Here is a 72089-nt window from a genome sequence, read left to right on the forward strand (position 1 = left end):
GGCAAGGGGATTCTTAACCACTGCACCACCAGGGAAGTTCCAGGTACTCACATTTTAATTTTATTTGATGAAAATTGTAATTTTACTTAATGTGAATCTTCGAGTGTGTGAGAGAGGGAAAGAGGGATGGAAGGAGTAAACAAATGACTTTGTCATCTAGTCAAATGGTTCAACATCTCCAGGCACTGGGAAGTTGCTAACTTCTGAGGCAGGGCCCATTATAATATTAGAAACTTTTTTTGTATTTTATTTACAATATTGTTAGCCTCAGGTGTACAACAAAATGATTCAGGTTCATTTTTTTCAGATTAATATTCCATTATAGGTTATTATAAGATACTGAATACAACTCCCTGTGCTATACAGTAAATCCTTGTTGCTTATCTATTTTATGTACAGTAGTTTCTATCTGTTAATCCCATATACCTAATTTGTCCCTCCCTCCCTCTCTCTCACCTTTGGTAACCATAAATTTGTTTCCTATGTCTGTGAGTCTGTCTGTGAGAAACTTACTTCTTGAATTGAACCAAATTTAACTTTCCCTTGAAGCTTCTTACCACCCAATGGTGCATGTTCTACTTTCTGCAGCCACATAGAATTGCTTCTTTCCTGCTTACATGTGACAGTCCTAAAAATATCTGAAGAGTTACCACATTTTTTCTCTTCAAACTAAACATTTCCAGTTCTTTCAATTGTATCTCTCACAATGTGATTTTTTTTTTTTTGAGTCACAATGTGATTTTTCAATCTTCACACTACCCTGCTATCCTCCTCTACTTTTCTTGCATTTGTTTCCTTTCTTTGATGCCTCTCCTACACCTAGCATTCTCACTGAGCATGTTGGGTACTATAGCCCTGACTATGTCAACCTAAATAAAGAGGTAAACTGAGGCAAAGTCTAATTACCAGAAATTGAGTTTATTCAGGGATAGCAGAGGAAATGCAATTCGGCAAACGCATGCGATAGCAAGCTACAGTCAAGTCCATTAAGGATTTGGGGTGGGCTGTATTTATGAGCATGGAGTGTAAAGAGGGAAAAGTCCGGAGTCCAAGGAGTAAATTCATTGGTTTGTGGATGGGAAGAGATTCTTAGCAGATGTTGATTGGTCAGAAGATAAGTCTTGGGTCTTCTGGAAATCAGGTATTTATGGGATATCAGTCTCTCAGTTCTTAAATTCCATTCTTCTGTGGGTACATACATGAGATTATGCATCTCACATCCTCCAATTCCATTTTAGATTGGGATCCTTTCACAACTACTCAGTGAAAGTGGCCTTGTTTTGCTACAGGCCAGGTCATTATGTCTAATGTTATCTTTTGCTCTTTGGTCCTCTATATTGCTGTTATCACCTTAAAATAGTGATTTTCAATCTGTGTTTCTGGTAACCCTAGGGTTAGCAGAAGTGCCTCAGGGCAGCTCAGGAGGAGCCAATAGCCGAGCGAAAACTTCCCACATCCTTGCCTCAACTAGAGCAAGTACACTTTACATTCAGCTTCTGCAAAAAATTTCATTTGAAAAGATTATTTGGTGGAAAAAATGATTTTTAAAGCTTGAATGGCATCACCCTAGAACAGAGGTGAAATAGTACAAGGATGTCCCCAAGACAGCAGGAATTCAGGGAGCCAAAGATTTATTCAGGCAAGAACATCTTGTCCCGTGAGCTCAGCTTCTTCTAAGCAGTGTACCAACTTGAGATCAATATAACAACTACATTCAGAGGGTGTTTCCTCTGTTCTTTTTTTTTTTCCCCCAGTTTTATTGATATATGGAAAGGGTACTTCCTCAAATTCAGAATATGTGATGCTATATTTTCATTCCTGAAGGGCAAGACGGTCAATAGCCAGTTTTATCTAGTCAAGGATAGGGTCACTATTTGGACATATAACTTGGAACTACGTCCACGCAAAGGTTTAAGAAACTGGTTCTCAATCGTAACTACGCCTTAAAATCTCTGAGGGACCGTTAAGTAATACCAGTATCCAGGCACTATTCTGAGAGATTCTGATTAAACTGGTCCTAGATATGACCTGGGTATCAGTATTTTAAAGTCTTCCCAGGTGCAGGCAGGGTTAAGAACCTCTCACTGAAGATAAGACAAATTGAACATAATTTTAAGAGGAAACCGTAAGTGTGGAGAATCAGTGGAACTAATGGTTGAAGTGACTGAGGGATTTAATGGGGCTACAGAGAGATTACTTTGTGGTGAGGGTCAGGCAAAGGGGGGAGTTATCAGAAAGTAACCATTTCATTGAGCATTTCTCTCAAGCTTCAGAGTGAACCATTTGCATATCGGGAGGGTAAGCGCATGGTACTCTGAACATGCACCTTGGCAAGATTTCTAAACCATCACTTGTGAGCAAAGACACCAGGTGGGCCACAATCAGAAGAGCTATCAACCAGCTGGTGTCTGTTAAGTATAGTAGAACTAAGGCATGGTTTGAGTCCAGAGAAATGAAAGAAGAGGGAGAACAGACTAGATCATTCAAACTACTGTCCTCCCAGAGTTCCTGAAATACTTTGCTCTGTTTAATGCTTTTTCAGTCCCTGATGCTTGATGCTCTTCCTCTCTCCACACTCTAGCATTCTGTCCCTTCTGTCTTCTGCCCAGATGACTCCTGTACCACAAATTCACTTCCTCCCTCGATCATCGTATTTATTCCTTTGTATATTACTGCTACCATTATGTTACTGACTTCAAAAATCAGTATTTTCCACTCAAGCATCCCCTAAGCCCAAATCTATATACTTACCTGCCCACTAAATGTACACCTCGATGTCCCACAAGCACCAGGAGCCCAACAACTCCAAACATCATCTCTTCTACCTCCCTAAACTGTGTTTCTCCCACACTCATATCTTACTGAAACAACACCATCCTCAGTTATCTAAGTTGTAAAATAGAAGGAGTCCTTCATGGCTGTTACCCCTTCCCCACCAACCCCCATATCAGCCAGTGAAATAATCCAGAAAAAGCTCTTGATTTACTCCTTAAATGGCATTTATTCTCTTGAGTAATATGGGCAGAATGTCATTTCATACCCTTTTGGCTGGAATTCTTTTAGCTGGGATGGCATCTTAGAACCTCGGTTTTAAGAGCTATTAATGAAACACACATTATATAACTATGGAATTGAATACATAAATGAAATAAAAATACATATGTCTTAAGTTTTATATCTTTATTAGAACTGTAGAACAATCAGATGCTTTTCTTAAGACAGACCATGATTCTTTCCATTTCTCCTGAGTCTGATATAAAGATCAGCATTCTTTATAATCAGTACCACTGGCAGAAATCTAATAAGGAAGCAGGGGAGAGGTATATTTATTGTTTACCTATTAAAATATAATAAGAACAAGGGCTATACATAGACCAGTCTCTGCATATAGAGGACTACGGATCACCAGCCAAACAAAATTAGAATAGTATTACAAACCTTCCTCGCATCTGTCAAGGACCATGAAAGAAAATCCATCCATAACTGAAAGCAAAACTTTGTCAGTCTCTTTTCTTTTCCTCTTCTTGCCAATTCTTTCATCTCCCCACCCCAACAAACTCTCTCTCCACCCAACTAGCTAGGTATGCCCAGCACACACACACTTTCATTCTCCTACTCCTACTTTCATCCAGCTCTTCTTAACCTCTTCCTTTTTTTCCTTTTCCTCTAATCTTTCTGGGCTTATCCTTCTTTACCAGTTTTCCCAATTCTAGATAATTTTAAAAGCCTGGAATCAGGCTGACAAACACAGAAATCTCCTCTCTAAAGGGAGGGAAGAATCTGTGTGAGGAAAGACAAAATCACCTTTAGCTAGTAAAAGAGTGGGAGAAGACTGAGAACATTCGTTATTAATAAATCTTGTTCCCACACATTCATTTATAGTATGTAGCTGAACTGTAACATCCATACCATCTGCCCAATGACTTCTAAGTCTGGAAAGAGGCAAAGGAACTCAGGTTCAGAGTTCTATGTCTCCACCATAAAAAAAACTGCCTCGACAGAGAAAGAAAAATATCCTATGATATCACTTATTTGCGGAATCTAAAAAGAAATAATACAAATGAATGTATTTACAAAACAGAAACAGACTCTCAAACTTAGAGGACAAACTTATGGTTACCAGGGGGGAAGGGTGGGAGGGAAGGGATAGTTAGGGAGTTTGGGATTGACATGTACATACTGCTATATTTAAAATGGAGGGGCTTCCCTGGTGGCACAGTGGTTGAGAGTCCACCTGCCGATACAGGGGACACGGGTTCGTGCCCCAGTCCGGGAGGATCCCACATGACGCAGAGTGGCTGGGCCCATGAGCCATGGCCGCTGAGCTTGCGCGTCCGGAGCCTGTGCTCCACAACGGGAGAGGCCACAACGGTGAGAGGTCCGCGCACAGCAAAAAAAAAAAAAAAAAAAAAAAAGGATAACCAACAAGGACCTACTGTATAGCACAGGGAACTCTGCTCAATATTATATAACAACCTAAATGAGAAAATAATTTGAAAAAGAATAGATTCATGTATATGTATAACTGAATCACTTGCTGTACACCGGAAACTAACACAACATTAACAGCTATACTCCAATATAAAATAAAAAGTTAAAAAAAATAAACTGCCTCTATCATGTCTCCTCCACATGTGTAGAGCTGTGGATGCTCTAAACAAGTCCCTCCAGCATGTCTACCAACCACCAAAATGGAGGACAATTTCCAGAACTGGGACATGAGGAGCTTGGTAGACCTACTCCCCAGCAAAACAAACCTAAGTGGTGAAAAGTATAAAAATACAACCATCTGAAAATCTCTTGAAATTGCCCTAAGGACATATAGCAAATGAAGAAACATTTATTCAAAAATCTACTAAATCTTGATAAGAACAGTGAGAGTCTGTGGCGCTCGAGCCATGACCCACTCCCTCCTTCATCCCCAAACAGCATGAGGACAGTTCTACTCTGGGTAGGTGTGCCAGGCCCACAGGGGTCCCTGTGCCCCCAGTTCTCTGTCAGAGGCCATGGTATCTCTGCAGAAGGGGGATGCTGCCAGCATTGCTCGCTCCCTGTAGCCGAGGCTCAATTCTAGGTGAGTGCACCTGAGAGCTGAGGGTGCCCTTCCTCCAACAAGCAAGCTTAAGGGTCTACCCCAAGCACAGTAGGCCAGGAATACTGAGGTTCCAACACTCCTCACCCACTCATAGGGCTGCAGTTCCATGTCAGGAGAAACAAACCAAAAAGCCAAGGTTACTGACTCACCCAGAGCACAGCTCATAAAGTGGGGGCTTCACTGTGAATGAACTGGACAACTATCTTTACTCCCAGCTTTGGAGCAGTGACTCAGAGCTTTTGCCCAGAGGTAGAGACCACAGAGAGATTAAAAGCCAAATGTCAGTGTCTAAAAGTCTTTTCTCCAGGGCTCTTAATCTCCTCAGAGAAGAATCCTTCCATTTTCTTTCTGGGGTATATCCCCCTGGTTCCAGTATTCTGGGGTCATGGAGGGAGGAGATGGATGAGGGTCCCATGTTTCAGAATGCAGGCTTCACGTGGTCTCCATGCTGTCTCAAAGAATGTCTCCAGAAACTAAACTCTTCCGTGTGTGTGTAGGGGGTGTTTGGAGCCATTTCGGCAGTTTGCTTACTATATGTATTTCCAGCAATGCCGCCCATCTTCAGCTTTTCCCCACGTCTCCACCTTTATAGTGCATAAGTTCTCTAAATTCTGAGATTTCAACCTTCTGTGTGTGGGAATTCTCCATATTCTTTGACAGGGGTGATCCTCCCTGAGGGCACCTAGGCTGAAGGTTCTTTGCTAGGTTAAGTCAGTTATCACACATTTATTCACTTTCCTGATGACTTCTGTACCATTTTCTGGCAGATGGAATAAACCTGCTACCCAAAGGCCATTAGCATCTTGCTTCTCTACTGTATGTATCCTCTACCAAAGAGGCTGGACAGTTAAAAATACTTACCTTCTCATATCCCCATAAGCTAGGGCTAGCTGACCCTGTTCTCACCTACAAATTAGAAGCAAAAGACACTAAATGGGCTGCAGGAGAGCTTTCTAAGAGAGACAGACTTAGTCCTCATGCCACTCTCTTTTCTTCCTGGAGCTGCAGGACTCATCCAAAACTTTGTGGACAGATGCCTCATGCTAGTGTATAACAGGACTTAAGAAATCATGGTGAAAACAAAAATTTTAGATACAAGATAGATACAAGTCATGGAACAACACCAGAATCTTCATTCACGGAAATTTTCAGGTTGCCTAGAGCAACCCAATGAAACATGCAAGCATTTGCTTGGGGGATTTTTACTGTATTGCCCCTTGCCTCTTTGTCTTCATCCTCCTCTCTCCTGGTGCTATTTTAGTGAATAATTTCCATTAAAGGAAGAAATACATATGCACAATCTCCCAATTAGTCTCTTCTCTTTCTCCAAATTTTTCTTTAGAAGCAGGAAAGGTGTACAGCTGTGACCCCTGAGACTGGCTCCCTGGGGGCAGTCCCTCTTCCTGCATCAGGACTCACTGTTCCAAAAATAGATCAACCTCTACCTAGCACACTGAGAAACAGATGTTTGTTAATTATTTCTTGGAGAACACTGGAAGGTTGTTTTACACTGAACACCTATGGTTAAAAAAAAAAAACATTAAAATAAAAATCACCTTCAATGACCTCTGTTTTAATCCCATCAGTCACCAACCACATCATTTTTCCCCTCTACACTCTTTCCCCCATCCTCCAGCCTCCCTGGCAGCCCAGCTTTCTGATTTTTTTCTTTTTTTTTTTTTTTTTTTTTTTTTGGCTGCATTGGGTCTTCGTGGCTGCGTGCAGGCTTTCTCTAGTTGCGACGGGCAGGGTCTACTCTTCATTGTGGTACGCGAGCTTCTCATTGTGGTGGCTTCTCTTGCTGCAGAACATGGGCTCTAGGTGCGTGGGCTTCAGTAGTTGCTGCACATGGGCTCAGTAGCTGTGGCTCGCGGGCTCTAGAGCGCAGGCTCAGTAGTTGTGGTGCACAGGCTTAGCTGCTCTGCGGCATGTGGGATCTTCCCAGACCAGGGCTCGAACCTGTGTCCCCTGCATTGGCAGGCAGATTCTTAACCACTGTGCCACCAGGGAAGTCCCAGCTTTCCTATTTTATGCAGAGTAATTTATTTCCTGTCTGTTTCTCATCTTCACATGCATCAGCTAATCTCCTAAAACAAAAATCCATTTTTAGGATAATCCTTCTTAGAAAGGAGCTTGTGAGAGGACTGTAAATAAGAATTTTGTCCTGCCATACCAGGGCCATAGACTTTGATATTGTTGTTGAATTTATTTTACTCATCTTCCCTATGTGTATGGCAACATTCCTCCTCTCTCCTGCATTCCTCAACTCTTCAAACCTTGTTTTCTTCTCCGTAGTTCCTGCTTCTTTTTCTTTTATTATCTTTTTCACACTTTCATAACTTACTTCTCCCCTTCTCTTGGCAGTGGAATGTGGGTGAGAGCATCATGGAGGGCTGGTAAGGGAAAAGGTGAAGGTAGGGGTGCTGGATAAGGGGCACCAGGGTGATGGGCAAAGGTGCTGTATTGGACAGGCTCCCAAGGGGCAGAATGGAAGATCGGGTTTGGGGTATACATGATTTGTCAAAGGAATGCACTCAGGGAAAGTATGCAGGGCTAAGAGTGAAGCTGGAAAGAAAAGAGCAAGCAAGTATGTGGTCTCAGGCAAAGACTGACTTTCACTTGATGCATGGGGAGAGAGCTCTGGAGTAGAAATCACACCCAAGAACCTTTTGTGTGAAGGATCAATCATTGGCTGTGTGCTTTGCGGGTGGGTGGGCTATGTAGGGCTAAGTCCCTGGGCAATACTCTGCCAGGGCAATTCTCCAGAGAAAAGGGGCAGCAGTGAGTTCTAAGCAGCCAAACTTCATAGAGCAAGAGGATGGGTGGGTGCAGTAAAGGGAGTCTAGGTGTGGCACTGCACAGTCTACTACAAGAACTGACATCTATTTATTAAGGAAGAGCTGCCTCTCTTTCAGTGATTATATGATTATGTGTCAGGCACTGTGCTCAAAAATATTCTTGCAAAAAAAAAAGTTCTTATAGTTTCTCATTTAATCCTTACAACAGTATGGAGACATAGATAACCGTTTCCTCCTTTTGCATATGAAGAAATTAAGCTAAGAAACATTAAATAATATATGAAGTTACAGCTAGTAAGTGACAGAATCTGGATTAGAATCTAAGTTGATTTACTCTAATGACCAAGCTGTGAACCATTGTTTGGTCCTAATAATAACTGTATGAGTATTGTATCCCCAACTTACAATTAAGTTTGATTCAGGTCCATTCGTGTACCTGTACTTAGGTACCTGGCACACAGTAAGCACTGATGACTGGCACAGAAACAGGTAATCAAAACAGCATGATAGAATACTCAATATCATTAGCCATCAGGGAAATAAATGCAACTCAAAACCATATGAGATACCACCTCACACCCACTAACATAGCTAAAATTTAAAAACAAAAACAAAAACAGACAATAACAAGTGTTGGTAGGATGTGGAGAAATTAGAATCCTCCTACACTGCCAGAGAAATTCTAAAATCCCCCACTTTGGAAAACAGATTGGCAGTTCCTCAAAATGTTAAACATAAAATTACATATGACCCAGCAATTCTACAATTGCTATAATTCTACAATCTCCTATAATATATATAGATATAATATATCCAAGAGAAATGAAAGCACATGTCCACACAAAAATTTGTTCACAAATGTGCTTTAACAGCATTTTTCATAATAGCAAAGGGAGTTCCCTGGAGGCCTAGTGGTTAGGATTCTGGGCTTTCACTGCCGTGGCCGGGTTCAATCCCTGGTCAGGGAACTGAGATCCTGCAAGCCGAACAGTGTGGCAAAAAAAAAAAAAGCCAAAAAGTGGAAACAACTCAAATGTCCATCAATTGATGAATGGATAAACAAAATGTGGTAACTAACAAACTAATACATGCTACAAAGTGGATGACAGAAAACTGCACAAGGTCCTAAAAGAAGCATAGATGAGGGGTGTAGTGGGTATCAGTAAGGATGATTTCAGCTGCAAATGAGAGAAAACCCAATTCAAGTTGGATTCAACAACAAAGGGATTTATTATCTTACACATCAAGGAGTCTGGAAGGACAGTTCCAGGTGGTTAAGTCAGCCACTCAGTGGTATCCTTAGCATTCCAATTGTTTTCATCTTTCTGTTCCTCCATTCTATTGGCCTTTGCCCTCAGGCCTGACCCCTTATGATCACAAAGTGTTTGCCACAGCTCCACATGTCACTTCCTCACCAGCAACATCCACAGACTAGAAGGGAGAATATCACTTTTGGATCCTTTTTGAAGAGTGAGATATACTTTCCCAGAAGCTCCCAGCAGACCTTTCCCTCACATGTTGGTAATTAGAATTGCATCACTTGATCATTCCCAAAACAGTCACTTATAAGGGGAAAAGAATTAGTACTATTGGCATAATGCAGTCAAAATTCAACCCCTGGATCCAGGAAGAGGCCCAGCCACCCCGATGTTAAAAAATCAGAGTGTCATTTGGTGGAAAGAAGGGAGGATGTGTGGAAGCAATCAACATCTGCCACAGTGGGAAACAAGGAAGAGATCCAGATAAGGCAATCCCTGAGCTAAATTTTAACATGCTAGCAGAGATGTGGTAGATTGGATGGACCCAGGAAGAAGTAGCTTGAAGAGCAGGCAGGGAGAGAGGGCATTCTAGGAAAAGGAGGCAGAATGAGCAAAAGCATAAGGACAAGGAAGAGAAGGAAAAAATATGAGGTATTCACTGAAGTATAAACTAATGAAAGATGGGGTCACGAGCCAGCAAGCAAACTAAGTTTGTCCGTCTATGAGAAAAAGTTTATGAAACTAGAAGAAACAGGTCATACTTGCCTTGGATTTATTTCTCTGTTCAGTAAATGACCAAAGCTTCCCTAAGAAATCAAAATAAAAAATGAAAAAAGAAAAAACTCACAAATGTAGATAGTAGCTTTAAACCAATACTCCTATTTTTCCAAAGCATATCTCCCTCCCTCCTTGCCTCCCTCCGTCCCTCCTTGCCTCCCTCCCTCCTTCCCTCTCTCTCTTTCTCTCTCTCTCATGCCAACCACCACCCCATCTTTCTTTAAAAAAGAAAAGGCATGCAAGCTTGGGCCAGACCTTTCAGTAGCCTGTGTTCACTGGACTGCCCACTTCATGGTGTGGTTTGAGATGAAGTGAAGGCTCTTGCCATAAGATATCCCATTGTATGTGAGCTCCTTTTCCTCTAAAGCATTTCTGATGTAAGGTCTCCTAGCATGGCTATATGTTCTACTTTGACTGAGTGCTTTTGACTTGGAAAGTGGAGATGGCTTAGAGAAATTCAGAAGGGAGAAATGAGGCTATCTGTCAGTAAAACTGAAGCCCATTCCTAATGGGTAACTTTGGCCTCATGGTGCTCCTATGAAATGTTAACCTGCCTCAAAATTCAACAAAATCCAACTCTCTTCCCCCTCCCCCGACTCTTTTGTAATCTAATAATGTGAGCTGTGACTAGGATCCCACTCCTGAATCTGGGAAGGCATCTCTAACCAATTGTAGCACTGTTTCATATTCAGTCTAGGTGTGGCCTCACCATCTTCCAGGCTCAATGCTCTACAAAGCCAAAAACTATTTGTCAGACTTGGTATGAAAAGTAAAATCAATTTTCTGTCCTATATTAGTCACAGTTAGGCAGTCCCATCTGCAGGAACAGAAGGGATAAAGAGGGCAGGAATTAGTTATGTTATTATATAAGCCTCTCAAGTAAAGGAACTTTATTTATTTACTTTATTTAAGTGCAGACAAAAAGTGAAAGAGAACAGGACCAAGGTGGAAGAGCTCTTCTCTGGTTGGAGTTATCAGGAATCATTGTTTTGACAATGTTGAGGATGGCTAATCTTTGTATTCAAGCCAAAAAAGCCATTTATACCAATAGTCGTGATATGCTGAAACTAATTAATACTGTATCCCCGGTCACTCCAGGTGACACTGCAAATGTATCAGTAGGAAAGATAGATATAAAAAATTATTTTCAAGTTCCCCACAAGAGAAGTAAAAACCTATAATCACTGAAAACTTCTAATTTAATAAGGAGAGAAAGCAGATTAAAACATGTTTACAGCTCATATCTGCCAAACAGAATTAACAACTATACACTTTAAAACCCTCCTTTCATTGGGGAATTAGGTGCAATAAAGCCCGACACATCTTGTCTCAACCATGAAATAAAATGATCATCTGCTTCTCTATCATTTATTTCACACAGAGGGCTCACACCAATAAAGCTCTGATTTTATAGACCTATAAAGGAAGATAAAACCCATAAAACATACTGTACACTTTTATGGCTTAAAGATTTGTCTCTCAGAAAGGTGAACCAAATATTTACAAACAAGCCTATCTCATTATCTTTTTTTTCAGACTGATTTTTTTCACAATACGGTAATTCTCTGTGTTTCTGTAGGTCAGAGTCCAGCAATGCTTTAGGTATCTGAGCATGATCATTGTAATAAGAACTTCCTTATTAGAAGGAAAACGTTCTTGGCGATGTTGCCTATCTGGAGGCAGCCCAGAGCTTACAGAAGAAAAAACTGTCAGCCCCTCCCCTACTCACTGAAGCAGGAGGAAAGGATGGGACCTGGGATCATAATCCAGGGTAGGAAATGTTGCTTCCCAAAAAGACAGACAGCCTCTCTTTTGGAATCAGCACTCACTTTGGGGGATTCTTTTCCTGAATCTTTGACCCTTTGAATTTTCAATTTGACAGAAATTTCCTTAATAACGCTACAATCCAGGCCCTGGAGAGATAATCAGGCCTCTCAAGGAGCTTATTGTCTGGGAGGGAAACAGATGACCACAGTACAGTCTGTTAGGAGTGAAACAGAAGTGGGCACAGCTGTAGTGGAGGATGTGGATGAGGTCAACCCTCCTGGAGACAGGTAGCATTGTGGAGATTCTGTGGAAGGGGTCCCAGAAGATGATTCAACATCATTGAAGTGACGTATTATGTTGTATTAAATACTAACATTTTATATCTGTTAATGAGGTTGCAAAAATATAGACTACTTAATTTTAAGAATAATAATGATTATGTTTTCTCATAAAAGCATATAGGAAAGTATTACCTATAAGAAACCACACACCTTGACCCTAATGTCACCATAGACAGGTCTCTAATTCCTTCTCCATCTATCCTTTCACAGGATTCCTACCCTGGATAGGGATGGAGATCAGAAAATGTGATTAGAACGATGGGGGGAGAAGGAATAAAAGTGCCAGGTTTAAAGGAGGAAAGAAGTGACTATATATAGCCTCCCTTTCCTGACTTCAAATTTCCCATCTACAGCAGTCTAAGCTGAAGAAAGAAAGATTTAACTTTAAATCAAGATTAAACATTTTACTATGACTTGGGACTGGAAAGCATCATTGGTTATCTGAAAATAATGAGAAAAGTTATAGGAGGCCTTAAATTTCATTCAAGGGCAAAGAAAAAACTAGCCCCACAGAATAATAAAAGAAAAGTAGTAGACAAAAATAAAATTGCTTCATGATTCAACTCCAAAGCAGTACGTGTTCAACATAAGATATTTAGATGAAGTGCAAGAAAGAAAGGGAGGAAGGAAGAGAGGGAGGGAAGGAAGAAGAAGGAAAAGGAAACTAGAAGGAGAGAAGAGTAGTTTTAAACCACAGTAAAGGAAAACTTCCCAAAAGTAGAATAAAAAGCAAAGTCAAATGGGAGGACAAAAAAGATAAGAAAACTAGAGAATCAACGTAAGCATTCTAACATCCAACTAACAGGATTTCAAAATTAAAAACAAATGACAGCCACATGATCCAGCAATTCCACTTCCGGGTATATATCCCAAAAGAATTAAAAGCACGGACTTGAAGAGATATTAATACATCCAAGTTCATAGCAGCATTATTCACAATAGCCAAAAGACAGAAGCAACCCAAGTGTCCATCAACAGAGGAATGGATAAACAAAATGTGGTATATACATACAAAGGAATATTACTGAGCCTTAGAAAGGAAGGAAATTTTGACACACGCTACAACATGGAAGAACCTTGATGATACTATGCTAAGTAAAATAAGCCAAACACAAAAAGATAAATATTGTATGATTCTACTTATACGATATTAATGGTTAATTTTATACGTCAACTTGCCTAGGCCATAGTACCCAGATATTTGTTCAAATAGTCTGGATGTTGCTGTGAAGGTATTTTTTAGACGAGATTAAATGCACCATAATGTGAGTAGGCCTCATTCAATCCAATGAAGGCCTTAGGAGGATAAGGACTGACTTCTTCCGAGGAAGGAAGAATTCTGCTTCCAGACTGCCTTCAGAATCAAACTGCAACATCAATTCTTCCCCACACCTCCCACCAGCTGGCTTTGCCAGCCCCCACAATCATGTGAGTGAATTACTTAAAATAATCTCTCTCAATCTTACTCTCTCTACACACACACACACACACACACACACACACACACACACACACACACACACACACACACACACACACCCTATGGGTTATGTTTCCCTAGAGAACCTTGACTAATACAATGAGGTGCCTAGAACTGTCAAATTCATGGACACAGAAAATAGAATGGTAGTTGTCAGGAGCTGAGGGGAGTGACGGATGGCGAGGTACTGCTTAATGGGCACTGAGTTCCAGTTTGCAAGGTGAAAAGAGTTCTGTGGATGGAAGGAAGTGATGATTACACAACAATGTGATTGAACTTAATGATACTGAACACCACACTTAAAGATGGTAAAGATGGTAAATTTTATGTTATGTGTATTTTACCACAATTAAAAAAAAAAAAAGGCTACCAAGAGCCACAATCAAGGTATGCCATTGTGAAATTCCAGAGCATCAAGGTTAAAGCAAAAATTATAAAAGCTTTCAGGAAAAAAATATATATATAAAAGGTCAGTTATAAAGGTTTGGAAATTAGAATGACTAAGTTAGACTTCTCAAAAACAATGATGGAATCTGGAAGCAATGTTTTTAAAATTTTGAGGAAAATTGTCTTCAACCTAGACTTTTATACTTAGCCAAAATATTAATCAAGTACAAGAGTAAATTTAAGATATTTGTTAGACAGGCTAAAGAATGTTCTTCACCAAAATAAGTAAAACGAGAAACAGACTTAGTATCCATGAAACAGGGATATAAAAGGGTGACAGAGAATACTCTTAGAGGATGGCTGTACACCAGGCCTAGAGACAGGAAATGTGTGGGCTTAAGGAATGTCTCCAGAGAAAAAGAGAATCTGGTGAATTATCTGATGAGCTTGTCCATATGCAAAATTGTATTAAGAGAAGTTACATATATCTATCTGCCTGAGTGGTTGAAAAGATCTCTCTTACTCCTCCCTCTGAAACCAAGCAGGACCTTACAGAGCCCACCGGGTACAAAAGTCCTTCCATGTCCCCCATTTCTTGTTTGTAGAAAGTGGCTTTAGTCTCCTAGGCTTTCCCTGAGTTCCAAAGAGCAGACTCAAGCAGTTATTAATTAGGGAAGTGAGAGAATGCAGAAACAAAGGAAAAACAGTCAAGAAACAATAGTTCAGCATCCTAATTCCTCCTCAAGGGATATACATAACAATATGACACAAATCTTTGAGTTGTTCTTCAGGCACTAAGACCCCACCCCGGTGGAAGATGTTGAGGACATGCTGAGCACAAGCACATAGACCCCAGACTGGTTGGAACCAGAAGATTGATGATTAAGATCCCTAAAGACCATCCTGCTATCTCACCACCAACCAATCAGAAGAAAGTCCTGCACCCTGCAGCCCTCACACCAAATTTTGCCTTTAAAAACCCTTGCCTGAAAGCCACCGGGGAGTTCATGTCTTTTCAGCATGAGCTGCCTGTTCCCCTTGGTGGGCCCTGCAATAAACGCTGCACAACCTGGTGTCAGTAAATTTGCTTTGCTGAAAGGCAGGCAAACGGACAAAAATTCAATTCAGTAACACCTCCCTCCTTCTCTCACTCTCTCTCTTCCTCTCTCTCCACTTTTTCCTATGTATGTTTGTGTGTATATATGGTATGCAGGTGTGTGAAAATATATCTATATAAATATTTTTATATATTTGCATGTACATAAAAACGAAGCAAATGAAAAACAACAGTTATTAACTTCACGATAAACCAAAAAAACTGTACAGAAAATAAAAACAAATAGTGAAAGAGAGCAACGAAGTTAGGCTGAGGAAAAACATTACTTCAAAGTGTTAAATCTTCATCTGTCATAATAAGCAATGAAAAGATAACGTACAGAATTAATATATTAAGACACTGCACTATTGTTTTAAACTATGGAGGTAGATACCAAAAGAAACAGGCAAAAGAGTTAAAAGTGTTTGCCTCTGGGAAACTGGACTGGGGATTAGGAAGGGGTGAGTCCAAAAGGTTGATTTTTTTTTTTTAAGTCTTTTAGCTTTATTTAAATGTTAAACCCCTATTAGAAAATTTAAAATAAAATTTTAAAATTATATAAGGACCATACACCTATGAGAATGGGCAAAATCCAAAATTTCCTCCCCTCTCTACCAGGAATGACAGAAGTTAATCACCAAAGAAAACTGTAGACAGCACCAGAGGAATCTACATAACAAACCTTGCTAAAACTAGTCTTTATCTTCCATTAATTTCCCCACATATTTGCCTTCCCACAATTTGCCACCCTAGAAGCACAAAGTCCTTTTCCTTTGTCTTGTCACTTCTCTAAAAACTTACTGCTCTTCTGTTTAAGATGATATATAAGCCCAAATTCTAACCACACCTTAGAGTTTCTCATTTCTGAGGGCTCCCATGTGTATGCACAATGCATATGTTAATAAACTTGTTTTTCTCTTCCTAATTTATCTTTTGTCAGTTTAATTTACAAGCCCCAGCTGGAGAACCTAGAAGGGTAGAGGGGAAAAAGTTCAGTTTTTCCTCTCCTACAGCTACTTACTGTATGATTCCAACCAAATGACATTCTGGAAATGACAAAACTGTGGAGACAGTAAAAAGATCATTGGTTGCCAGGGGTTAGGGGGGAGAAAAGGATGAACAGAAGGAGCACAGAATATTTTTAGGGCAGTGAAACTGCTCTACACGATACTATAATTTTAGATATATGTCATTATACATTTGTCCAAACCCATAGCACGTACAACACCAAGAGTGAACCCTAATGTAAACAACGGACTTGGGTGATAACGAAGTGTTAAGGTAGGTTCACCTATTGTAACAAATGCACCACGCTGGTGGGGGATGTTGATAGTGAAAGAGGTTATGCATGTGTGGGGGCAGGGGATGTATAGGAAACCTCTGTACTGTACCTTCTGCTCAATTCTGCTGTGAACTTAAAACTGCTCTAAAAAATGAAGTGATTTTTTTATTCTTTCCTTCCTCTTTTGTTCTCTTCCCTTATGTTTCTTGCCAAGAGAAGTTCCTTTAGCATTTGTTGTAAAGCTGGTATGGTGGTGCTGAATTCTCTTAGCTTTTACTTGTCTGTAAAGCTTTTGATTTCTCCATCGAATCTGAATGAGAGCCTTGCTGGGTAAAGTATTCTTGGTTGCAGGTTTTTCCCTTTCATCACTTTAAAAATATCCTGGCACTCCCTTCTGGCCTAAAGTGATTTTTTTTTAATGTATATTGCAAAAAGCATGTCATGAAAAAAATTATACAGGAACTACTCTAATTGTGGTCTTCATGTCGGAGAGCATAACCAGGTGGAGCCAATGGGGAGTCATGGAAACAGAGACTAGAGACAGAGACTAGAGAGTTTGGCTCCAGCCTTGAGTCAGCACTTCACCATCTGGGTACATCTTGGGTAGATCAGTTTCCTCTTCTGGGTTCATATTCTTCCACTGAGGCACTAAAGCCACACTAGACCCATGTGTGTTTGATTAATCATGAACCTCACAAAAGGATACATCGGAAAAAAATAATTTGTGGTCAAATAACTTTTGGAAGCACTATAACTGAACTGTCTCTTGGAGACACCGATCCACATTAACATTTTAAAGGGGGTGTGAAATCTTACAATAAAGAAAGCTTTCTATTTTTTTTTTAACCTTTATAAATCTCTTGGACCATGTGCTTTCCTCACCATGTTTTCTCTTTGAACCTGGCAGGTCTCTAAACTACTGTTCTGTGAAAAACATAGGGAAACGCTACTTCTCCTAGTCAATTTACGCTGCTATGGCAAAATACCATAAACTGGGTGGCTTATAGACAACAGAAGTTTATTCCTCATAGTCTGGAGACTGGAAGCATGAGATTAGGGTGCCAGTTTGGTCAGGTTCTGGTGAGATCCCTCTTCCAGGTTGTAGACTGCTAGCCTTTTATTATGTCCTCACATGGAAGAAAGAGGGCAAGAGAGCTCTCTGGAGTCCCTTTCATGAGGGCACTAATCCCATTCATGAGGGCCCTACCCTCATGACCTAATTATCTCCCAAAGGCTCCATCTAATAATACCATCATATTGGGGGTTAGAATTTCAACACATGAATTTGAGGTGGACACATTCAGTCTATAACACTACCCTAAGATAATTTCTAAGATGAATAGTTTAAGATTCCTTTGTTATATAAGATTCCACAGCAATACTCAAACAATGGCTCTTGGATACATTTGGGAAAATGTACATACTTAAATCATTTCTTTCTCTGACTTATTTCTTCAGTGCTGTGAAATAACTTTATAAGAAGTAAATTAATATGAGGTTATCAATGTCAATTCCAGAAATAAAATTCCCATAAAATGAATGATCATTTCAAAGCACAGCTTGGATCAACAGAATTGTTTTATATAAAAGTTTTTATGTAGCATAAGTTACATAGTAAATTTCTTCTTATCTAAAAATGAATAAAACACACACACAGAGGTACTGCCAAAGTGTCATTCAGTGTTTTAACAAAGAACAGAACCAATTCAGTCCTTCCTAGGCAAACAGCAAATCTTCCTCTCTTGATAAAAACAAATCTGACTAAAGAAAATGTAATGTATTATTTCAAGCTGTAAACTAATTGTCTTATGAATTTTTGAACAGAGCTGAGGAGAGCCTCTATCTGTCAATGCCACAATGTAGAAAACATTGCTACCTAGAAGCACAGAGAGATCCTTATTAAAATGCAGTCGATAAGAAGCGTCCGTCATAGATCACAGAGTGCTGAGAGGAGCTCTTGTTTTAATGCCCTGCAAACTGTGGGAGCAGATGCTGTTATTGGCTCAGGAGAGTCATCAAGGAAACATAAATATGAAATACCAGTTATGCAAGAATGTTTAGGGCCTTGTGGAAGCAACGAGAGTAGGGGCTTCAAAGCATATCTATCAGGATAAGGCACAAGAGAGAAGTCTGAATTTATAACCATCATCAGCTATAGAAGATGCTGGAGACCTTGACATCATTAACAACTCTGAGTAGATCTTTCCCCTGTGGGAAGTATTTATTGGTCTACTTTCAGTAATTATTTCCAATTTTTCCAATTAGGATTACATGAAAAATCCAACCTGCCAGAACTAACATTCCATAGAGGTCTGTCTTCCCAAAATCATCACCAGAACCAAGAAAAAAAAAGGTATCCCTGTCCAGGTCAATTTAAAAATAAATTGCCATCTGCCACTGGCAGGAAAACTTCATTGGCCACAGAACAAAGAAACTATTCCAAAGCCATTGTTGAGTACCTGCTGCAGCAAAGAATAAAAACCAAGTGTCCACACAGGCTCTGGGGCTCATAGTTATTAATACAAAACACACATATTTTCCACTTCATTAGGGTTCAGTCAACTAATCTTTTGTTTTCTCTGGATCCACAGGCACACAATTAACTTGAAAACAATACTTTCTCTAAATTTTACCTTTTAGGTTAAAAAATATATTATACATCCAGTTCTTGGTAGAGACTAAAATAAACCAACCTGGTAAGATATCAAGTAGACAAAAATTATCAAGCAGGAAAAAATATTATTAGATGTTAATGACTAAAAACTAAAAATCAAGGAGTACAAAAATTAAAAGCAAGAAACCAAGCTTTTATCCTGTGAGGCAACTGCATTTTCACTTCCAATGTGCCACGTGGACCACCAGTCAGCCCCCTCTTCTCTCCTATACTGTGAGGCACCATGGAATTGACCAGTGAGAGATATCAGTCAAGGTCCACTGACATAAGAATTTATTCCTGCTACTGGCTGAGGTTTCACAGTAAAGGAAATTCTAAGTCGTAAAGCTCCTTTGTCCAAGACCCATTGTGACTGTGGACTAAAAATGTTGTCTGCCATATCAGTAAACAAAAGATGTGGCCAACAAGCCATCAGCCACCGCAGCTGCCCCCAACGGTGCACCCGGAGGGGATTCAGGATGGAGAAATACTGACCCTCAGTAGTTAAGGTGCACATCAAAGGAATAATTTCAATGAGCTCAGACTCTTGCACCTTCCCATACCTAGAAAAGCACTAAATTCATTAACTTGAGATGTTTTTTGTTTAATTAACAGTAACCTTTTGATGTTCCCACTACTTGGTGTTTGTTGCAAAAACTCATATATCCCAGCTCCTCCCTCACCTCTTCAGAACAGTCCCTCGGAGCTATATGAGAGGCTGCCTCCTGGGCTACAGTCCTCAGCAAGTCCGCTGAATAAAACATAATTCTCAACTTTTCAGTTGTGCATTTTTTTCAGTCGACATGATGAACATATATTTAAGATTCAAATTAATTATGGTTGACTTTCTAGGGGGTTTTAATTGAACTTTCTTAAAGTGAATTATATTTTTCTTCGAAGGAACAGGAAATTATCCTCTCTATATTTTTTAAGTTAGTTATATTTTATAATGCCCAAATGATCTGATCCTTTTTGAAAGGGATCAGGACATGCCATACCAAAATATGCCACTGTGGCATAAAAATTATTTTGAGTTGAAGGCATGTAAGTTCCTGAAATTCGTCATCTGCCTAAAAGCAGAGACTTCCAAAAGAACTTGATTGTCATCAATCCCTTCCCTGGGGGCAACTCCAATCTTGAGACTAGTACTCAAGAGTAGGTACTACACCCAACAAGATCTTGTCACAAAACTGGTATATCTCCCATCTATTGTCCTAAGAGCCCATTTATCTTTCCAAAAAGTCATTTGTCTTCCATAAATTCCCTTTTTCCTGCCTGCCTTCTAAGAAGTCATTTGTTTTCCCAATGCTTTTTTCCCCTTCCTATATTAACATGGTCTATAAGCCCCAAATTCTAACTACCCCTTTGAGTTACTCATTCTGAGCACTCCCGTGAGTATGCATGGTTTTTTTCCTCTTGCTCATGTCTTTTGTCAGTTTAATTTGCAAGCCTCCAGAACTAAACATGAGAGGGTAGAGGACAGAGGTCCAATTTGTTTTGGTGTGAATTTGGGGAAAATTCTTCTCAACATGAATACACACAAATTCAAAAGTTCATGCCTCCTTTTGCATGCCCTCAAATCCCCTATTATTGGTAGCACATGGCCAAGGTGTTTGGTGCCTCAGATGAGGAAAACATTTAAATTATGGCAGCTGCCTCCGGATCCAAAGTTGAGGAACAACTTATCTAGGAGCAGACTGTCTTGTTAAGTGTGCTCTCATTTGAATGGTAGCTCTTTTTGTGATGCAAGTAAAAGGCAGGCATGCAGCCAAGTCCTGGGAGAAACCTGTGAGGCTTGATAAAGGCCCTCCCACCCAAGACTCCTTTGTATGTAGCACTCAGGAGAAGTTGACAATTTTATTCAAGGATCCCAAGACCCCTGGAAGATATGTAAGCCCCATATGACCCAGGTAGATCAGAGTGGCTTAGCGTGTAGTCCACTGGTGGGAAAAGATATCAAGAGCCCCAAAGCGGAATCACTATGGGGGGATGAGGAGTCTGAGCTGGTAGTCAGCAGAGCAGGTTTGAGTAAAAGGCAAAGTGTGGTGTGGAGAAAGACTGTTTCCGGCCATTCCAGTAAACAACAAACGTTGCCCACCACCAAGCCATTAGCCACTGCAGCCACCGTGATGGTACACCCTGAGGGGAATTCAGGATGGAGAAAAACAGGATACCAACCCTAGATAGTCAAGATGCATATCATGGGAATAATTTCAATGAGCCCAGACTCTTGCATCTTCCCATACACAGAAAAGCACAAAAACATTAACTTGAGATGTCTGGTTTTTACGATTAGCAGTAATCTTTTTGTTTGACTACATGGGTTTTGGGTTTGTTTGTTTTCAGCAAAAACTCCTATATATCTTGGTTCTTCCCTTACCTCATTGGAACAGTTCCTCAGAGCTATTTGGCAGTCTATATCCCGGGCTACAGTCCTCAGTAAGGTCCCCAAATAAAACATAACTCTCGACTTTTAGGTTTTGCATTTTTGGTTTTTTTCAGCCAACTGTGGGAACTGACCCTAGCACAGAGTGGGGCTGACTGTGGAGCCCATCTGGATCCACTGAGGCACAGTGTTAGGCTGTGGGGAAAACAGCTGATTATATCAACATAAGCTTGGAGACCAAGCCAGGGCACTAACTTCAGCCTTTGCAAGGATCTATGCCAAAAAAGGCATCACTGAAGTAATAGACAAAAGTCCATCAGGCTGTGCAAGATACTCAGCAACAGAACTCAGCAACAGCATCTGAACAGGCAGCTAACAGGCTGACTGGACTTCCTACCTTGCTCTCTGTCTGGCATGAGGAAAGACAGAAGCTTTGGTCTAAGGGTTCCTGGACAACTGGGAAGGGCATTAAAAAGCCACAATGGGAGATACTTGATTTCTTGACAAATAAGGTATGTGAGGATGAAGAGTATGAAGTGATGTTTTTCCTGAAGCAGGTGAAACAGGTCAGATTCATTTCAGAAAGATCATGAGTTAATAAATTATGCATATCTAATAACTGTTAAATAAAACTGTTCATCACTTTTAAATGATGAAAACTAGCAGTCATACCCACCCACCCCCCAACATGAGGGAAAAGAAAGCGCCACCAATTTGAGAAAAACATCTTCTAATTATTTTTCCTTTTTGGAAATAGAGAGATGTCAATTTCAACATTATAACCAGGGTAAAAAATTTAAAAATGAGTACGAAAACTATCTGAATTACATGTTTCTCTTTCAAGGTTATTTTCACAGGATATGGCACCATTTTCTAAGGTCTTTGGAATCTTGCAAGTTCTCTTTGTTTCAATTTTGCTTCCAAGGGCAGATTTATATTAGTAGGAAACAAGTTAGCAACAATTATTAATATTCACAGAAATCTCTTTACTACACACAAAAAAGCAAGACTGTGAGTCTAATGAATGTTTCTAGTGCTTTATCAAATTAGATTTGACTGCTTTCAATGGTACAGAAAGTTCTCTCTCCCCCAGAGGCTGCAGCATAGAAAGAACCTCTCGTTCTCCTCTTTTTGAGCCTCCTTCATTAAACAGCAATGCTTGCACTCACTAGAACTGTAAGCAAAAATCAGGCTGTAGATATCAACTTTACCGGTAGAAACGGGGTGGGAAATGAATAGAGTCTTAGATACGGATAAAAACGGATAGAGCAAGTACTAAGTGAAATAAGGAAAAGAAAGCATTAATCTTTCATTTTACTAGGTTCGTGATTCTAAGATTACTTTGGATGACATACAAATTAGATAAACCAGAAAAATATGTGTACACGGCCTCTAAGCATTTTAAGAGACAGAGAGAGATCACAGGCAAAAAAAGACGGAGACTCCTCTCCTAGAATTTTATTTCATCAGTACTACCCAGGTTTGGGGGTTTGGGGGTTTTTAATCTGTTTTGTTTTGTTTTACTTTTATAGAAAGAGAAAGGATATAAGAAGAGAAAGTTGTGAAAACAATTTTCCTTTATTAGCTCTGCATGTTTGGATAATTTACCTCAAGCTCTCTGAGCTGCAGCTTCATCCACAAAGATGAGAAAACAGCTATTCTCTTCAGGTCTTCTGAGTGAGTGGCTTCCTCACTTCACTCTCCTAACTTCAGGCCCCCTGGCCATGCTACACCACAGAAGCCCTCTACACATCCTTTCACCACTGTCTCTATGGCCAAATGGCTCAGTCTTAGTTCTCCAGTTTTCCAATCCCAAATTCACAAAGGAGAAAAATGCTTGGCCCAGCTCACCTTTTCACATGAGGCTACAGATCTTGGGGGCATTATTCCTAAGTCATGTATTCTCCCCTCACACAGTCAACTACAACTGATGTGGGAGGACACAAGATCCTGTTGCTGGTTTAGCAACAGCAGAGAAAATTTCAATAGAAGGGAAGGTGGAAGGGGCAGTCAATGATCAATAGTTCTGGGCTAACAAAATATTTTAAAGCTTTGATTAAAATATCTATCTTAGAACTGCATTTAGAATATATGTTTCTTAGGTTTCTTTATCACTTTTCAACACTAAACAAATTCTGAAGTATCTCTTTTTGTATCAGTGAAATTAAAAAATGAAGTTCCATAAAATTCAAATGCAGAAGGAAAAGTCAAGGCAATTCAAACAAATTTTGAGAATTTTCGTCACTTTAGAATATGATAGTTTTAGATGTGATAGATAATATGATAATGAGACAAACTACCAAGACATTTACTGGGACAGATTCTGCTTTTAGTCTCAAGTACCAAATGCCACCCAGTAATTTGTGAATAACTATTGGTCTCCTCTAGCAGACAGACAGGGAGGGGAGCACCAGAGTAGCTCAGGCCCTGGATCTTCGGGTGCCACATAGTGGATGCTAAGTAAATGCTTAACAAATGCATAAATGAACCAATGCTCTGGTTTTCTATTACTTTAGCAAAGTGAAAACAACTAGGCAGTCTTTACTAAGACAAATGCTAATGCAAAGTATTTTTTAAAGGACAGGTTATAATGCAAACAAAAGAGGTGGCTTTAACTAGGCAAGGACAGGCCAAGGTGAGGACAGGCACACATTAAGCAAAGATAGGAGGTGTGGCCTTACTTGGGTTTTTCTCAGTGTGAATGAATTTACCAAAGAATGTCACTTTCAAGGAGAAAGCGTAAGCCTCAGTTCCTTAGTAGTTTCCAGGAACCCAGATCCCACTCTCAGGGCACCTCTGAATAACCAGCAGAGACTACCAGGCCTTCTGGGGAGCTGTCTACTCTCAAGGACAGGATCTGAGGGTCTAAAGCAGGTGCAGCATCTCCATGCTCCCATCTTTTTCTGTTCCTTTCACCTTAGCGACCCCTTCCTCCCGACTTTCTCCCAACTCCCTCCTCTAGGACCTCTCTGCCAATGGAGAGCAAGACAGTGAAGTGTACTTCTGGAGTCATTTGGCCACGGTTCTTACTCTGACACTCACTGGCTATTGAGAGATACTTACCCTCCTTATGTCTCGATGTTCTCATTAGTAAAATGGGATAATAATTGTACAAATCTCTTACTGTTGTTGTAGGCATGAGTGAGACAGTATTTGTGAGGCTCTAAAAACAGCACCTGGAACATTGTGAGTCTTCAACACATTAGCTATTGGTATTCTGACATTTGGAATAGAGGCTAACGTTGGTTGTACAGACTGGAAAAGGTGTTTGAGCATCACATGTTCATCTTTTTCTTGGCCTCTCAAACTGGACCCAACTTCAAGGGGCCTCACAGGTCAAAAGCCCAAACTCAATATATCAGCAGTTTTACCATTTCAGACAGTTCACTTAGTGGATACTGAAAGACTGGAAGGCAAGTCTGAACTTAGTAGCACTGAGAATAGGAGGCTGTACCATCCATAACACAAGCTGCCATCTTGAAAGCATGTATATTCAACCACCTCCATCTCCACTGCTACTATTTTTTTCTGACTTCTCTTCCCATAGCATTTTATATGATCCAATGATGGGAATTCCCAGGTGGTCCAGTGGTTAGGACTCCGTGCTTCTGCTGGGGGCCCGGGTTCCATCTCTGGTCGGGGGAACTAAGATCCCACAAGCCATGCGATGTGGCCAAAAAAAAAGTGGGGCTTCCCTGGTAGCACACTGGTTAAGAATCCACCTGCCAATGCAAGGGACAGGGGTTCGAGCCCTGGCCCAGGAATATCCCACATGCTGCAGAGCAACTAAGCCCGTGTGCCACAACTACTGAGCCTGAGCTCTAGAGCCCGCAAGCCACAACTACTGAGCCCACGTGCCACAACTACTGAAGCCTGTGCACCTAGAGCCTGTGCTCCGCAACAAGAGAAGCCACGACAATGAGAAGCCTGCGCACCGCAACGAAGGGTAGCCCCCGCTCACTGCAACTAGAGAAAGCCTGCACACAGCAATGAAGACCCAGCACAGCCAAGAATACGAAAATAAAATAAATAAATTTTTTAAAAAAGTGATGCAGGGGCTTCCCTAGTGGCGCAGTGTTGAGAGTCCGCCTGCCAATGCAGGGGACACGGGTTCATGCCCCAGTCCGGGAAGATCCCACATGCCGCGGAGCGGCTGGGCCCGTGAGCCATGGCCACTGAGCCTGTGCGTCCGGAGCCTGTGCTCCGCGACGGGAGAGGCCACAACAGTGAGAGGCCCGCGTACCGCAAAAAAAAAAAAAAAAAAAAGAACTAACATTTACTGATAGCTTACTATATGCCAGGCTATGTGTTCTAAACACACTGCATAAATTGTGTCAGTCAAGCCTCAAAACAGCACCATGAGGTAGATCCTACTGCAATACCCACTGTACAGATGAGGAGGCCGAGGCCCAAAACAGTCATGTAACTTTCCTAAAATCATACAGATAATAAGTGATAGAGCCAGTGAGTCTGTTACTAGAACCTAGGCTTTTAACTACTCTGTCATAGATATAAAGAGAACAGTTAAGACTACCATGCCAGGGCTTCCCTGGTGGCACAGTGGCTGAGAGTCCGCCTGCCGATGCAGGGGACGCGGGTTCGTGCCCCGGTCTGGGAAGATCCCACATGCCGCGGAGCGGCTAGGCCCGTGAGCCATGGCCACTGAGCCTGCGCGTCCGGGACCTGTGCTCTGCAACGGGAGAGGCCACAACAGTGAGAGGCCCGCATACCACAAAAAAAATGGGCTGCCGTAGTGGCGCAGTGGTTGGGGGTCCGCCTGCCGATGCAGGGGGCGCGGGTTCGTGCCCCGGTCTGGGAGGATCCCACGTGCCGCGGAGCGGCCGGGCCCGTGGGCCATGGCCGCTGGGCCTGCGCGTCCGGAGCCTGTGCTCTGCAGCGGGAGAGGCCACGGCAGTTAGAGGCCCGTGTACCGCAAAAAAAAAAAAAAAAAAAAAAAAAGTATCCACCTGCCAATGCAGGGGACATGGGTTCGAGCCCTGGTCCGGGAAGATCCCACATGCCATGGAGCAACTAAACCCGTGCGCCACAACTACTGCGCCTGCGCTCTAGAGCCTGAGAGCCACAACTACTGAGACTGAGTGCCACAACTACTGAAGCCCACGCGCCTAGAGCCCATGCTCCACAACAAGAGAAGCCACTTCAATGAGAAGCCCACGTACCGCAATGAAGAGCAGCCCCCGCTCTCCGCAACTAGAGAAAGCCCACACGCAGCAACGAAGACCTGACGCAGCCAAAATTTAATTAATTAACTAATTTTTAAAAAACTACCCTGCTTTTAGGAACTTCACATGCAATAACGAAGAAAAGCCATATGTTGCACTGTGCTATGAATTGTGGCTTAGGACACAGAATCATATTTAATAAAAGGCATAATATTGAACCTCCTGATATCTAATTCCTTTATTCATTAAATATTTTTTTAATGCTTACATTGTGCCAGACCCTGTTTTAAATATCCAGGTGCATGATACCATTAGCCCAGAAGGAAATAAAAATTAAACCACAATGAGATAAACCAAGACCAGCTACCAGAATGGCTAAAGTGAAAAAGACAAACAATAACAAGGGTTGACAATAACAAGGAAGTAAAGCCAACGGAATTCTCACTTATTCCTCGTAAGAATGTAAAATGCTACAACCTCTTTGGAAAACTTGGTAGTTAATAACATTAAACAACTACTCTATGACCCTATAATACTACTCTTAAGTATATATCCTAAAGAAATTAATAAATAGCTGTAGATCTACCCACAAAGACTTAAGTAACATTTATACCATAGCTAACATAAAATACATAAGTTATGACGTACAGATTGATAAATCTTTACAAACTCCTGAGAAGCCCATGTTTTTTCCCTTCTCAGTCTCTAACCCCCCAAAGGTTACTACTACCTTGATATCAAAGATGATAGATTAGTTTTGCCTGTTTTTGATCTTTCTATAAATAGACACACACTAGTACTCTGTATCTTGCTTCTGTTTTTCAATGTTTGAGACTCACTGATTTTGTGTGTAGTTATGGTTTGCACATTCTTGCTTCTGTATAGTATTCCAGTGTATAGTATTCCAGAATAACTATACATAGAGTAAAGGGAATACCCAGATCTGTAAGATACAGAGTCCCAGCTGATACCAGTATGAAGGGAACCAAAATGCTGTCATGCCCACTGCCCTTTATGGTGGAAGCATATGGAGTCAAACCCACCTCCAGTTTTCCCTCTACTCATTTCCCTGGCCTCTGAGTGTAGAATAGTGATGGATGTATCAGCAGCTGAAAGAGTCACATGGCTCTCTGACATGCAGAATAAGAGTCACTATGGTGGGAAAGGCACAGTAGAAGCCCCTGAAACTGCCTCCATGACCTTCAGGTCCACCCTCTGGGAGGCTCTTCCTATTCATCATCCTCCTTAGCCACACCTGAAGTAGGACTGGGTCAAAGCCCCTCCTTGAGTATTCAGCAGCTTTCTCAGGCTGCTTCCTGTCCATGGAAGGTTCAGGACCCAGGATCGTAGTTAAGTCTAAATCAGTCACAGCTTCTTTGACCAGGTGTGTGGTTCCTTTGCCAAACTAACTCCTTTCAACAGGTCTCTTGTTTTCGATTCCTGTCAGTTCTACATCCCAAATTTTATTTTTATTTTTCCAGGCAGAGTTCTCAGAATGGTTACATTCCTTTGCTTTCTTGCCCTCAAGACACTCTCACTTAAATTAACCACATGTACCTTGTTTATAAGGCTTCAGGGGGAGCGCCTCACATTTAATCTCTTTTCCTTGAGTCACTGGAGGGATTTACTGGGCAAGACAATTTAGGTGGATGCTTACTTTGAAACATCTTACTTTGTTCCACTGCTTTAACATGGAAAGCTTAATGCTTGACACAAGACTGAATTTTAATTGGCTCTGAATGCTCAGAAGCCTTTTTAGTACTGGCTTTTTCTAGTTGAGATTGAGAAGCAACTGTCTCTTCCAAGAGTAAGTCCCTGAATTTGAGGACTTTCTCTGCTCCTTTTCATTGCTGACTGCAAACATAGCAATTCTTTACTGAGTTCATCTCTTTCGAATAATACCTTGCAAATGCAGCCAACAGAAACCTAAGTAAGCTTCTAATAGTCTGTTTTCCAATCTTATTCCCTAGAACTAAACTTTATTAGATATAAGTCTCCAAAGTTATAGCAGGGAATAGTTTTATCAACTGGTTAACCACTGAATAACATGGATTATCATCCTCCCAGCCTCCAAAGCTCATCCACACCCTAGTACTGTTAAAGAAAAAAAATTATTCATGACACTTGTCATGATGGTAAGGTAGACTTTATTCAACAAACGACTATAAAGGGGGTGTAGGGGAACAAAATTTGCCACCCCAAAATGTCTCTTTAGCATGTGTATTATTTCCAGCTGAAAACAATCAAGGCCCAAAAGACTCAGGAAGAAATTTTGACCTCCCTCCCGTCTAACTGCCTAAAAGAATTTACATAGCGGGCCTATTCCTGGAATAGAGCTATCACCAGAGATATCTGCATTCTGTCAGGTACTGTTCTGCTTTCCCAAAAATCTATTATTATATTAACAGAGTGTCTTACAATAAATTCTACCTCACAATCAGAATAGTATTTTTACTACGGAAAACACCCTAGATTAAAAACCAAAGGAGTGTCACACAGGCCCCTAGTCCAATAAGATCAGCAGGCCTGAGGTAACCTGAGGGTAACCCTCTTTCAAACCTCCTCATCAACGGCGGCCTGAGGGGACCCGCAGCCCCAGGAGGACGGCCTGCTGGGGGAAGGCAGGCCCTGCCCAACAGGCCAGGAGAGCCCGGTGCCTGAGGGCAGGTGCCCCAGCGCGAGCTGCGCGTCAGGGGCTGCAGGACTCAGCGTTCAGGCTGCCCTGGGATGGTTCCCGGGTCCAGGCCTTGTAGGAATACACTGGGCCACGAGCAGGTACTTCTGAAGGACACGCCGCGATGCCAAGGTCCACCCCGCTTCGAAACAGAGTTACCTGTTTTCCTGAAGTTACATCTCACAGGAACGCCTGGACTCCGCCCTCCGCTGAGAAGAGACACTAAGGAACCTGACTTCCACAGGTGCCCTGTGTGTCCTCGCGGGGCTAAGAAAGGTCGGACTCCAACGACCTTCGCAGCTCCGCATCAGGAGCGCCCTGCAGGTAACGCGCTGCTCCAAAAACCACTCCTGAGGGGTTCAGAAGGCCTCAGAGAGCCTCTCTTCTCACAGGCTTAAATGTCCCGGATGCCGTGGGCGGGGCGCTGACGGAACTGCGCATGCGCGTGCCGCTCCCTCACAGGATCCGCGCGCCGCTCCCACACAGGAGCCGCGCTCTCCTGGTTGGGTCTGGATTCGAGAACATGGAGGGATAGTCAGGGTCCCAGGCAGGGACTTATGGGAGACAAGCTGTGCTTCCATGGTCCATTCTGCTCAAAAGGTAAACAAACAAATAATAATAACAGTAAAAATGCAAATGCACTAAGTCGAGAATCAGAGGGTATGGGTTCAGGTATCAATTCATCGTTACTCCTGACCTGGAGCAGGTCAGTTCACACAACTGAGAACTCTCTTTCCTAAATAAATATACTGCCCAGGGCACATTAGCCTAGGGAACAATCACAGGTTCTGAATCTCAAGAAAAATCCTCAGTCTGAAGAGAGTCCTCATTAGTGAAATCCAGGTAGCAATCCGTTCCTCTCTTAACATAGCTCCTGGCATCACTTCTGATGGAGATGTTGTTCCCATACTACTGATGTTGTCATCCATAATTTTCCTATGTCCAAGTTCTGATTAATAAAGTGAGCAAAGAAAAGAACAAATACCTTTCCTCTCCCCCAACCCCATCATGTCTTCAGGTCATTTAACAAAGCTTCCTTGTAGTCTAAACGTCTGTCATACCCCTATAATGGTTTAAAAAAAAAATTCCTTATAGTTCTTCTTTATCTCTCGTTTCCTACTCTATGAATTAGGCCCAGTTTTCCTTTGAGCCAAGTCAAAAGTCCATGTAGGTGTTATTGCCCTATAACATGTTCAGAACCATTCTTCCTGGACAAATGCTGGTCAGTGTCTCTGACTAAGTTTCTACAGAGCCATGCCCTCTGCTTAGGGTGAGTTCTTTACCCAGTCTGGCTGAATGCCTGGATGTTGGTTTTTCACTGCTAAAGGATGCCGAAGGCAAGACTTCAGCTTCAGGTATTTGCTAATTGAGTCCCAAACACCTTCCCCTTAGGCTCACCAGATGTGTCTGAATCCTTAGTGAGTAGCCATCTCAGGCTCTTGTGATTGGAGCCTCTTGTACTTAGCTGTAAAATGAGGGTGGTTAAGCCATAGAGTGAAATGCTAAAGCTAGAAAAGACAGACTTCTCATCCACTGCTTTTCACACTGTTTATTAGTGACCTGAAAGATCAATTTACTGGTTCCCAACTAGCATTTTTAAATAAAGGGAATAGAGTTTCCTTTTTTTAAAAAAAGGAAAGAAAAAACAAAACGGTGCTAGCAAAGGTTATGTCTTGTTTCACTAAACTGTTTCAGCTGTGTATGTGTGGGTTTCCTACTGACTAGCATCAGTCTTTTTAAACAATGTAAGAGTTGTTCTAGATCTGTGTTTCTCAAATTATGGTCTCTGCACCAGTAGCGTCAGCTATTACCTGGAGATTCATTAGAAATGCAAATTCTTGAACCTCATCCCAGACCTACTGAATCAGAACCTTTAGGGGTGGGGCCTGACAATCTGTGTTTTAAAAAGCCTCCAGTCAATTCTGATAAACACACAAATTTGAAAACCACTGGGATCTAGATAATTTAGCCTTTCTCAAGCAAAGGAGAGACTTGAGCCCTAGAGAAAATGTGACTCTTTTCTCTTTTCTCCCGGTATGATTACACAGATAGCTGGCATTGTAGACCCGGAGGAGAGAAGCAAATTATCGCACACAATGGATGCCTTAAGCATTAGGGCTTAATTCTCTCTTGCAGGTGGTTGAGAAGTGCTGGTCTAGAAGGGCTGGTCTAGAATGATGCCCAAAGTTTCTCTTCAGAGTCAAATTTATGTGACTTTACCTAAATTCTCCAAAACATAAAGTAATCCAACACAGGGATTTGAATATAAATGCTTCTGCTTAAAATATAGTTTCTTCTTACCTCTACTGTGTTTATAAACAATGATCCTATTGTGATAAAGAAATTAAGTATATAACTGTTATTAAAGAACTGGAAACTAAGATTTGCTGAGGACATTCAAAATCAGCCTCAAGTTCACTAATCTAATCATAATGCCATATTGACAGGCTCTCCCTAGGACAGTGATTTATAGCCTTTATCCTGCTTTCACCCTGTTTTGTTCACAGCACACTCCCAATCACTAGTATTTCTCATCACAATGCTGCTATTCTCATGGGAACTCTTATGCAGGGAGGGGAGAGCTTGAAAAGTCTCCTTGAGGATTCTAACCCCCCACATGATAATGGATCACTACACTAGGATGAAAGACAAAGTTGCTAATAACAATCTAAGTCAGTAGAGAACAAATCGTCCTACCAGAATAGCCTAGTTTTAAATAGGCATTGACTGAGTTCCAGGATGATCCAAGAGCTCAGAGCATAATTCATTGTTGTATACTTATTTATTCCCTGCAAAGAATCACTTTATTCTTTCAGAAGAAAGCGAAATCTGGTCATGAGAAAGGGAAAATTTTCTTGTCAATCAACGAATCTACATTTTTCATGCCTATTGTGTATGCATCGGTGTACTAAGAAATATGTAGGATGTGCATGGCTGTATAGCAACTGGATAGAAAAGATCAGAACATATTAAATAAGCAACATAAAAATATAACATTAAGAAAGGACTAATTATGAAACCATCTGATGTGGTTTCAAGAAAAATGGATTCCTAAACCTAACCCCAGAAATACTGACATAAGACTTATCAGAGGCAGGGCTCAGAATGAGGCCCAGGGCCCATTTAAGTCCTCCAGATGGTTATGATAGTCAAGCTAGGCACACTACCTTAGAAATCCAGAAGAGGAAAATTAATTTTAACTGGTACAGTCAAGGAACACCTCTGTGGCACAGTGAAGCTGAGCTCAGCCTTGAGGACAGGGTAGAAAGTAAACAAAGCAACAGAGAGACCAAAGAGCATCTGTGCACTTGCCTGGAACAGCAATGTTACCTGGGACAAAATGCTAAGGAAGCTTTGGAAGGTAAAGAATGAGTGCCTAAAGCAGTCAGAGGCTTCCCCCAAACTGAGTCTTAAAGATTGGCAGGAAGAATCTGTCAAACAGAGAATGAGGGAAAGGGGATTTCAGGCAGAGGAAACAACTTATACACAGTATAGAGATGTAGCATGGCAAGATGTGTTAAGTGAAGAGCAGACGTTCCATATGACCAGTGAAGGAGATCAGAATGTGCCACCCCAAAATAATGAGTGTGGCATGTAGACAAAGAATGCCACCTGCCATATCAGCAAACAAAGGATGTAGTGACCATCAGCCCCTACAGCTGCCCCCAGTGGTACACCCCGAGGGGATTCAGGATAGAAAAGAACAGGATACTGGCTCTAGATAGTTGAGGTGCATATCAAAGGAGTAATTTCATCAAGCCCAGACTCTTGCATCTTCTCATACAGGGAAAAGCACTAAATTCCTTAACTTGAGATGTGTGTTTTTTCTTTAATTAACAGTAATCTTTTGATGTGCTGACTACCTGGTTTCTATTGCAAAAACTCCTATATACCCTGGCTCCTTCCTTTCTTCTTTAGAGCAGTCCCTCAGAGCTTTCCAAGAGGCTGTCTCCAGGGCTTAAGTCCTCAGCAAGTCCGCTGAATAAAACATAGGTCTCAACTTTTAGGTTGTGCAATTTTTTCAGTTGACAGGCATATAGATTATTTTGAGCTGAAGTCAATTGAGAATCAACAGATGCAGAAAGAAGTCTTTGCAGAGCTTCCATTAAATGATTAAAAGCAGAAACTTCTAAGAAACTAGGAGTGTCATAAATCTCCACTCTGGGGAAGTTTTATGGCCATGAAGAAGAAAGAAAGTTGTGGAATGAATCTACACAAATAAACCTTACTAAAATAATGCTGATCTTCCATTACTTTCCCCATACATGTACCTTCCCACTATTTATCCTCCCTAGAAACTCAACCTCCTTTCCCTTTGTTTAGTCACTTCTTCACTATGTATCGCTCTTCACTAAAGTGGTATATAAACTCTGAAGTCTAACCATCTCTTTGGGGTTTTCACTTTATTTCTCTGAAGCACCATGAGCATTAACAATAGTAACAACAGGGACTTCCCTGGTGGTGCAGTGGTTAAGAATCCACCTGCCAATGCAGGGCACACGGGTTCAAGTCCTGGTCCGGGAAGATCCCACATGCCATGGAGCAACTAAGTCTGTGAGCCACAACTACTGAGCCCACGTACCTAGAGCCCATGCTACGCAACAAGAGAAGCCACCGCAATGAGAAGCCCACGTACCGCAACCAAGAGTAGCCCCCACTCGCCGCAACTAGAGAAAGCCCCTGTGCAGCAACGAAGACAATGCAGCCAAAAATAAAGAAATAAATGAATACATTTTAAAAATATGTGTATATAATAATAACAACATCAATAAAAATTTTTGTGCCTTTTCTCCTGTTAATCTGTCTTTGTCAGTTTAATTTGTAGGCCCCATTCATGAAACTAAGAGGGTAGAAGAAAAAATTTTCTTCCCCTATACTAGAATGGGCAGAGGAGAAAGAAGGAGAGCCCTATGAGAGATAGGGTAAGAGAAGTGGTCAACATGATTAAGAAGTAAAAGAATAAAACTGAACTTCTCAAAACCCTCGGGGGGGAAAGTAAATTGCTGGATGTACGTGCATATGATATATTGTGCGAGTGATAGGGTCCAGAAACCACAAAGAATGAGTAGATTCATGTCCCATCTAAAAGGGGCAGCCTTCTCAACCCAAGCGAACAGCTGCCTTGCTGGGCATGAAGGACCTGGTGCTGCCAAGTCATCTGATTTATGTTTTTAAGAAAACCCAGAAATTCAGATTTTTAGGTAATATCTCCAAACTTTTAAATAATGACTCCAAATTCTTCAAGTTATTATTTAGGCCAAAACCCCACACAACTCCTGGCCTGATATGGATGCTAGTTTATCACTTCTGGGCTAGAGTTTAATAAACTCTTACTGCATCCAAATTACACCAGTGTCTGTGTAATTCACTATGTGCCTAATTCATGTGTTGGCAGAACATGGCAGCTAGGCTGAAGACATTTTGGGAAAGAACAAAAATCAAGTTTGGAGCTTTTATTCTGGAAAGACCTGTTTATGTCTGTATATATCTATATCCACATCTATACGATTTATATCTATGTATATATAGATATCTATATCTTCCTCAATTTAAATATAGGCAAGATATTATTCTCAAACTTTGTGATATTTTTCAAAAATTGCCAGGGCTTAGAAAGTATACTATCACAGCCAGAGGCATGATTTGAAAAAAAGCATTCTTTATTCGTGAACAGGCATACCTCATTCTATTGTGCTTCACTTTATTGCACTTCGTGTTTTTATAAATTGAAGGTTTGTGGCAACCCTGCCTCAAGCAAGTCTACCAGCACCATTTTTCCAACAGCATTTGCTTACTTTGTGTCTCTGTGTCACATTTTGGTAATTGCTGCAATATTTCAAATTTTTCATTATTATTATATTTGTTAAGGTGATTTGTGATCAGTGATCTTTGATTGTAATTGTTTTGAGTTACCACAAACTGTGCTCATATGAGATGGCTAACTTAATAAATGTTGTGTATGTTCTGACTGCCCCACTGACCAGCTCCTCCCTGTCTCTCTCCCTCCTCAGGCCTCCCTATTCCCTGAAACACAACTATATTTAAATTAGGCCAGTTAATAATCCTTCAGTGGCCTCTAAGTGTTCAAAGGAAAGGAAGAGTCACACACCTCTCACTTTAAATCAAAAGCTAGAAATGATTAAATTTAGTGAGGAAGGCTTGTCTAAAGCTGAGAGAGGCCATAAGTTAGGCCGCGTATGTCAGTTAGCCAAGTTGTGAATGCAAAGGGAAAGTTCTTGAAGGAAATTAAAAGTGCTACTTCAGTGAACACACGAACGATAAGAAAGTAAGACAGCCTTATTGCTGATATGGAGAAAGTTTTAGTGATCTGGTTAGATCACACCAGCCACAACACTCCCTTAAATTAAAGCCTAATGCAGAGCAAGGCCCTAACTCTCTTCAATTCTGTGAGGAAGGGACATAAGAAAAGTTTGAAGCGAGCAGAGGTTGGTTCATGAGTTTTAAGGAAAAAAGCCATCTCCATGATGTTAAAGTGCAAGGTGAAGCAGCAAGTGATGATGTAGAAGCTGCAGCAAGTTATCCAGAGATCTAGGTAAGATAATTCATGAAGGTAGCTACCATAAACAACAGATTTTCAATGTAGAGGAAACAGCCTTCTACTGGAAGAAGATGCCAGAAGACTTTTATAGCTAGGGAGAAGTCAATGCCTGGCTTTAAGGCTTCAAAGGACAGGCTGACTCTCTGGTTAGTGATTAAGGTAGCTGGTGACTTAAAATGAAGCCAGTGCTCTTTTACCATTCTAAAAATCCTAGGGTCCTTAAGTATTTTACTAGATCTACTTTGTCTGTGCTCTATCAATGGAATTATAAAGCCTGGATGTCAGTACATTTCTTTACAACATGGTTTACTAAATATTTTAAGCCCACTGTTGAGACTTACCGCTCAGAAAAAAAAAAAAAAGATTCCTTTCCAAATATTACTGCTCATTGATAATGAACTTGGTCACCCAAGAACTCTGATGGAGATGTACAATAAGATGAATGTTGTTTTCATACCTGCAAACACAACATCCATTCTGCAGCCCATAGATCAAGGAGTAATTTCAATTTCAAGTCTTATTATTGAAGATATACATTTTTGTAAGGCTGTAGCTGCCTTAGGTAGTAAGTCCTCTGGTGGATCTGAGCAAAGTACAGTGAAAACATCCTGAAAAGGATTCACCCTTCTAGATGCCATGAAGAACATTTGTGGTTCATGGCAAGAGGTCAAAATATCAACATGAATAGGAGTTTGGAAGAAGTTGATTCCAACCCTCATGGATGACTTTCGAGGGGTTCGAGACTTCAGTGGAGGAAGTAATTGCAGATGTGGTGGAAACAGCAAGAGAACTAGAATTCGAAATGATGCCCAAAGATGTGACTGAATTGCTACAATCTCATGATAAAACTTTAACAGATGAGGAGTTGCTTCTTATGGATGAGTAAAGTGTTTTCTTGAGATGGAATCTACTCCTGGTAAAGACTGTGAAGATAGCTGAAATGACAACAAATGATTTAGAATATTACATAAACTTAGTTTATAAAGCAATGACAAGGTTTGAAACAATACACTTCAGGTTTGAAAGAAGTTCTGCCGTGGGTAAAATGCTATCAAACAGCATTACATTCTACAGAGAAATCATTTGTGAAAGGAAGATTCAATTGATGTGGCAAATTTTTTGTTGTCTTATTTTAAGAAATTGCCACAGGTCTCCAACCTTCAGCAACCACCACTCTGATTAGTCAGCAGCCATCAACATCAAGGCAAGACCCTCCACCAACAAAAAGATTATGACTTGCTGAATGCTCAGATGATGGTTAGCATTTTTTAGCAATAAAGTATTTTTAAATTAAGGTATAATGCTATTGCACACTTAATAGACTACAGTATAGTGTAAACATACTTTTTTTTTTTTTTTTTTTTTGCGTTATGTGGGCCTCTCACCGTCGTGGCCGCTCTCGTTGCGGAGCACAGGCTCCGGACGTGCTGGCTCAGCAGCCATGGCTTATGGGCCCAGCCGCTCCGCGGCATGTGGGATCTTCCTGGACCGGGGCACGAACCCGTGTCCCCTGCATCGGCAGGTGGACTCTCAACCACTGCGCCACCAGGGAAGCCCTAAACATACATTTTATATGCACTGGGAAACAAAAAGATTCATGTGACTCTCTTTATTGTAATATCCACTTCATTGCCATGGTCTGGAACCAAACCTGCAACCTCTCCGAGGCATGCCTATAAGAGTACTTGAGACCCTACAAGATTAATTCTACATGCTAATATTTAGGGAGGAAAAAGTACTGTTTTCACTATGCAAGCTGGAAAGGACTTTAGTAGCATACACAAACTTTAATTTCATAAGCAACATGAGCAAATCTAGAGTCTTTCTTACTTTCTCCTTGTTGGAGAGTCATTCTCAGGGCAAATTCATTAAAACTGGAAAGTGCTATATATATATTTTTTTTTTTTAATATTTATTTATTTATTTTATTATTTATTTTGGTTGCACTGGGTCTTAGTTGCAGGCTCCTTAGTTGTGGCATGCGAACTCTTAGTTGCTGCATGCATGTGGGATCTAGTTCCCTGACCAGGGATCGAACCCGGGCCCCCTGCATTGGGAGCATGGGGTCTTAACCACTGCGCCACCAGGGAAGTCCCTATATATTTTTTCAGACTTTTAATTGAGGAAAAAATTATTTATTTTAGGTGCCTGTTTAATCAACTTTGAGAAACCATTCTATGACAAATGACAAATCTTATATTCAAGTTTGTACCAACTTACTTGCCATTATAAAAATTACCCTTCTATGAATTTTAGAAGTAACTTTCTTAAGAATCTCAGCTGCATAAAAATTTAACTACTACATAATTCAAAACTTTGCCTATAATCCTCTTTAAGGTTATGACATAAAAAGATGTTCCTCTGAAAACTAAAGTCATTTTCATTTCAATTTTCTCGATTACATTTTTTTCACAAGTATAAAACATTTTCTCTTTACTCTTTACAAGAATATTTGGAAAGGCTGGACTGTAAACTAAGATTATTCATTATTTCTAGTTGAACACCTTCTAAACAGAAAACTCATCTCTCAAAGATAATCTGATGGACTTCAGACAACTCTAAGTGTTAGAGAACTCTTTCTTATATTGAACTGAGGCAAAAACCAGGGTTCCTAACTCCCCGATCAGAGTTTTTTTCATATAATTCAGCTTGAATAAGGTCTTTAGATATCCAGGTTACAATACAAAAAAAAAAATTTTTTCAAAACAAAATGCAAATGATTCCTAGTAGATCCTATAGAAATGATGGCAATATTTACTTTTAAAAGCATTGATTTCATTGCAGTAGTCCTTTATAGAATTATTTTAAATAATAAAAAAAACTTTGTGTTGGCTACACTCCATTTACTCTAACAATTTGCATTAGGTAGAGAAGAACAATATATTTAGGGGAGTCATCATTTGTTCACTCACAAATACTATGTTATAACTTACAATGAAATGTGAGTCAAGAATGAAAACTCCCCCCCCAAATTGATTTTGCACTAAGAATTACTTTTTGTTTAGCACCTTCAACAACCCTATGAGAATAATTATTCCATTTTTATTGTAAGGTAATTATACACAAGATACAAGCATACATAAGTTGAATAAGTTGTTTATTCAACTAGCTAGATATTCCTATCTTTTCATATCCTGCTTATAAATCCTTATTTGACTAGTCAGATAAGAAGAAATATGGATTTAGAGATACCTCAGTCTCAAGAGCCAGGTCCTTATTGCCCTTACCATTTTTACAGACCATTAAGCCACTGAGCCCTTAGTGTCCTCATCTGCAAAATGGGAGTAATACTTACACAGCCTTATGGTGCTTGCATAAAATAATGTCGATCAAGGAAGTAACACTATGTCAAGCACACACTAGGTACATAATAAATATTAATTCCTTCCCCCCACTCCAGATGGTGCAAAATAAGGAATTTTAAAAGGTACTATTAAGGATAGGGAGCATTTATCCATTAGACACGAAAATGAGAACTACAAAATTAAATCTACTGGTATCAATGTGAAAACTCTTTAAAAAATGCCTACATAGTGCAGCGTATACCAATTTATAGTTAAATATAATTTTCTAAATATGCCATCACTTTGAAAACAAATTTTCTCATTTTTTCAATAATTTCTAAGCACATACCCAGCCAGTAACTGCAAAGAAACCACAACCCATCGTGAACCAAGTGTCACACCCTGCCAAATATTGCCAAATCAACAACGGTACAACAAAAATTTATTTACTCTTTAAACTGCGTGAATCTAAATCTATTCTATTTGAGATTGATACGGAGTGAAAACCTCCTCTAACCTCCGTTCCCCCTTTAAAATAAGATGCTTAGTGTCTGGGAAGGGCTTAAGGTGCAAAGTAAAGAATGTAAAGGGAAGGAATGAAACAACTTCATGAGTACATTCGTGTCAAGGGAAAGTTGACTCCTCCCTAATCCTGAAATACAGCTACTACAGCCACAAGGAAATACAATGGCATGTTATCGGCCATTTTCCGCATTTGGCCCGTCTACCCCTGTGCTAAAGAATTAGACCGGAGCGCACGAATTTCCCCTTTCTCCATAACCCACAGCTAAAAGTAGAACATGCCAGCAGGCTGCAGACACCCACTAGGGTGACTGAGCTCCCGAGACTCACAGCCAGCACCCACCCAAGTCTTACGACCCTCCCCACCCACGACGATCCTACCCCGCCCGCCCCGCCCCAAGATTCGCACATGCGTACACCCAATTAGGAGAAGTTAGAGCATTCCCCGACTCGCCTAGTCGCCACGCCCAGCTGCCACGCAGCCAGTCCTCCTGCCCTTCTTGGGGCCGCTAGCTTCACTATTCAGTAATACGCATGGGCAAACGGTGTCTCCGGGCCACCCATTAGCCGGCCAGGGCGGGACGGCAGGCGGAACCAAGTTTCTTGCGCACGCTCCAGACATGCGCAGTGCAGCGGCTGAGGCGCCCGCTGTCGATTTGGAAGTTCCGGGAAGGCAGCGCATGCGCGAGTTTACGAGTTACCGGCGAAGAGGGGAGCCTGACGACTCGGAAATTTGAATACCACAGTAGCATGGAGTGTGACCTCATGGAGACTGACATCTTGGAGTCTTTGGAAGATCTCGGGTAAGACTGCCTGGGCACGGGTCTCCCAAACCTCACGCTACCGGCGCCCCGGGAACTCCTCCTCCGCCCCAGTCAGAGACACCTGCCTCTTCACGCCGCACCCCGTGGCTCCTGACTGTCGCCTCCCTGTAGCTCCGGGACCCCAATGCCACGTCCACTGCCTGCCCTGCCGGGTCGGGGCCCTCCAGCTGCGACACCCTAGGCCTCCCCTGTGCTTCCTGCAGCCGAGTTACCTGCGGCGTTTGTCAGTCATGCGTGTCATTGTCTGGGTTTTGGTTCTCGCCACCACGCTCCCCGAGCTCCTCTCCTTGCGCCTCATTCTCCTGCCCTACTCCCTCACTCTGGAGGTTGCCAAAGTTGATTATCTGTTTTTCTACTTGTTCTGCAAACTTCCTGCTCCTGTTTTGAGCCCCTACTCCTACCCCACCCCCCTACTCTCAAAAAAATCTGGTTTGCCCAGTCATGTATTCATGTGCCCAGGCTGCCCTCAGCCACAAGTCCGTGCGCTACATACGTTCCGCCCGCTAGCTCACTTGTGCACCTAACCTGTCACCACCTTCCTGGGAACCACTGGCAGTTTCCCTTGACTCTGACACTCCTTCATTGAGCCACCGTTAGCCCTTACCCTTAGGGGCATCTTCACCCACCAAGTCTCTGCATATTTGTTGTGCATTTTGTCTCTCCTCGTGACAGTTAACTCAACCATAATTTATCAGTATCTAGAAGCTGGAAATAGGGATTCTTATCTCACTGGGTCACCCAGATCAGTGTACGCTGTTAAAACTTGAGAACTTAGAATTTCTTGGGCTAAATGTGGTTCCAGAAAGAAACTGTATGATTATATATTTGCCTACAGGTACGGTATCAAAAAAAGAAAGAAAGAAAGAAAAGAAAAACAGATTTAGGTAACCATATTTATAAAGTAACAAGTCCCTTATCAAAACCTTCCCCGAGGTTCTTCCATGCCATGGAAACCTTTGGGGGAAACCTTTCTTCTTCAGGAAAGGATACCTTGGGTTCCCAAAATCTGCCCATTTAAGTAACTTGTCCTGGAACAGATTTTTATGAAAGGAAATGGTAGTGCTTATCATCTTTTTTTGTCAACATGAATTATCATTGTTCTTTTCTTTGGAACTTGCTCTGAATTGTCATGACGATTCTGGACTTTAGGCGGCTTATTTCTTTGATGAGAGCCTAAGTAAAAGTCACATTCAGCAAAATGGTGTCTTTTTGGTGGACCTCTCAGACTAAATTCCTAAATTTCATACATGAAACCATTCAGTAAACATTTCTGATGAACACTTTTTCTGTTGACAGTGTTGATCTGAGCACTTAAGGGTATAGAGTGAGGTAGAAGAGAAGTTCACACTGTGAAAATATGCTGTGAGGAGAACTGAGGAGGGCCAGGAAAAGGACAGGAAATGGGGAAGGAAAACTGAGAAAGGAAACAAGTCCTAAGCTTCCTAGAAGAAGTGACACTTAAGATTAATCTTGAAGGAGGAGTAGAGAGGATGGAGGTAAACTGTATTTAAATGTAGTCATTCTGCATGGATAGAGGTCCCTTAACAATTGGTGATGGATGCCATTTCTTCCCATTCTTTTATCCTCTGTTAACTATGTTTTTCTTCTTTTGGGTACTATAAAAGTCTTTGTTACTATAATAACTCTAGTTAAGTAAATCATGGAGATGGGTTGTAATGTAAACCATGGATAGTCTGAAAACTTGACTATACATTTTAACCCATAACTGCCTAGTTTGGTGGCATTCAGTCATTAAAATTTAGCCTTAATTGAATGACGTGTACTTTTCAAGGATTTACTGTGAAATATTAGAAATAAACGACCATTCATTTTTAACCTGGTACACAGTAGGAATTCAGTAATTACTTGTAGAATATATTAATAAAGTTTAAATGTGTAACACAAGGAGAAATTTCTAGGCCTAGTTTTTTTATTTCACTGTCTAATAATATGTGGTTTTGAATCTAGATGCCAGGCTATATATAATCTCATTTTTTGTGTGAGATTTCTTCTGTCCCATTAAATATATAAACATATAATTATATTTTAGAAGGATTGACTGTTATCATTTCTCTAACATCTCTATACCTCTAAATATCGAATATCTTAAGCATATAATGTATCATATTTAATAAGTGCTTTTATCAATATTACATTTAAAAGAAGATAAAATAACCTGAAGAATATGTATTTTAAAATTATCTTGAGAATGATAAAATCTTTAATTCTAGCTACTTTCTAGATTGAGGTTCATTGTTACTATTGTCTTTTATGAATGTTTGAACATTTAATAATTTTTTTAATTACATTTGAATCAGTTACAAAGAATTGGGATTCAGTTGCACCAGTTCACCCAAACATCAACTCACCAGCAATTATTAAATTAATCTTCACATTTCTCTGGTACTAGTAAGTCTTACTAATCTTAACTATCATTAAATATAGAAGGAGGAAATAAATGAATAATTGGAAAGCTTTTGCTTTTAAAGAAAATCATTAAAAACCAAATCTAATTAATTTCTGGAAAAATTTCTAGAAAATATAACCTAAGTTTTATTTCTGAAATAGTAAACTATAGTATAACTAGTTATCACTTATAATCTAGTTTTAATACTAATTCAATTAAAGTAAGAAGTAAACCTTTGTACATAAGAGCTCTCAGTAAATGTACAGAGGTTGACATAATTTAGTACATGTGATTCTATTCAATATTCACATATTTTGAGGGGATTAGCTTGTTTTTTCTAATGGTTTAGTTTATTTATATTTGCAAGTTTAGAGACTGGTCATTGTAATTTATCTTTGTTAAACCATTGCTTAATTATACAAATAAAAATGTAAATACATTGTATCTGTAATGTATTAGATGTGATTTTATATTCTTCTGAAGTATAATTTCTTACTCACCAGTTACAAGGGTCCATTGTTAGAAGATGGCGCTCTGTCTCAGGCAGTCTCTGCTGGAGCCAGTTCCCCTGAGTTTACCAAACTCTGTGCTTGGTTGGTGTCTGAATTAAGAGTGCTCTGTAAACTAGACGAAAATGTGCAAGCAACTAACAGTAAGTAAACATTCAGTTTTAGGTGCAAAATGTAAAAATAAAATTTGTATTGTCAAGTGAACATTATCAGTATTACAGCTGAAATTTCAAGTTCTTTGTAAATGTAAAAAAAATTTTATAAAGAAACCAAATGCTTTTTTCTCCTCCATTGTTTTTAGAGATAAGGTGATTCTGAAGTTGAAAAACTGGAATGTAGTCATACAACTGTTAAAAATTTGTGGAAGTTGAAAAGACCCTATTACTGAGACACAGAAAAATGGAGACAAGTATATATGAACTTTTCATTCTTTGTAAAAAGTTGTGAGATCTTAAATTGGTGGCTAGAACTAGAAATTGGGGCGTTTTTCTCTGAGGACTACCAAATTCCAGTACATATAGCATGTAAAGTAAATGCATTCTAATTCTGTTATACATAGGGAGAAAGAATACTTTATTAAGAAGCTTTCCGTGTCATAGGAATGTATCACTAGATGCATCAAAACTAGATCCAGCACCATCAGATTTATGGTGTTGAGAGCTGTTTTACATTTGCCAATTTTGTTAACTGCTTGAGCGCTAGTTTTGATGCTGAGAAAGAGGCAAAAGCTTGGAATCTGATACCCCACAACCTGGTTCCCTCCTATCATAGGTAAATCCATAACAGGAGATAAAGAAAAATGCCCACCTGCTAATCCACCCTTATGGAGAACTATACACATAATCCCATTTTTTTCCCCCACAGAATCCCATTTCGAAGAGCTCACTCTTGCATATTTAGTATATTTAATGTGTATACATCAGTGGCATCCAATTCTAATTATTAAGGAGAGTATAGTGTAACAGTAGTAGCAGCAGCTTATACTTACTGAGCACTAGCCATATTCTAAGCACTTTACTAGTGTTAACTCATTTAAACCTCAAGGCAACCCTACCATGCAGCCTTTATTACTCTTTTATACGTTAAACATGAAGCACAAAGAGGTTAAGTACATCGCCTGAGGTCACACAACCAGTAAGTGCTTCAGTCCCCAGCAGTCAAGTTTGGGAGCCAGTGTTCTTCACACTGCCTCTTGACCTAACATTTCAGAGATTGTAGGTGCCCTTGAAAACACCTATACGGTGTTAACTGTTTATAACCAGGAGCCCTGTTGTTCAAATGAAAACATCTTATAGAAGTCAATATAAAACAGGTAAAAAGTGTGGCTGTTTTAGTTGAAGTTGAGAGGGACTAGTTTGAACACAGCTCTCTCCTCCCCGGCTGCCTCTAACGGAGTTCTTTGGAACTGAAGTTCACGGAACACAGTTTGCAAAACATTGATAATACATTCTTCCCATTTTATAGGTGAGAAAATGGACTCAAATGAAGTGACTCTCAAAGTTTGTTAGTTAAATTTTACCCCTTTGTGATATTGGTTAGAGAACTATCAAAATAGTAAAGAAGAACGAGCATTGCTTTTCCTTGGTTCACCCAGTAAACGCTATACTTGACACGTTATGAGAAAACAGAAACACGAATCATGTTCGCCATCTTCAAATATAGTCTAACTGGGAATTTTAGGCACAACTGAAACAACTGGAGATTAGAACAGTAGTTAAATACTTCACTTTGTGGTTCACAGGGGAAGGAAATCAGTGAGTGTAGCAGGCCCTGGGGAAGGTTTCATCAAGGAGCAAGACCACTGGGCTTTGATGGATAGGTGAGGTTTGATAGAGCAGGAGAGAGTAGAGGGCATATCAATCACCAGGAGTCACTTAAGTGAAGGCACGCAAGTAGAAATGAGACTGACCATTCCTGGGACAGTGAGGAGACTGGCCTGGCACAAATAGAGGGAATGTTTGTGGAGGTTGTAGGTAACTACTATATACATGTAGTAGGAACTACTCCTAACAATATACTGGGAAGGGCAAGCAGAGAGGCTATGAAGAATCTTTAAAGGCAAACAGAAAAAATTAGATTGGATGAGGTAGAAATTAGGAAGCCATGAAAGGTTCTCAAACAAGGCAATAACCTAATGAAAACTGTTTAAGAAAGCAAATTGGCAGTGGTGTGAGAAAGGATGAATTAGAAGAGACAGGAACTTGTATTAGGAAAATACTATTAAAATTTTCAATTTATATATAATTACTATGCCAATGGGGAAAACAATAATTTTTATTAAATAAGATTATTTTAATTCTTAAAAGGCCCAAGTGAAGCTGAAGAATTCCAGCTTGAGGTGAGTGGGCTACTAGGGGAGATGAACTGTCCATATCTTTCACTGACATCTGGGGATGTGACCAAGCGCCTTCTCATTCAGAAGAACTGCCTCCTTTTGCTCAGTAAGTTCATGGCTACTAGAATGTAGTCATTATTTTTTATTTATGTTTTCCATGGCTAATAAATGGGTGTAAAGAAAACTTTGTTAAATTTCTAACTAAGAAGCTAATGATGGGTCCATGCGCTGGTAGCAGTGTTGTTTTGTAATTGCTACTCTTTTATGGTTTAAATTTGGTGTGGTGCTCAGCCTGCTGTGCTTCACCTAACATGACCAAAGGTAGTGCTGGAGGGTTATACAAGTGTGTGATCACCACACCTCAGTGTTCTAGACTAGAAACACATTTTAAAATAAACTAGGAAGATACTGTGGGAATAATGAAGATTTTTTTAATTAATTTATTTGAGGACAGTAACCATTCTAGGTGCAGTAAATGGTAAATGTAATTAAAGCATTTTGTTGATATTTCTTTGTGGCTGGGTAATTGTTTGGGGATTTTGGTTTTGTTTGTAAAGATGTCAAATTACAATGTAAGCATTTCTGGAATACTATTTGGATTGTTCCTGTACTACTGATCATTCTGGGAAGTAAATTTTTATGAAAAATTCTCTCCTTCCATGTTTTTTAAATATACTAACTACTATTTCTCTCTTCACCCTGAGAAACAATAAGTAGACTCACAAATTTTATTGCCTTATATAAACTCTCCAATAAACACCACCAGTAGTCTTAAACTCAGAATTTTTGTCGCATTCTGAGATGCGCTTAGAGTAAACTTTGGTTAACTGATACAACTGAACTTTGGCTTCTGAAAAATGATGCAACTCCAATTTTGAAGGTTCAGTCAAAAAAAAAAAAGTGTGTTCACAGCCATTATACTTAGGAACTAAGGTATTCCAAAATCACTTTCTTATTTTCCCCTTCGTCAAATGATTGTTACTGGGTGGGTATGGGGGCAGGGGATAGACACAAAACGTTAGTTAGTGCTTTAGATATTGATATTGCTGCATATAGTTCTTATGCATGCATTCATTATCCTTCAAATTGTATAATTTCAATAACTGGCCCAGCCACAGTATACTCACTGAATCTTCCTTTGTAGCACTGCTTTTCCTTTCCAATACCTGATATTTGGCACTTAGAATATGTTATCTTACATAGGAAGACAACAGCTGTGTGGAAAGCTCAGTAATGACCCTGAATACCTAATTCTTCCAAAGAGCTCAGAGTTTGGTCTTTTTGGTACTGATACTTATAAAAACCACTTGGAATATAAATATTTATAAAAATGCCTTTAACTCTTTCCTGTTTCTTAAGCGAGTGTCCTCAACATTATTATTTTGGACTCAGGGTCATAATTGTATTTTAATGTGCTATCACCCCTCAAAAGCTTTTCAAGAATATACAACTATTTGCTCCTCAACTACATGACTAAATCAACAAAAGGTTACTCTGCTCTTCGAATTCTTTGTACATACATACACACTGCTCCCTTCCTCCTCTTTATCTTTGCTTCTGCTCTTTCCCCTTTTGAAAATATTCCCTAGTTTGTATTCTCTCTCATGCTAGTATGCATTTATGTACATATACTCATTCTCTTTTCGCGCTGTATAAATATTTCTCATCTTTCCAAACATCAGTTGTCACATCTCGATGGTATAATTTTACTTGCTTCTTCCAGCACTCTTACCTTACTGATTTGGATCTTTTAATACATTGCATTCTGAGGGGGAAAATAAACTAACCTCATTAGAATTGTTAGTAAAATAGAATAGTCTATTCTCTAATAGTCCGTAGTGTCTGAAAAACTCTCATGTATCAGGTTAAGAACTGTTGTGGCTGTTCATTGGCCTTTGCGGTTGTTAGGATATTTCCCTTAGGTATGATTAGTCAGATGTCTTTGATGCATATATTCTTTATTCCTAACTAGATTGTCTGTAGAGATCTTTTTTGTTTGTTATGTATAATACTTATAGTGCCTTTCCTGGTACTTTGAACACATCAGTTACAGTTAATGTTTTTCAATGGTAATTGTGTTGGTAAACTAATTTTGTGAATGCCTGAGCTATGTTGTTCCAAATTTAGAGACCAGTTTATTAAATCATATAATATATGATTTTCTAGAGCAAGGGTTGGCAAACTTTTTCTTAAATGGCCAGATAGTAAATATTTTCAGCTTCGTGGGCCATAAGGTTTCTGTCACAGCTACTTAACCCTGCTGTTGTAGCATGTAAGCGGCCATAGATGATATGTAAATGAATCAGTGTGGCAGTGTTCCAATAAAACCTTATTTCCAAAAACATGATTATTTTCATGACACTGGGGTTTTACTGTTTCGATCTTTTAACTCATACAGTTTGCTATATGGAACATGTTAAGATTTTATCAAACCCATTTAGAAGACCTTTCCAGAAATGTAGCTGTGTTTATTCTAGAATAGGATTTGGCAGCTTTTCAGAAATGATCTGCCAAAATTATGACCCCTGTACTTCTCACATTACACCTTGGGTGTAGGAAATGAGATATTCAAGCTGATCATTCTTTTATACTTATAATAGGGCTTAAGAGCCCAGAAAATGTCTTTTTCCAAAACTATCTTCCTAACATTGTCAGAAGGTTCTCACTTTGTCACATAACCTGAAATCCTGAGATCCACATGATTATTAAACATCTTTTATAACAAGTTAAATGTCCTTGGGAAGGTTAAAGTAATAAGATTGAATATTTATACCTTCAACTGAATTACCTGAAGCAGATTGCAGCCCTCAGAATACCTGCCTGAAATCAACACACAAGGTGATGATATTGATACAAAAGGACTCTGTCCAGAAATGATGAGAAAGTTTTGGGTTTGTTTTTTTTTTTCCCCAAGGGCGGGGGTGAGAATGAGGAACATAGGAGGAAAGGGAATATTGAGAAGAATATAGATGGAAGAGGGTTTTCTGTGAACAGCTGGAGGGTGACCTTAGACTACTGGAGACCATGAAAAAGGAATGTTTGGAAATTTAGTCCTTTCCCCCTTCTCTTGTAAGTGAAGCTTTGACTACTAAAAAATGTTCTTTCACTCTGGTCTTAAACAGACTACCTGAGTTTTGGAAGGTAAGAGGGCAGGATAGTTGCATCACTGGTGTGTATCAGTTGTGAGAAGTAAAAAAATAATAATAACTTTTTAACTGTTGCTAAAAATTGGCCACCTGCCACCTTTTGCAAATTTGTTAACAGATGCCAGCCCCTGTTCTGGAGGTTCCTTAATAGTGAAATGCAAGAATCCACATTTTAAGATGTGATCTACCTTGATCCTTTGATTTCAAAGAAGAATTGCTTGCTTTTAAATCAGGCTTTAAACATATATTGGTTAAATACTGAATTACAGAACCAGTTTATATGTTACGTCATTTGCAGGTAAAAATGGTTTTCCTTTCTTGTTTTTATCCATTCTTGCAGCTTTAAAAGTTACATATCATTAGGTCTATAGAGTTGTGACTCCAGACTTATGACTATTAATTGTAGCTGTATCTCATTTTGAAATCTTATTTTGTTTACTTCAGCATACCTCATCTCAGAACTAGAAGCTGCCAGAATGCTCTGTGTGAATACTCTTCCAAAAAAAGCTCAAGAAGGAGGCGGTAGTGAGGTCTTTCAAGAGTTGAAAGGCATATGTATTGCTCTAGGAATGTCCAAACCTCCAGCCAATATAACTATGTTCCAATTCTTCAGCGGGATTGAAAAAAAAGTAAGACCTTTAGTACCAGATTGTAGTGTATTAAAGGCATAGTCCTACAGTTGTTTGAAATGAAGCAAGTTAATTTCTCTTAATGGGAACCTAATGTGCATATTATTAAGTAATTGTTACTAAATAAGTTTTTGGTTTTAAGTCCTAGATACCTTCAAGAGAAATTGGTATTTTACTGTTTTCTTTTTTTAACATATTAGCATGTTTCTTTTTCAAAAAGGAAACTTTGCACTTTGATTTATAAACTGAAATAAGCTAGAAATAATGTAAAAAGTATTAGGACTTGCATCCATTTAAAAGTTATTTTATCATTGAACTTTGATGCAATTAATTTTAAGGTCCTTATCATTAAATGTTACCACCATTCTCCCCATTGACTGGACAGAAAAGGATGTAAATATTTTGGGATTTTAATCCAGTCACTTCGAGCCTTACATGTTTCAACTGGCAAACTAGATATGTTGACTGCTAATATAATCTAGTATGTGAAAATAAGTCAGAATTATTTTATACCACATGTTATCAACAGTTAAGAGTTTTTATATAATTGATTAGGAACAAGCAATTTTAATTAAAAATTAGTGAACAGAAGAGAATGATATTTGTTATAGCGGAGTTATTCTCTATATGCATATCTGCTGGACTCTAAGAATTGGTACATTTGCATTGTGGGGTAGATAGATGCCATGATGCACAAATTTGGCTGAACTCTACAGGGGAGCAGCAGTGTATCCATAGGCCATATTTTTCTGTGTGTTCATTCATTCATTCAGCAAATACACATTGAATGCCCACTGTTGTCAGGCACTGTTCTAGGTGCAGTGAAGGACTCATGCTTCCATAGACACGTGAGGAGTGGGTCAAGTGAGTGTCTTTATCGTGTGGGTCTTGTACATTTCAAAACATCCTCCACCTTTGCCTCTGTCAGGAATCTTCTTTTGATGGCAAGATATGATGGGAATTGGGAAGATGAGGAGGATGTGTTTTACTTTTAGATTTGTTTATTCATTCATTTATGTTTTTGTGTCAGTTAAAGGAAACATTAGCAAAAGTTCCACCTAATCATGTGGGAAAGCCTTTATTGAAGAAGCCAATGGGACCAGCCCACTGGGTGAGTAGTAATCATCTGAGTAAACTTTGTAAGGAGCCATCTACCTATCTCAGGATATTTATGTTTGTGTTTTTGAAGTTGTATTTTCTAATATGTAGTTTCCTAGGTGGACATCCTTAGAATCATTTTTGTTAATCTTAAGATTTATCCAAAATAATTTTATTTATGTAAGATTAGAAGCGCTTCTTTCATAATTTGTAAATATTTCACACAGCTGATTAAATTGAAGTTCAGTATGATGCATGTTTCTAATTGCCAAATGGGTTGCCTTCAAGCCAAAAACTTCACTGGGCTGAGCTTCACACAGTGAATTATAGGAAAACTAAATGAGAATTTTGTACTTTACATATTCTTTATTATGTTTTGAGACAGGCTATCATTTCATTAGCTTATTATAACTTCTTATTCTATTTATTAAATAACCTAATTCATTTTGTGCTGAGTGCTGGGGATTCAGTTGTCAATAAAACAGATACAGTTTCTGCCCGTTTGGAATAGGGGGTCAAGCAGATTTAAATTCTAACTGGTCTTTTTAATTTTGTTCCAGGAAAAGATAGAAGCAATTAACCAAGCCGTAGCCAATGAATATGAAGTTCGGAGAAAGCTGCTAATAAAACGTTTGGATGTCACTGTCCAGTCTTTTGGCTGGTCTGACAGAGCTAAGGTACACATATCACTTAAAAGAGCAAAGTATTTATAGACATGATCCTTAAACATTCCTAGCCCAGTTTAGATACAGTGGAGACTATAAGAGAAATACATAGGAGACACACATAGGAGTTTTTCTTTAGTGAGTTACTGAGTAGCAATTCTTTCAGCCATTCAGCAATAATAAAAACATTTATTTTTCAATTTTTTAATATTTTCCAACAAAGCTATATGTTATAAACCCTACTGGGAGTTCCCATTTGTGAGAGAAAAGGAGAGTATCTGAAAATTACTAAAAATAATAAATTCTACAATTATTTGTTTACTGTACTTTAAGCTAGCAATTAACTTGCTAATTAAATAAATTAATTAAATTAGAAATACTGTTTTGGAGGACCAAATATTATGATCCATTTATAGGGAATTGGAGAATCTGGTAAGACTTTGTTTTATTTCAGCTTCAGTAAGATAATCCGTTGTCTTGGTCATTCAACAGATATTTATTAAATATCTACTATTTTATCAGTGTTAATTAATAGGCGCAGTTGATTAATTTGACCTTCTTAGAACCCTGAAATGGAACTAATTATTGAATTTATGTGGAGGTTCGTCCAAATATGTTAGTATTTGATGTTCCCTTAATAGTGCATTCATTTTTAAAAGTAGATTTTTCTCTGAATTTTAATTGACTGAGAAAATGTTTTTCTTTAGTTTAGTTCTCCAATTATCTTCCTAATACATTAGTTTCACCTAAAATCTTTAAAGCATAGCATAATCCTATTTAGCTGCTAAATTGATGGGCTAGATATTTATTGAGTTAACAGTATCTTAGTGTTGGAAAGGGGTTTTAGAGATCAGTCTTAACTCCCCTTATTTTGCAACTAAAAACATGGAGAGCCAGGTACATGGAAGGTTTTGCCTAAGATCTCACAGTGAGTCAGTAGTAACATGAGGAATAAACTGTTCTCTTCTGGGACTGTTGAGGAAATACCAATACTTTCTTAAAGTTGTCTTTGATAAAAACAATCGTTTTACTCTCAGCATAATACATATACTTCAAAAGCAAAAACCTGCAACTCTCAGCTAGAAAAGCATGTAATGATTGATGGGTGTGCATTGACCCAAGGCATTAACACTACAGTTCTGGGGTTTTATTTGTTTGTTTTTTAATAAATTTATTTATTTGTTTGTTTTTGGCTGTGTTGGGTCTTTTTGCTGCGCGCGGGCTTTTCTCTAGTTGCGGCAAAGCGGGGGCTACTCTGCGTTTCAGTGCAGGGGCTTCTCATTGCGGTGGCTTCTCGTTGCAGAGCGTGGTCTGTAGGCACGCGGGCTCAGGAGTTGTGGCTCGCGGGCTCTAGAGCGCAGGCTCAGTAGTTGTGGCGCACAGGCTTAGTTGCTCCGTGGCATGTGGGATCTTCCCAGACCAGGGCTCGAGCCCGTGTACCCTGCATTAGCAGGCAGATTCTTAACCACTGTGCCACCAGGAAAGCCCTAACTTGCTCTTTATATCCTTTGTTCATTCATCTTTTGTGGTCTTATGTTACACATGCATTAAATGTACTTCTACTAAATGGTTAAAGTAGACTCTTCTTCTTAATTATTATTTATAATAGAGGAAAGTATTACATGGGGGGATCACTTTTGCAAGAAATATGTATGATGTTAACATAATTAGTTCAAATTAGTCACGGGTAACTTTTTTTATCTCATAGTAAGCAGATGAGAAAATTAAAGCAAAATTGTTGAAATGGGTTTCCATTCTTATATTTAAATAGATAAAATGAAGGTGTTTGATCTGAGACCAATGGCATGGGGAACCTTTTTGTCCCACAGTCCTTTTAAAAGGGAAGCCCTTTACCCCCATATCCCCCTCCGCCCATCATTCCTTGGGGATACGGGGGTAAAAGGGCTTTATCTAAGCTGTACTCTTAAGTTAGTTCTTCACTAGATAGGAGCAATGGTGAGTATGTAACTTCTGTCATCTGGAGCCTAGTAAATATTATCATCAGACATTTTGGAAATCTTATTTAATATCAATGTTTCTATGTCATCTTGAAAATTGACATTTGTCTTTGAACACTTTCTTTCACAGAGTCAGACAGAAAAATTAGCGAAGGTTTACCAGCCAAAACGCTCAGTCTTATCTCCTAAAAGTACTATTTCTGTTGCCCACCTTTTGGCCGCAAGACAAGACTTGTCAAAGATTTTAAGGACAAGCAGTGGCTCTATAAGAGAAAAGACTGCCTGTGCCATCAATAAGGTGATGAGAGTACCTTTAACTTTCTTTCAGATACATTTATTTCTGTTTATAAAATAAAGTAATTCAAAATTTTAAATGTCTTTCTTATCCCATAGGTGTTGATGGGCAGGGTTCCTGACAGAGGAGGTAGGCCCAATGAAATTGAACCTCCACCCCCGGAGATGCCACCATGGCAGAAGAGGCAGGATGGCACCCAGCAGCCAGCAGGAGGCCGCGGAGCAGGGAGAGGTGGTTATGAACATGCCTCATACGGAGGGCGAGGAGGTCATGAACAAGGAGGGGGGAGGGGCGGACGTGGTGGCTACGACCACGGTGGCCGAGGGGGAGGAAGAGGAAATAAGCATCAAGGAGGCTGGACAGACGGAGGGAGTGGAGGGGGCGGTGGCTACCAAGATGGTAGTTACCGAGATTCCGGTTTCCAGCCGGGTGGCTATCACGGTGGCCACAGTGGTGGCTACCAGGGTGGTGGTTATGGTGGCTTCCAAACATCTACATATACAGGAAGTGGATACCAGGGTGGTGGATATCAGCAGGACAGTAGATACCAAGAGGGAGGGCATCATGGTGATCGAGGCAGTGGTCGCGGAGGGAGAGGTGGTCGCGGAGGCCGAGGTGGTGGACGCGCAGGCCAGGGAGGAGGTTGGGGAGGAAGAGGGAGCCAGAATTATCACCAGGGAGGACAGTTTGAACAGCACTTCCAGCATGGAGGTTATCAGTATAATCATTCTGGATTTGGACAGGGCAGACATTATACTAGTTGAGGCTACAGAACCTTACATTTTGCTAGAGCTCAAGTAATAGAAACTTAGTTTCAGAATCCTGAATCCAGCATTGTTTTTGAGTTAATGTGAGACCACAGGTGACAGGCAGATTCCTGCTTGGCATAAGCATTTGTAGGTCTTCATACAATACTGTTCGTTTTGGGTTTTGTTTTTTTTTTAATGGACTTACATAATGCTGTTTATTTGAGAAACACATACAGTATCTCTCCTTTGTATGAAGAATTTCTTAAAAGGTAATTAAAATTGCCTTTAATTGACCAGTAGACTAATTCCACAGTCAGAACATGCATATTTTTCTGAACAAAATTACTTGAGTAAGTAGTTTTCATGTTTTCAATATGCAGTTTTGAAAAATGAGGATTCTCCTAGATTTTTTTAGATTTACAGCTAGGAAACCTTCCTCATATTAACAATCCATTTATATGTATTTTCCTTAAAGTATTCTAATGCCTATTTTCCAAGCACAGTTCTGCCCTGATTGGCTTTTTATTCTGAGAGGTTATGCAACATTTGCTTCATGATAGAACTTCAAGGTCAGTTCCTATTAAATGAGCTCTTCTGCAGATAGCACATTCAGTAGCCTTATCCTTTCGATGGAATACTGTACCATATGCTCAACTCTGAAAATCTTGAACACGGCCAAAATCCGTAAAGATTATAAAAGCAAACTAAGTTGTGAACCTATAGTACACGTAGGCATTTAGTTAAGTATAGCAATTCAAACTGACCTGCATCCATTCAAAACAAGTTCCTTCAACCTTATTTTTACTTGAAATCTGCTAGAAGAAACAGCAAACTGAAATTTGTTTTATGCACGAGTTAATACCACTGGCTCAGCAAATACAAGTTAGTTTGCTTTGGGCAGGAGACTTTTTTTGTAATGGAAAAAATGCACTACCAAGTAAGAGGACAGATTTTTGCTTAGAGCAGGAGGCCCTTTATTATTGCTGCAGAAAACAAAAGCCTGGCTGCGTTGATGTTTGACACTCACCTTTACTGAAATCTACATGACGCTTCTTGCTGGGTTTTTGTACACGTAAATATTGTCAAGCTGTGAAAGAAAATGGCTGGAGGTGTGCTTTGTGTGAAAGGTGAGCAATAAAGTATTTGTATGTTCTCTCTTTGGTTTGAGTTTTATTTTAGCCACTTTTTTAAACTGAATTATTCAGGATGCTTGCTTCAAGCTTCTGAACTAAGGCCTTTGTTCCCCAAAGATTCTCAAGTGTATCCTTGAAACATAATTTGTAGTGAAAGATAACCCTTACTCTAGAACCTTAAGTAAGTTGAAAAATAGCTATTTCCAAATTTACCTTTTATTATAACTTTATAGCTGGAAAACGTCACTACTTATCCCTGGCCCCTAGGTGTAGCTGTTGCTGCACAGTTGTGTTAGGCAAAGATCCATTAATGGCCCTGATCTTTTAGGGGGCTTTTTTATTTATTTGTTTCTCCATTCTTCCTAAGAATGAGTGACATTTTGAATGAAGTGAATTGAAAATATAAATATATGTTTGTAAAAAGAAATAGTATTTCCTTTTCCTACTAAATTGGGCTTTTTAGAGTAAAGAATCAGCTCATGGCTTACCATTAAAAATAATTCTGTTTGCTGTTGAGATAAACACATTCTTTTGATTGCTGAAAAAAAGCCTTGATCATTTTGTTACTTTTACCTGTTTATTAGATTTTTTGATTGGCATTTACCATTCTAAAATGTTCAAACTTGAAGACAATTTAACATACTTTTACTTATCATTAAAGATTTTAAGTTCTGTCTTGAAAGTTGTTAAGTATTCGTCTCTTTGCTTTATGCTGTTAAATGTGTTTAGTATGTATAGGAATTTTCTGTTAGAAATAAAATTGTCAAGTTTTCATATCTTAAAATGATATCTTAGAATGTTTTAACACATACCTTAGCATTTGTTTTAATCTGTTTTCTAGCCTCAGACTCCACAATATACTTAATATGTTTCATTCTTTTGACACATATAATTCTGATTTATTTTTATGGTTAGTGAATTACTTTTCATATGTGATTTTTCATGTGATTACTTTTCATACATGAGCATGTATAAGAAAACAAATATACATTTCTTCACAATGCACTTTATTTTCTGCTTCAAATGAGAACTTTTTTTTCACATTATAAACCCGTAAAAGAATTGTCTTTTAGTTTCTTTTCTTTGACATATATTAAGTTCTCTAGAAAGAGGATATTTCAAGTCACCGGTTAGTTTTGTTATACTAAAATAAACTTCTTAGGTTTGTATAGAGTGTTGATTTTTTTTTTTTTTTTTTTGCGGTATGCGGGCCTCTCACTGTTGTGGCCTCTCCCGTTGTGGGGCACAGGCTCCAGATGCACAGGCTCAGCGGCCATGGCTCAAGGGCCCAGCCACTCCGCGGCATGTGGGATCTTCCTGGACCGGGGCACGAACCCGCGTCCCCTGCATTGGCAGGCGGACTCTCAACCACTGCGCCACCAGGGAAGCCCATAGAGTGTTGATTTTATACACATTCATAACTTTACTTGTGGAAAATAATGACTTGCTGGCATAGGGAATGTGGGAATTTCTTGGAGAAACAAGAAACAAAATTTTTAGGAGGGAATTTTTGACATATGGACTCTTAAAAATATTATTTCTTAAACAGATGGACTGAGACAGTACCTTTCGTTAGTGCTTTGTTTCCTCCTCTCTCAGTAACTAGAACAGGATGTCAACAGTCTCTATGAAAATTATCAGAGGTATGCCACTATCATTTTCATTTCTTGTTCTGGATCCAAGCTGAGCTAGTGTCTGTTGGGGCTCCAGACAGGCCACCCCCAAAATACACCACAATGGCATACTGACTATTTTTGAATTAAAGTTACTTAAGAAATGGCCAATGCAAGAGGGACACTCTGACCCTCCTTTCCTTCTCACTGAAAGCAAGAAGTCAGTCTCTCATGTGAAAGGTACAGTCCCTGCACCTGGAGATAGAAGGACACCCTTATTGCTGGAGATAGGGAATTCGAGTTGAGAAGTCTGTATAAACAAACCTTGTAACTTCTTTAATTTACTACCCCAAGCCCAAACTCTATTTAGAGTTTTCACTAATTAAGTGCCCAAATCCTAAGTTTCTTTATCCTGTTAATGCCCCACAATTTTTTTTTTTAATTTTGTCTAAAAAGTATAAAAGCTGCCTACTTTGGCTAGGTTCCATTTCTGTGAAACCTCAGTGTGTACAAATTGAAATCTTAATTTCTTTTTCTCCTGTTAATCTGTCTTATGTTAATTTTATGTTAGTTTTATTATTAGTCCAGCCACAAGAACTTCAAGAGGGGTAGAGGTAGAAATTTTTTCCTTCTCATCATGTCCAACTGGAATAGAGTTAAATAAATTCGTGCTGAGGGAGAGCATTTAAAATCATTTCTATATACAGTTGACCTTTGAACAATGTGGGGGTTAGGATTTCTGACCCTCTGTGCAGTTGGAAGTTCACCTACAGTCGTCCGTTGGTATCCGCGGAGGGTTGGTTCCAGGACCTGTGTGGTTACCAAAATCCAAGGATGCTCAAGTCCCATAGTTGGCCCTCAGTATCCACAGTTCTGCATCGTGCATTCAACCAACTGCAGATTGTGTAGTACTATATTTATTGAAAAAAATCCACATTTAAGTGGACCTTTGCCGTTCAAACCTCTGTTGTGCAAGGATCAATTTTTCCACTGCCCAAATTGCTTACATTCTTACACTTAGATGTTTTTAGGTTGTGGCCATCCTACCCTTTTTGGATACTTTATTTGCCTATGTTATATCCTTTTGAAAATAAATTTTAAATGTGTGCGTATTATTTAATCATCTCCCCCTTAGGTAATTTGGATAATATTTGATTCAATTGTTTTTTTAACAGAAAGGACTATTATGTTTACCTAAATTAAAAAATAAATTTGTCACAGGGTATCTCACGTTATGTAAAACTTTTTTCCCCTGCTTTTCTTGTTTTTCTCAATCGTCACTAACATGATTATAGTCACTAGAAATGCTATGTATTATTCAGTGCTACATTTCCACATTTGTATATGTTAATGTATTCCTAGGGTTCAAATCACTGATGGAAGCAGGTATGCATGTCAGTGTTTGAATTCATTCATTCACCTTGGGTTCTTTGAGTCACCTGCAAAATTACGTTGCTAAAGACGTTGCATAAACATAACTGTTGGCGTGAGAACTTCCATACTAAATCATTCACTGCCCAGTAAGTGTAAATGAAGAAACCTAGGGTGGAAATAGAAAAAAGAAAAAAAATTTAACGTTCCCTAGGAATTTGAGGGAAAATTTGGGGGGAAAATCTATGAAAATGACCAGTACTTGTTAAATTATGTTGTTATACTTTCCTCAAGAAGAAGAAAAGTCTGCAGTTCAGTAAACACTTGAGTGCCTGCTCTACTCCAGGCACTATGTTGGGCATTTGAAGCACAAAGATAAGTGAGAAAGTCCCTGCCTTGGAAAATGACCAGTGGCAGAGTCAGAAATAGGTCATTGTAGCATAGCATAATAAAAACTGGACATTATACCAGGCTACTAGCCTAGCTCGGTGTTCAGAATTGCTCATATGAGGTGGAAGTTGGCAGGAATAGTTGGAAAGGTTGCAGGAGCCAGGTAATAGAGGGCACTATATACTTTCCTAAGTAACTTGGACTTAATTTATGTTCCTCAGTATGCTGAGACTTGTAGTGTGGTCAGTTTGGGGTTCTATATAAATCACTGGCTAAAAAGTAGAGAGTAGATTTAAGGGTGGGGGGGGCAAAGATTGGAAACAGAAGCTTAAAGCTTAAACTAATACAGTATAATAATAGGGATGGAGAAAGGACAAATTCAGGAAATATTTAGGAGATAAAATTATAGTGCTTTATTGGTTAGAGTGAGAATGAGAAATTTAATATGACTCTAGTTTTGTGTGGGTGTGTGACTGGATGACAATACCATTAATTGTAATCAGAATATAATAAATGGGAAAGGTATATGCAGAGTGGGAGAGGTGGTGATGATTTCAATCTGAAACTCAAGAAGATGCCTGGAGATGGAGATTTGGGAATGATCAGCAGCCAGTGACTTTTGCATTGGAACATTCAAGAGAATAATGATGCTGTATTAGATCACTCAAGAGGGGAAAAAGAGCATTGGACCAAGGAAGGAGTCTTGGAGAATAATCATTTAAGGGGTGATGGAGAAGGGTCACAGAAGTAAAAGGAAACCAGAGCAGTTGGTGTGTTCTTCATCAAGAGCAATGTGGTACTACTGTTACCCCATTCCACACATAAGGAGAGTGAAGCCCAGGATGGTTGAGTAGATGGCCCACATCCACGTAGCTGGTAAGCAGGGGAGCTGGAATCAAACACAGGCTATCTGGCTCCAGAGCTCAGTAACCAACAATTCCATATGCTACAGGGATTCAACGAACCTGGTCTTTAAAATATCCACATCTCCTGACCTTTTCAAGAGCACATTCAGAATAAATGCTGAAGCCAGTTTTCTGGAGTTTGAGGAAAGAATGAGAGGCGAGAAAGTAAGTTGAGACTAGCTCTGGAAGTTTCACTGAGATGGGAAGGACACGGTAAAATAACAATATAAAACTTGGCTGGGTGAAATGTATTCTGAAAGGTTACAAAAAGCCAAGGAAGTTTTCAAGAAAATATAGTGATAGAATAGCCTTAAAAACTCAAAAGTGTCAACTGCTGAATTCTTTAGGAATTCAAAGTAAAACTAGGTTTCACTGTAACTTAATGCTATTTTTTATGAGGCATTTACAAGATGGTTTGGATTTATCAGGTTTTCTTAGGGAAAAGTCTGAAAGTGCCATCAGATCCTCGGAGCAGATAGGTTTACTCATCGTTATACGTAGCTTCCAGCACTTACTTAGGCCTTAGCCAACACCATCTCTAATGTCTCCTAAGGCTTACCTGCTTCAGAATCCTTTCTCTCTCAATAGAGACCAGTTGTGTGGTATAGAAGACCAATCACAGGTCAACTACACTAATGTGAAAGTACAGAGAAACTTGTTTCATTCTAACTAATTCTCAATTATCAGAAATTAATGAAGGGACTTCCCTGGTGTTCCAGTGGTAAAGAATCCACCTTACAATGCAGAGGATGCAGGGTCGATCCCTGGTCAGGAAACTAAGATCCCACATGCCACAGAGCAACTAAACCTGCACACCACAACTACAACTGAGCTGGCACACCTCAACTAGAGAGCCTGCACCACAACTACAGAGCCCATGCACCCTGGAGCCTGTGCGCCACAACTAGAGAAGAGAAAACCCACATGCCACAACTAGAGAAGCCCGTGTGCCACAACAAAGAGCCTGCACGCCACAATGAAAGATCCCACATGCCTCAACAAAGATTCCATGTGCCGCAACTAAGACCCAATGCAGCCATAAAAATAAATAAATCTTTTTAAAAAAGTAATTAATGAAAAAAATTGAATGAAACAAGTAGAAAGTAAACCCTAACCTAAAGGGATGAGTGAGGGCTATTTTATCTTATTAACAATGATGATGACCTATAACCGTTTAAAATCTTGTAGGGCTGCTATCAATTAACTTCTTACCCAGTTATTGAAGTGCTCACTATGGAAAAACAAAAGTAATGGAAAGCCTCCCCTAGAGGCACTTGCTCTGTAACAAACTAGGGCAAGGAAATGTGTACCTGTATTAAAATCCAAAAGCGGTGGGTGATTGCAAGAAATACTTGCCTAACAATTCATTTAGAGCACATGGAGGCAGGTGATCTGGATTCAGAACTCTGGTGCACTAGCTCTGTGCCCTTGAGCAAGTTACTTAACCAGCTAAACCATAAATAATCTTCCAATCAGGAAAATCTGGATCGCAATTCCCACCTTCAAAGAATAGCTGTGCAGATTAAGTGTGATGATCTGTGTAAAGTGCCTACCACATTGTATGATACATAATGTGCGCTCAGTATTTAGCAATTATCAATACAGAGGTAATTAGTACTCAGGAACAACTTAAACAGAACCTAAGGGAGAATATCTCTTTTCCCTTCCTGGTTCAAGTTTGGAGCAAATGTTGTAAAGAAGTGCATAGCATTCAGTTCTCTTTTCTACAACTTCAAAACAGCCTAAAATATCGCAACTGCCCGCACATACAGAATCTATGATGGACAGTCTTTTGCTTTTTAGGTTTTTTTTTTTCTTTTTTTGGTCTAACATGAGAATCTTTTCCGATGTATTTAGTGTCTGTAGAACAGAGCAGCCTTGTAACAGCATCATCAAGGACAACCAAGGGAGTGAGTTGAAGATTAGGAGACTCATCACTCGTGGGCTCATGTTACAGAATTCTTATATCTCTTTTGAATGTTCCCTCTAGGTGAGCATCTTTTTTAGTTTGTTTTCATCAAAGTCAAGCTAAAATAAGAAGGTAGGTTGATGTCTGTGGTTTGGCATAATGTTTTTCCAAAATGATATAATCAAGAATACACAGTCATTGCAAGGGATATGCTGCTTGAATTGACTGCTTTTAGCAAAGGAATACATTTTCTATCCTCATCTTCCACAAGTACTCTTTCTCAAAACTAGCTGAGAAAATAAGCTTTCCCACTTTGCAAAAATAAAAATAAAAAATCCCCAAATGCATCCTACATCTTCCTCTTATGAATTGCCCCAGAGTATAAAACCTGGATACCAATCACAGAGATCATTCAAAATACTGGGTCAAGAAGGCCTCCTTTAAAATCTATTCAAAGCATTCTAGTCATTTAAATCCCTTTTTACTTATTTTCCCTTAAGGGTCAAACTGGCCTGTCTAGGGACACTCTGAGTTCAGAACACCCAAAAGAGTATTGGTTAATTATACAAATTCTTTTAAATATATAAATAGACTATTTTACAAAAACCAATCTATTAAGACACATTGGATTAAAACTCATGGATAAAATGTTAAATGACTTCTTTCAGATTCAGGGGTCCTTATGTCTTAAATAAGATAGTTAGAACCGATTTTACCAAATCATATCATGAGGTGTGCATTCTGATCACAGTCAAAACTCATTTCATTTTACCAAAAACAAACATTTAAATTTATGATAAAACATTTTGTATATAAACTTAAAAATGTGCAGGTGAGCAGAAAGGCTTAAAGACCACTAACTGATAAATGTCTTCATGTGTGCTTTGAGGAATACTTCATTACTAGGGCATCATACTGGACCAGAGAGATCTCTCCCTGTGTGTTATACACCAGACCAGCCCCTTTTTGAAAATATAATCTCTACTATCTTTGGAGTATATATAAACACCACCTTTGAAGTCATTTTAGCTATGGGAAAAATAAGAGTGATGGGTGATGTACTGGAAAGGGGACTATATTAGGAGCTGAAAAAATTTGTTCTTACCTCCATTCTGCTAATAACCAATTCTATGATTTTTCTATTTCTTTAAGTGTTTATTAAATGTGTTGTATGCATTCTTCTGTAGTCGTTCTTAGGAATTTGCTGCAAGGAGGCATTTGTCACCCTTGTTCACCCTTGCCACAATTTGTTCCTCTGTGACACAGACCCTGAGGAGGGTCCATACCATTCTTTTATTATTATTATTATTTAATTTTTGAATAGGTGATACATGGATCAAAATTCAAAATGTAGAAAAGAGTTATTCAAAGAAATCTCACTTTTGCCCCTCAGCCACACAGTTCTACTGTCACAGACATCTAATTTGTTAGGGGGATGTGTGTGTGTGTTCATGTGTCTTCTTTCAGAGATATTTTAAACATACAAAGAGATTAAATATATTATATTCATTCTTTTCCCCATTTGTACACAAATGATGGCATACAATAATACTGTTTTTCACCTTGATTTTTATTTAATAATTTATTTTGGAGACCTTTCCATATCAATTCATAGAGTTTCTTTTTTTTTAAACATCTGAATGGTATTACATTATGTGGATGTAATCATTTATTTAACCAAGGCTTTATTAATGGATACTGGATTATTTCCAGTTGTTTCCTATCCCAAACAATACTGTTTTGAAAAGCCTAGTTCACTTTGTATTTCTCTTACGTCCAAGCATATCTTGAAAGGTCACAAGCAAGTGCCTGGATTCTGGAGATATACTGCTGGGGTTTGAAGCCTGGCTCCACCAGGCTTCAAACCCCAGCAGCTGTGTGTCCTTGAGCCTGTTACTCAACTTCTCTGTGCCTCAGGTTTCTTATCAGTAAGAACTCAGGTTATTGTGAAGGCTCAGTGAATCAGCCTATGCAGACTACTTGGAAAAGCGCCTGACATACAGTAAATGTTGTAAGTGTTAGTTGCTGCTACTACTCCTACGGGTATGCTTATCACTATTATCTTTAGGATAAATTCCCAGACATGGAATTACTAAGTCAAAAAGAAAATACAATTCTAGTTTTGATGAATATTGCCAAAATGGTCTTCAATCAAGGTTCCACAAATTGACATTGCCAGCAGTGATGTGTGAATAGAATGTCTATTTCCCCACATTCATGTGAAGAAAGTATTTGAAATTTTTGAATCTGATGAGTGAAAACTGTTATCACAGAGTAGTTTTAAGTTACATTTCATTTTAGTGAGGAGGGTAACGTGGTTTGAGTCCTTTGGATTTCTTTTGGTGTGAATTATCTGTTCAATTCCTTTGCCCATTTTATTTGAAACAAGGATGTTGAATTTGTTTTATGCATTTGTAGCTCTTTATATATTAACTAGCTCTGTTAGTGATATGACTTCATACATTCTAAAACATTTTTTGTTTATCTTTGGACCTAGATTTTGGTGGGATGAGCCACTCAGACTTTTTATTTATTTATTTTTTTACACAGCTGTTTTATCAATCTTCTCTTTTAAGGCTTCTGGGTACTGTGTCCTATTTAGAAAGGCATTACCAATCCAAGATAATAATTTTAAATAGTTATTCCATAGTTTATAATATGGTATAATTTTCTCCATTTAAATCTTTCATTCATTTGGAAATTATTGTGGTATAAGTTGTGAGCCATAAATCCAAGTTTATGTTAAGGTTGTTACCCAGTTGTCTTAAATTATTCTGAGTAATATTTTTTCTGAAATGATATGAGATGGCCACTTTAGCGCATACTTAATTACCATATTACTTCTGTTGATATTTCTGGACTTGTTATTCTATTTCTATCGATTCATACCCTTGTAATAAACTGTTTTACTTTATGTTTTAATATCTGACAGGGCTAATTAGTATTCCCTCATTGCTCTTTTTCAGATATTTCCTAGCTATTCATGTTTGTTTCTCTTCCTATGAACTTTAAATCAACTTGCTAACGCAAAAAAAATTCCCTATGTTTTTTGGTGTTCGCAGTAAGTAATTCAAAGTTTCACTTGGAAGAAAACTGAGATCTTCACAATGTTCTCTTCCTCTCCAAGAACTTGGTACCTTTCCATTCATTTCAATCTTCTTTTGTGTTTCTTGGGAGCATTTTAAAGTTTAGCTTGCTTGTTTCTTATTAAGTTTATTCCTTGATATCTTAACTATTTTTGTCACTTGTATATGAAGTCTTTTATTTTATCTTCTGATTACTGTCTGTATTTATGACAGTTATTTCTATCTATTAATTTAATGCCCAACTATCTTATTGGTTTTTCTTTCTGTTTGTAGTAAGTTTTCAGTTGATTCTCTTGAGTTTCTCAATATGGTCACTTCAAAGTGATTATTTTGCCAACTTTAAAATATTTATACTCCTGTTTTCTTTTTTATCTTCTGTATTACCTAACACCTCTCAAAGGCAATGAATGTTAGATAATAATGATGATAGGCCTTCTTATCTTAGATGAGTCTTTAGTAACAATGCTTACAGTGTTTTCTAAGTATATTGCTGGTTTGTGGTTGAGATAGATAAATTTTAAACACATTTAGAAGTTTTCATCTATTTTTTTAATCTATTTTTATTTTCAAAAGTTTTAAAATCAAAATATGTGTCGAATTTTGTCAAATGTTTATTTAGCATTTATTAAGATGGTCGTATAATTTTCCTGTTTATATTTTATTAACATAATCACATATTCATAGATAAGTGAATACTGAACCATTCTTAAATTCCTGGTATGAACCTTCATATTTTGCACTGTGCTTAAAATATTTCAGGTTTGCCCTGATATTCATAAATGAGATTATTCCAGTTTTCTTATTTGGGGCAATTCTTATTGGGTTTTGGTGTCAATATTATGGGGTTTTTTTGTTTTTTTTTTTTTGCGGTATGTGGGCCTCTCACTGTTGTGGCCTCTCCCGTTGCGGAGCACAGGCTCCAGACGCGCAGGCTCAGCGGCCATGGCTCACATGCCTAGCCGCTCCGCAGCCTGTGGGATCTTCCCGGACCGGGGCACGAACCCGTGTCCCCTGTATTGGCAGGCGGACTCTCAACCACTGCGCCACCAGGGAAGCCCAATATTATGTTTATTTTAAAGTTTTTAGAACTCTTTGTTGTGTTCTAGAACAATGTGTTACACTGAATTAATCTATACTTTAAAAGTTTGATAAAATTTTCCAGTAGAACTATTTGAGTCTGATGATAACCTTGAAAAGCAGCTTTTCAACGACTCCACTTTTTTATTCTTAAGTCAGTTTTTGCAGATTGTATTTTCCTAGAAATTAGCCATTTTAACTAGGTTTTCATTTCTTTCTTTTTTGGGTCTAGATTTGAGCAAAGTAGTGGTTTATTTTTATCCTTTCTTGTCTATTAATGTATTCATATATTTAAGACTTTATCTTTTCCTCTGAGTAGTGCTTATGTGGAACCTATAGGAAGTATGTATAGTGTTTTCATGATCATTTCTTATAAATTCTTCAATTTCAATTTCCTCTTTGATTTAAGAGTTGTTTGAAAAATTTGGAAGAGGTGGGTTTTGTTTTATTTTAATTTCTGGATTTTAGAGATTTTATTTTTCTGGTTTTGCCATTAAGTTCTAATTTTATAGTATTATGATAAAGTTTTATCTCTATTATTTCCAAATTTTGAAAATTTACTGATGTTTTCCTTGTGACCTAACATATGGTCAATTTTTGTAATAGTTTCATTGAAGAAGATAGAACTGGAGACGTAGTCTGTTTTCAGAAGACAGAGTTAATATGTATATATATCAATTTTTTTTTCAATATACTTATTTTCAATAAAAGTGAGAAAGCATGATTTTTTCTTTTCTTTTCTTTTTTTAAACATCTTTATAGGAGTATAATTGCTTTACAATGGTGTGTTAGTTTCTGCTCTATAACAAAGTGAATGAGTTATACATATACATATGTCCCCATATCTCTTGCCTCTTGCGTCTCCCTCCCTCCACCCTCCCTATTGCACCCTTCTAGGTGGTCACAAAGAACCGAGCTGATCTCCCTGTGCTATGTAGCTGCTTCCCACTAGCTATCTATTTTACGTTTGGTAGTGTATATATGTCCATGCCACTCTCTCACTTTGTCCCAGCTTGCCCTTCCCCCTCCCTGTGTCCTCAAGTCCATTCTCTAGTAGGTCTGCGTCTTTATTCCCATCTTGCCCCTATGTTCTTCATGATAATTTTTTTTCTTTTTTGTTTTTTTTAGATTCCATATATATGTGTTAGCATACGGTATTTGCTTTTCTCTTTCTGACTTACTTCACTCTGTATAACAGACTCTAGGTCCATCCACCTCACTACAAACAACTCAATTTTGTTTCCTTTTATGGCTCAGTAATATTCCATTGTATATATGTGCCACATCTTCTTTATCCATTCACCTGTCGATGGACACTTAGGTTGCTTCCATATCCTAGCTTTTGTAAATAGAGCTGCAATGAACATTGTGGTGCATGACTCTTTTCGAATTATGGTTTTCTCAGGGTATGCGCTCAGTAGTGGGATTGCTGGGTCATATAGTAGTTCTATTTGTAGTTTTTTAAGGAACCTCCATACTGTTCTCCATAGTGGCTGTATCAATTTACATTCCCACCAACGGTGCAAGAGGGTTCCCTGTTCTCCACACCCTCTCCAGCATTTACTGTTTGTATATATTTTGATGATGGCCATTCTGACTGGTGTGAGATGATATCTCATTGTATTTTTGATTTACATTTCTCTAATGATTAATGATGTTGAGCATTCTTTCATGTGTTTGCTGGCAATCTGTATATCTTCTTTGGAGAAATGTCTATTTTGGTCTTCTGCCCATTTTTCGATTGGGTTGTTAGTTTTTCTGATATTGACCTGCATGAGCTGTTTGTAAATTTTGGAGATTAATCCTCTGTCTGTTGATTCATTTGCAAATATTTTCTCCCAATCTGAGGGTTGTCTTTTTTTTTTCTTGAGGTACATAGGCCTCTCACTGTTGTGGCCTCTCCCATTGCGGAGCACAGGCTCCGGACGTGCAGACTCAGCGGCCATGGCTCACAGGCCTAGCTGCTCTGCAGCATGTGGGATCTTCCTGGACCGGGGCATGAACCCATGTCCCCTGCATCGGCAGGCAGACTCTCAACCACTGCGCCACCAGGGAAGCCCCTGAATGTTGTCTTTTCGTCTTGTTTATGGTTTCCTTTGCTGTGCAAAAGCTTTTAACTTTCATTAGGTTCCATTTGTTTATTTTTGTTTTTATTTCCATTTCTCTAGGAGCTGGGTCAAAAAGATCTTGCTGTGATTTATGTCATAGAGTCCTCTGCCTATGTTTTCCTTTAAGAGTTCGATAGCGTCTGGCCTTACATTTAGGTCTTTAAAACATTTTGAGTTTATTTTTGTGTATGGTGTTGGGGAGTGTTCTAATTTCATTCTTTTACATGTAGCTGTCCAGTTTTCCCAGCACCACTTATTGAAGAGGCTGGCTTTTCTCCACTGTATATTCTTGCCTCCTTTATCAAAGCTAAGGTGACCATATGTGCGTGGGTTTATCTCTGGGCTTTCTATCCTGTTCCATTGATCTATATTTCTGTTTTTGTGCCAGTACCATACTGTCTTGAGTACTGTAGCTTTGTAGTATAGTCTGAAGTCTGGGAGCCTGATTCCTCCAGCTCCGTTTTTCGTTCTCAAAATTGCTTTGGCTATTCGGGGTCTTTTGTGTTCCCATACAAATTGTGAAATTTTTTGTTCTAGTTCTGTGAAAAATGCCAGTGGTAGTTTGAAAGGGATTGCATTGAATCTGTAGATTGCTTTGGGTAGTAGAGTCATTTTCACAATGTTGATTCTTCCAATCCAAGAACATGGTATATCTCTCCATCTATTTGTATCATCTTTAATTGCTTTCATCAGTGTCTTATAGTTTTCTGCATACAGGTCTTTTGTCTCCTTAGGTAGGTTTATTCCTAGATATTTTATTCTTTTTGTTGCAGTGGTAAATGGGAGTGTTTTCTAATTTCACTTTCAGATTTTTCATTATTAGTGTATAGGAATGCAAGAGATTTCTGTGCATTAATTTTGTATCCTGCTACTTTACCAAATTCATTGATTAGCTGTAGCAGATTTCTGGTAGCATCTTTAGGATTCTCTATGTATAGTATCATGTCATCTGCAAACAGTGACAGCTTTACTTCTTCTTTTCCAATTTGGATTCCTTTTATTTCTTTTTCTTCTCTGATTGCTGTGGCTAAAACTTCCAAAATTATGTTGAATAATAGTGGGGAGAGTGGGCAACCTTGTCTTGTGCCTGATCTTAGTGAAAATGGTTTTGGTTTTTCACCATTGAGGATGATGTTGGCTGTGGGTTTGTCATATATGACCTTTTTTATGTTGAGGAAAGTTCCCTCTATGCCTACTTTCTGGAGGGTTTTATCATAAATGGGTGTTGAATTTTGTCAAAAGCTTTCTCTGCATCTATTGAGATGATCATATTGTTTTTCTCTTTCAATTTGTTAATATGGTGTATCACGTTGATTGATTTGCATATATTGAAGAATACTTGCCTTCCTGGGATAAACCCTACTTGATCATGGTGTATGATCCTTTTAATGTGCTGTTGGATTCTGTTTCCTAGTATTTTGTTGAGGATGTTTGCATCTATATTCATCAGTGATATTGGCCAGTAGTTTTCTTTCTTTGTGTTATCTTTGTCTCGTTTTGGTATCAGGGTGATGGTGGCCTCGTAGAATGAGTTTGGGAGTGTTCCTCCCTCTGCTATATTTTGGAAGAGTTTAAGAAGGATAGGTGTTAGCCCTTCTCTAAATGTTTGATAGAATTCGCCTGTGAAGCCATCTGGTCCTGGGCTTTTGTTTGTTGGAAGATTTTTAATCACATTTTCAATTTCAGTGCTTGTGATTGGTCTGTTCATATTTTCTATTTCTTCCTGGTTTAGTCTCAGCAGGTTGTGCATTTCTAAGAATTTGTCCATTTCTTCCAGGTTGTCCATTTTACTGGCATACAGTTGCTTGTAGTAATCTCTCATGATCCTTTGTATTTCTGCAGTGTCAGTTGTTACTTCTCCTTTTTCATTTCTAATTCTATTGATTTGAGTCTTCTCCCTTTTTTTGTTGATGAGTCTGGCTAATGGTTTATCAATTTTGTTTATCTTCTCAAAGTACCAGCTTTTAGTTTTATTGATCTTTGGTATAGTTTCATTCATTTGTTTTTCATGTATTTCTGACCTGAACTTTATGATTTCTTTCCTTCTGCTAACTTTGGGTTTTTTTGTTCTTCTTTCTCTAATTGCTTTAGGTGTAAGGTTAGGTTGTTTATTTGAGTTGCTTCTTGTTTCTTAAGGTAGGATTGTACTGCTATAAACTTCCCTCTTAGAACTGCTTTGGCTGCATCCCATAGGTTTTGGGTCACTGTGTTTTAATTGTCGTTTGTTTCTAGGTATTTTTTGATTTCCTCTTTGATTTATTCAGTGATCTCTTGGTTGTTAAGTAGTGTATTGTTTAGCCTCCATGTGTTTGTATTTTTTACAGATTTTTTTCCTGTAAGTGATATCTAGTCTCATAGCATTGTGGTTGGAAAAGATACTTGATTCGATTTCATTGTTCTTAAATTTACCAAGGCTTGATTTGTGACCCAAGATATGATCTATCCTGGAGAATATTCCATGAGCACTTGAGAACAATGTGTATTCTGTTGTTTTTGGATGGAATGCCTTATAAATATCAATTAAGTCCATCTTGTTTAATGTATCATTTAAAACTTGTGTTTCCTTATTTATTTTCATTTTGGATGATCTGTCCATTGGTGAAAGTGGGGTGTTAAAGTCCCCTGCTATGATTGTGTTACTGTCGATTTTTCCTTTTATGGCTGTTAGTATTTGCCTTATGTATTGAGGTGCTCCTATGTTGGGTGCATAAATATTTACAATTGTTATATCTTCTTCTTGGATTGATCCCTTGATCATTATGGAGTGTCCTTCTTTGTCTCTTGTAATAGTCTTTGTTTTAAAGTCTATTTTGTCTGATATGGGAATTGCTACTCCAGCTTTCTTTTGATTTCCATTTGCATGGAATATCTTTTTCCATCCCCTCACTTTCAGTCTTTTTGTGTCCCTAGGTCTGAAGTGGGTCTCTTGTAGACAGCATATATAGGAGTCTTATTTTTGTATCCATTCAGCCAGTCTATGTCTTTTGGTTGGAGCATTTAATCCATTTACATTTAAGATAATTATCGATATGTATGTTCCTATTACCATTTTCTTAATTGTTTTGGGTTTGTTATTGTGGGTCTTTTCCTTCTCTTGTGTTTCCTGACTAGAGAGGTTCCTTTAGCATTTGCTGTAAAGCTGGTTTGGTGCTGCTGAATTCTCTTCGCTTTTGCTTGTCTGTAAAGGTTTTAATTTATCTGTCAAATCTAAATGAGAACCTTGCTGGGTAGAGTAATCTTGGTTGTAGGTTTTTCTCCTTCATCACTTTAAACATGTCCTGCCACTCCCTTCTGGCTTGCAGAGTTTCTGCTGAAAGATCAGCTGTTAACCTTATGGGGATTCCCTTGTGTGTTATTTGTTGTTTTTCCCTTGCTGCTTTTAATATTTTTTCTTTGTATTTAATTTTTGATAGTTTGATTAATATGTGTCTTGGCATGTTTCTCCTTGGATTTATCCTGTATGGGACTCTCTGTGCTTCCTGGACTTAACTATTTCCTTTTCCATATTAGGGAAGTTTTCAACTATAATCTCTTCAAATATTTTCTCAGACCCTTTCTTTTTCTCTTCTTCTTCTGGGACCCGTATAATTTGAATGTTGGTGTGTTTAATGTTGCTCCAGAGGTCTCTGAGACTGTTCTCAATTCTTTTCATTCTTTTTTCTTTATTCTGCTCTGCAGTAGTTATTTCCACTGTTTTGTCTTTCAGGTCACTTATCCATTCTTCTGCCTCAGTTATTCTGTTATTGATTCCTTCTAGAGAATTTTTAATTTCATTTATTGTGTTGTTCATCACTGTTTGTTTGCTCTTATTTCTTCTAGGTCCTTGTTAAACGTTTCTTGTATTTTCTCCATTCTATTTCCAAGATTTTGGATCATCTTTACCATCATTATTTTTCTGAATTCTTTTTCAGGTAGATTGCCTATTTCCTCTTCATTTGTTAGGTCTGGTGGGTTTTTACCTTGCTCCTTCATCTGTTGTGTGTTTCTGGTTTCTTATTTTTCCTAACTTACTGTGTTTGGGGTCTCCTTTTCGCAGGATGCAGGTTCATAGTTCCCATTGTTTTTGGTGACTGTCCCCAGTGGTTCACTGGGTTGGGTAGGCTTCCTGGTGGAGGGGACTAGCGCCTGTGTTCTGGTGGATGAGGCTGCATCTTGTCTTTCTGGTGGGCAGGTCCACATCTGCTGGTGTGTTTTGGGGCGTCTGTGGCCTTATTATGATTTTAGGCACCCTCTCTGCTAATGGATAGGGTTGTGTTCCTGTCTTGCTAGTTGTTTGGCATAGGGTGTCCAGCACTGTAGCTTGCCGGTCATTGAGTGGAGCTGGGTCTTGGCATTGCGA

General features: G+C 39.1%; 1 protein-coding gene across 2 annotated transcripts; it reads left to right on the plus strand.

Annotated features, from left to right (window-relative positions):
* Positions 1-40184: 40184 nt before the first annotated feature.
* On the plus strand, positions 40185-55311 carry FAM98A (family with sequence similarity 98 member A). Of its 2 annotated transcripts, none has more exons than XM_067703285.1 (8): positions 40185-40346; positions 43278-43426; positions 45590-45724; positions 49209-49393; positions 50424-50504; positions 51052-51168; positions 53245-53412; positions 53508-55311. In XM_067703285.1, the coding sequence occupies exons 1-8, from the start codon at positions 40294-40296 to the stop codon at positions 54171-54173; spliced, it is 1554 nt and encodes a 517-aa protein (XP_067559386.1). In that variant the 5' UTR covers positions 40185-40293; the 3' UTR covers positions 54174-55311. The 2 variants fall into 2 exon arrangements, with proteins under 2 accessions (XP_067559386.1, XP_067559387.1); XM_067703286.1 differs by lacking the exon at positions 40185-40346 and adding an exon at positions 43585-43692 and having other exon boundaries at positions 43289-43426.
* The last annotated feature ends 16778 nt before the right edge of the window (positions 55312-72089 follow it).

This window comes from Pseudorca crassidens, chromosome 14 (assembly GCF_039906515.1).
Source record: "Pseudorca crassidens isolate mPseCra1 chromosome 14, mPseCra1.hap1, whole genome shotgun sequence".
Classification (NCBI taxonomy): Eukaryota; Metazoa; Chordata; class Mammalia; order Artiodactyla; family Delphinidae; genus Pseudorca; species Pseudorca crassidens.

Coding starts and splice junctions, on each gene's coding strand:
- FAM98A (XM_067703285.1), top strand. CDS start 40,294: ATGGAGTGTGACCTCATGGAGACTGACATCTTGGAGTCTTTGGAAGAT. Junction 45,725..49,208: donor GAACTGCCTCCTTTTGCTCA/GTAAGTTCATGG, acceptor TGTTTACTTCAG/CATACCTCATCTCAGAACTA. Junction 51,169..53,244: donor GCTGGTCTGACAGAGCTAAG/GTACACATATCA, acceptor TTTCTTTCACAG/AGTCAGACAGAAAAATTAGC.